This window comes from Eretmochelys imbricata, chromosome 7 (genome assembly GCF_965152235.1).
Source record: "Eretmochelys imbricata isolate rEreImb1 chromosome 7, rEreImb1.hap1, whole genome shotgun sequence".
Taxonomy (NCBI): Eukaryota; Metazoa; Chordata; order Testudines; family Cheloniidae; genus Eretmochelys; species Eretmochelys imbricata.
The window spans coordinates 53,304,333-53,376,421 of NC_135578.1; the positions used below are offsets into that span (position 1 = coordinate 53,304,333).

Here is a 72,089-nt window from a genome sequence, read left to right on the forward strand (position 1 = left end):
ATCTCACTCTCCTGAGGATAACACAGAGAGATAAAGAACGGATGTTGTTTGAACGCCAGCAAACATACACTGCAATGCTTTGTTGTACAATGATTCCCGAGTACGTGTTACTGGCCTGGAGTGGTAAAGTGTCCTACCATGAAGGACGCAATAAGGCTGCCCTCCCCAGAAACCTTTTGCAAAGGCTTTGGGAGTACATCCAGGAGAGCCGTGAATGCCAGGGCAAATTAATCCTTTCACATGCTTTCTTTTAAACCATGTATAGTATTTTAAAAGGTACACTCACCGGAGGTCTCTTCTCCGTCTGCCGGGTCCAGGAGGCAGCCTTGAGTGGATTCGGGAGGTACTGGCTCCAGGTCCAGGGTGAGAAACAGTTCCTGGCTGTCGGGAAAACCGGTTTCTCCGCTTGCTTGCTGTGAGCTATCTACAACCTCATCATCATCATCTTCTTCGTCCCCAAAACCTGCTTCCGTGTTGCCTCCATCTCCATTGAAGGAGTCAAACAACACGGCTGGGTGGTGGCTGAACCCCCTAAAATGGCATGCAGCTCATCATAGAAGCAGCATGTTTGGGGCTCTGACCCGGAGCGGCCGTTTGCCCCTCTGGTTTTCTGGCAGGCTTGCCTCAGCTCCTTAAATTTCACGTGGCACTGTTTCGGATCCCTGTTATGGCCTCTGTCCTTCATGCCCTGGGAGATTTTGACAAAGGTTTTGGCATTTCGAAAACTGGAACGGAGTTCTGATAGCATGGATTCCTCTCCCCATACAGCGATCAGATCCCGTACCTCCTGTTCGGTCCATGCTGGAGCTCTTTTGTGATTCTGGGACTCCATCATGGTCACCTCTGCTGATGAGCTCTGCATGGTCACCTGCAGCTTGCCACGCTGCCCAAACAGGAAATGAGATTCAAAAGTTCGCAGTTCTTTTCCTGTCTACCTGGCCAGTGCATCTGAGTTGAGAGTGCTGTCCAGATCGGTCACAATGGAGCACTCTGGGATAGCTCCCGGAGGCCAATACCATCGAATTGTGTCCACAGTACCCCAAATTCGAGCCGGCAAGGCCGATTTAAGCGCTAATCCACTTGTCAGGGGTGGAGTATGGAAATCGATTTTAAGAGCCCTTTGAGTCGAAATAAAGGGCTTCATTGTGTGGACGGATGCAGGTTTACATCGATTTAACGCTGCTAAATTCGACCTAAAGTCCTAGTGTAGACCAGGGCAAGATTTTGATTTAGCTATACCAATATAAAGTCGGAGTAACTCCCTTAGCTTCAATGGACTTTCCCTTGATTTAGGCTGATGTAACTAAACGTCACAAGCTGGGTTGGTTTAGCTACACTACTTGTTGGGACATGATCACCCTTTAAAGCAGGGTTGCTCGGTGCCCTACGCTTTGGAATAAACTTCAATCGACATTCTTGTAAGACGAGACTCCGCCTTTCTTTTCCGTAGGCAGTCCTAGTTCTCCCCCCTGTGAGCTGGGGCATACTCTGCTCGCTGAGCTGCTAACGAAACCTCAAATAAATCTGTTAGTCTCTAAGGTGCCCCAAGTACTCCTTTTAAAGAAACCTAGTCAGCTCAGCTAACTAATCCCCTAAGAAGCGCCTCTGCAGCTGAGACTCCAAGCTAATGCCGCGCTCCCTGTTCCCTGTGCGCTAACTAGCGTGTATCCGGCTCACACCGGCGCTGCTTTGGGGGCGGTTCTCTCGGTCTGTATTTCCTAGGGGAAGGATGTCACATGCTTCAGCCCCCATACACATGGCCGTGCCAAGCCCAGAGTAGCTCCCATGTCCCAAAGGACAAAGGCGGGTAGAGGTGCCCACCTCTTCTTTCTCTCGTTGACAAGCTCCCTACCTGCCCTGGAAGGGATTAGCCAGAGCTGGGAGGCCTCTCCTGCCGGGTACCAGCTGCACTAGCACCCCGGGCACGACCCCATGCTGCCATGGAGGGGGGTCTCTGGGGCCGCAGCGGCCCGGCCCGAGGGACCTGGGGACGCGGCGGGACGAACTCCGTTAAACCCCCTCACCCTGTTTCGCGGCTCTACCCATGTCAACAGCCAGAACCAGACCCCCGCCGGGGCAGGGCTGACCGGATTCCCCGCAGAGAGCGGCCCGCCTCCGCCTTCGCCTTCCGCCTCCTCCTCCAGCGGCGCGGCCAGGAGCTTGCGCTGCCCTCGGGGCGGGTCCCGGGGAAGGGGCGGAGGCGGCCCAGCCCTACAGGCTCCATTTTGCGGGCGCGGTGGCGGCGAGTTGACGGCTCAGGTGAGTGGGGGCGCGGGGGCGGCACCGGCCCGGCGCCTCCCTCCCCGGCAGCGCTTCGGGGCTTTGCGTTCCCCGGGCAGGGACGCCACAGCGGCTCCCCGGCGTGGGCAGTCCCCGGCGTGTAACCCCCGTGGCCCAGGCCGCCCCGGGGAGCCCCCTTGAAACGCGAGGGGTTTGGCGCCAGGCCAGCCCGGCGGGGCCTGGGACGTTGTAGGGTCGCCAGCCCGGGCCCCTTTCCCTTTCCACCCGGAGGCGAGGCGGGGCGGGCAGCTCGGTCCCGCCCGCCTCCTGCCTCCCCTCCGCGGGGGAGAGGCTCCCTGGCCCGCCTGCCCTGAGCCGTGCAGGCCAGAGTGCAGCCCCGCACAGCCTGGGAGGGCGGCCCTGGGCTCCCCAGGCGGCTAGAGTTGCGCCTGGGCTTAGGCTGGAGTCCATAATTAATTTTCAAAATAATTTTAAGGGATGTTTATTTTTAAGCTTTTTATAAACATTTAAAAAGGAGCAGACAGTAATTATTGATTGACCTACGTGTTGATTTCCAAAAGTGAAAGCTCTATAACTGTTAAATCACAATTTGTCAACATTTGGGGGGGAGGGATAGCTCAGTGGTTTGAGCATGGGCCTGCTAAACCCAGGGTTGTGAGTTCAATCTGTGCCAAAAATCTGGGGCAAAAATTGGGGATTGGTCCTGCTTTGAGTAGGGGGTTGGACTAGATGACCTCCTGAGGTCCCTTCCAACCCTGATATTCTGTGATAACATCACATGTGAAAATACATAAAGTAAATATCCTTAAATCAATATCTAAAGCAGCATTTTTCTTATGTTGCCTATTTGTAAAATGATTATTGATGGAAATTGTTTCCTTTGGCTTGCATGCATACAGTGAAATCCACATTTATTGATATTTACCAATAAAAATGTAATCCTTCCAAGCCTAATTATACCAGTTATACCCCTGCTGTGGATGCAGTTGCATTGGTATAGTTTATTTCCCTTCCCATAGCACCTTTAGGGCATGGCTACACTTGCAGATGTAGAGCGCTGTGAGTTAAACTTCGTACAGCACAGTAGGGAAAGCGCTGCAGTCTGTCCACACTGACAGCTGCAAGCGCACTGCCATGGCCACATTTGCAGCGGCATTGGGAGAGGTGCATTGGGGGAAGCTATCCCACAGAGAGCCTCTTCCCATTCTGGTGCTGTGGCTTGTGGGAAGGGGGTGGAGGGGTGCAGGGCATTCTAGGTCCTGTCCCAACGCCCGGTGATGCATTGGTTTGCATCCCAGCATTTCCTTTGCTTCCATCCACATTTGGTGCCATCTTTCAACGGTTTTTGTACTGCGCACTCTGTCTTCCCTTTCGGTTGGCGGCAGTGGAGCCTGAACTGCTGAGGAATATGCTGACGAGTCTCACCAACGCATCACATTTGGCAGTCGAGATATTCCTTAAGATCCAAAGTGACAGTGAGGACTCCGACGATGATATTGACTCGAGTAATGCAAACGACATGAGTTTGCTTGTAGCATTCACGGACATGCTCACCACCATGGAACAGCGCTTTTGGGCGCGGGAAACGAGCACTGAGTGGTGGGATCACATCGTCATGCAAGTCTGGGATGACGAGCAGTGGCTGCAGAACTTTCAGATGAGAAAAGCCACTTTCGTGGGACTGTCTGAGGAGCTCACCCCCACCCTGTGGCGCAAGGACACGAGATTGAGAGCTGCCCTGACGGTGGAGAAGCGGGTGGCTATTGCAATCTGGAAGCAGGCAATTCCAGACAGCTACTGAATGGTCGCTAACCAGTTTGGAGTGGGGAAGTCGACTGTTGGAATCGTGTTGATGCAAGTTTGCAGGGCCATTAATCGCATCCTGCTCAGAAGAAACGTGACTCCAGGTAACGTGCATGACATTGTGGCTGGCTTTGCACAAATGGGTTTCCCTAACTGTGGAGGGGCGATAGATGGCACACATATTCCAATTCTGGCACCAGCCCACCTAGCTTCCAAGTACGTTAATCGGAAGGGCTATTTCTCTATGGTTCTCCAGGCGCTTGTGGATCACCGTGGGCGTTTCATTGACATTAACGCAGGCTGGCCCAGAAAGGTGCATGACACACGCATCTTTCGGAACACTGGCCTGTTCAGGAAGCTGCAAGCCGGGACTTTTTTCCCAGACCAGAAGATCACCGTAGGGGAAGTTGAAATGCCCGTTGTGACCCTTGGAGACCCCGCTTACCCTTTGATGCCGTGGCTCATGAAATCCTACATAGGGAGCCCTGACAGCAGCAAGGAGCGGTTCAACGACAGGCTGAGCAGGTGCAGAATGACTGTGGAGTATGCTTTTGGCCGTTTAAAGGGTCGCTGGTGCGCTCTGTATGGGAAGCTGGACCTGGCCAATAACAGCATCCCCGTGGTTATATCCGCGTGCTGTACCCTCCATAACATTTGTGAGGGGAAGGGTGAAAGATTCACTCAGGCATGGAACTTGGAGGTTCAACACCTGGAGGCTGAATTTGAACAGCCAGAGAGCAGGGCTATGCGAGGGGCCCAGCGTGGGGCTGCAAGGATTAGGGATGCCTTGAGGGAGCAATTTGAGGCTGAAAGCCAACAGTAATGTCTGGTGGGGTGCCCTGCACGGGAGTGAAGTGCGGTAGGAATCTGTTTGCTACGTATGATACACTGACTTGCAGTGCCTGTTGCTTTCCTGGGCTAAGGTTTCTTTTATGTTATGCAATAATAAAGAATGTTTTCAAAGCCAAAAAATCAATTTATTGAAAACAAACACAACACAACTGCTTGGGAAACACAAAGGTCAAGGGGGTGGGGTGGGGAACGGTACAATCACAGATTTGTGTATGTCCCGTCTGGAGTGCTGTGCAATGCGTGCTGCACTTCAGGATGGCTATACTGCATGGTGATGGGCGTTGAGTGCAGTGGGTAAGGGTCATAGTTTTCGGGGCTGGGTGGTGAAGCTACAAGTGTTGGAGGCAGCGGGTGGCAGTAAGAACCTGGATGTTGGGGAAAGTGGTTTGGAGGTAACATGGTGGCACAAGGGAAAGAGTTTTGGGACAAGAGCTGGCAGGGCAGGGGGGTGCAGTAGTGCTCCGCCTGCATGGCTACGAGCGCCTGGATCGAGTCCACTTGGCGCTCCATGATGCTTATCAGCCACTCTGTGCTTTGGTGCCGGTGATCCGTATTCTGCTGGCGGACCCTCCTTTCACTCTCCTGCCACTCCTGCACTTTTTTATTTTCATTAGTTGAATGCTGCATGACTTCTTTGCTTCTACATGGCCTCTTTCTGATTCTTTGCAGCCTCTTGGCTGTTGATAATATGGACGGCTGAGATCTCAAGGTTGCAACTGTAAAGGCAAAATGCAACACTTAACAGAGGCAGCATTGTTCACACCAGACAGAGCAATGATTGCCCCATACTCTAGGGAAAGCACAGTCTACACAATAGCATAATTTGCCTGTCCCAAAGCGAGCGCACACAACCCATGGGAGCCCCAAAATGGTGAGTAAGCACAGGGTGAAGCGTGACTGATGGTTTCACGGCTGTACTGTCCTCTGGGTTTCTGTGCCTTGGGAAGAGGCAACAGCAGCAGGGGACCGCTATGGTGAACATTGTACCCACATTTTCCACAGGATTTTGACCTGGAAGATATCTCGCTGCAGAGGGTGACCTGGGAAGCAAGGGAGGGTCTTCTACTGCAATGCGGCTTCCACCTTGGCTCACGTGCAGCTTGCCTGTATGCAACAATGGTCCCCCCGCCCCTCATGGCACAGTGGCGTGGACAAGTTAGACTTACTGGGACGAGGACAATAGTGGCTCTCCCAAAAAACCTGCGCAAGCATATTGCCCAAGTTTTAAGAGATCACTGAGGCTGATTACCGCGATGAGAGAGAGCACATCAACGCCCTATTCCGCATCTAGGCATGCATGCAGCCCTAACCCTCCTCACGCCAAGAGCCCACACTGAATAACTTCCTTCCCAAAATGAAAGCCGCTTACCAGGAACCTCCTCTGGTGTTTGTTCTTCCCCAAGCACCGGCCACCGCGACTGGCTTGAGAACAGCTCCTGGCTTCATGCACCTATGGATTCTGGGGTGTCTTCCTCCGCCGGAGCACCGTCGTTTCCGCTTTGCTGGCTCCTCCTCCTCCTGCCTTGTTGCACTGGCCTCTGAGATGTCCATGGTGGTACTCGGTATGGAGGTGGGGTTGCCCCCAAGTATCGCGTCCAGCTCTTTGTAAAAACAGCAGATCGCGGGGGCAGCACCGGAGCAGCTGTTTGCCTCTCTGGCTTTGTGGTAGGCATTCCGCAGCTCCTTCACTGCAGTGCTCCCCGGTCATGACCTCTTTCCAGCATGGCCCTTGATATCTGCCCAAAGATATTGAAATTCCTGTAGCTGGAGTGCAGCTGGAACTAGACAGCTTCCTCCACCCAAACACTGATAAGGTCCAGCACTTCGCCATTGCTCCATACTGGGGATCGTCTGGCGCATGGAGGCATTGTGACCTGGAAAGATTCACTGAGAGCACTCCACGTCTGGCTGAGCAAACAGGAAGGGGATTTTCAAAATTCCCAGAGAATTTAAAGGGAGGGTCTTACTGTTGGTCACCTGAGGGCAGGGTAGTAGAGTTCAAAGTGATGACCAGAGTGGCTAGAACAGGCATTGTGGGATACTTCTGGAGGCCGATCAGAGTGCAATAATAGACCAGGGCGTCCACACTGGCGCCGTAGCGCTCCAGCGGGGGCATAGCAAACATTATTCCACTCAGCGAGGTGGAGTACCAGGAGCGCTCTAGCCGTGGACTCAGAGAGTTCTACGTGCCTTGCCAGTGTGGACGGGTAGTGAGCTAGGGTGCCTGGGGCTCCTTTATTGTGCTGTAACTCGCAAGTGCAGCCAGGCCCTTATACTGATACACTTTAGTCCACACTAGGAGCTTGTACCACTTGTATGTCAATATAGTTAAAGTGGTACAACTTTCTAATGGAGACAATGTCTTGTTTGAGTATGTCTACACTGCAACTGCATCTGCAGCTGACCCATGCCAGCTGTCTCTGGCTGCGGCGGGGCTGTTTAATTGCAATGTAGACTTTTGGCTGGGTATGGGGGACAGGCTCTAGGACCCTGCGAGGTGGGACAACAACCTGAAGGAAACAAGGAAGCAACCTGAGCCCCACACAAATTGGAGTCAGGTGGCATGGGCCCACCATCATGCCATGGTTGCCTAATTGCAATGTAGACACAGTATTTGGGGCCCCTGTATGTGAAAAACTGGTTCTGATTTTCCTCAGCTTCTCCTATCCTTTTTCTAGTACCCATCTAGAAAATGAGGGCTCTCCATTTTGTTTAAAAATACTGAAAAGTGTAATTAAAATGTGGGAAGGACAATATAATGAGGAGATTACAGGTGCTCTCTGCCCTTGAGCCACATGCACTCCATTTACTGGCTGTCCTTGTAGTGACCCTTGGAGAGGGATGAGAAATCAGAAATGTGTAAATGCTTTTCCCTTTCCTGAAATTAGTTTTGTAGAAGCCAAAAGAGAATGTTTCTTCTTGCCTTATTCTGTAAACTGCTGTTCACACTTGATTTTAATTTCTGCTTCTGTCCACACAGCTCTTCTTGGAATTGTCTATCTCCTAGCATAATTATGAACTGAAATGATTTGTTGATGCTCTTATATGTACCTCTTAATCCTTTCTGTGCTTTCCTGTGGCCAGATGAAGACTGTGGGAGTCTTTAAAGTTTGCTCTTTTATTTTCAAGTTAACACAGTAAAAGGAATCACCTACGACTTTGTACATGCTCTTTCTACTAGATTTTTAATATGTTTTTGCTTTGCTGTCTACACCCCTTTTCTGCCACTTTTGCTAAGGAGGGGATCTTTGGAGGCTGCAGGAAGTGCAGACAAAGGGCTGTTAATGCATTAAGTTTGTGAGTGGCTTTTGGAGTTACACTTTCTAGGAAGAAAAGGAGTACTTGTGGCACCTTAGAGACTAACCAATTTATTTGAGCATAAGCTTTCGTGAGCTACAGCTCACTTCATCGGATGCATAAAGTGGAAAGTACAGCGAGCAGATTTTATATATACACACAGACCATGAAAAAATATACATTGTAAGGAGAGTGATCACTTAAGATGAGCTGTTACCAGCAGGAGAGTGGGGTGGGGGGAGAGAAAACCTTTTGAAGTGATAATCAAGGTGGGCCATTTCCAGGAGTTAACAAAAACGTCTGAGGAACGGGGGAGGAGGGGGGTGTGTGGGAGGGAAAGGGAGGAGGAATAAACAAGGGGAAATAGTTTCACTTAGTATAATGACTCAACCACTCCCAGTCTCTATTCAAGCCTAAGTTAATTGTATCCAATTTGCAAATTAATTCCAATTCAGCAGTCTCTCGTTGGAGTCTGTTTTCGAAGTTTTTTTGTTGAAGGATACTCACTCTGAGATCAGAAATCGAGTGACCAGAGAGATTGAAGTGTTCTCCGACTGGTTTATGAATGTTATAATTCTTGACATCTGATTTGTGTCCATTTATTCTTTTGCATAGAGACTGTCCAGTTTGCCCAATGTACATGGCAGAGGGGCATCGCCGGCACATGATGGCATATATCACATCGGTAGATGTGCAGGTGAACGAGCCTCTGATAGTGATTAGGCCCTATGATGGTGTCCCCTGAATAGATATGTGGGCACAGTTGGCAACGGGCTTTGTTGCAAGGATAGGTTCCTGGGTTAGTGGTTCTGTTGTTTGGTGTGTGGTTGCTAGTGAGTATTTGCTTCAGGTTGGGGGGCTGTCTGTAGGCAAGGACTGGCCTGTCTCCCAAGTTTTGTGAGAGTGATGGGTCGTCCTCCAGGATAGGTTGTAGATCCTTGATAATGCGTTGGAGAGGTTTTAGTTGGGGGCTGAAGGTGGCGGCTAGTGGCGTTCTGCTATTTTCTTCATTGGGCCTGTCCTGTAGTAGGTGACTTCTGGGTACTCTTCTGGCTCTGTCAATCTGTTTCTTCACTTCAGCAGGTGGGTATTGTAGTTGTAAGAATGCTTGATAGAGATCTTGTAGGTGTTTGTCTCTGTGTGAGGGGTTGGAGCAAATGCGGTTGTATCGTAGAGCTTGGCTGTAGACGATGGATCGTGTGGTGTGGTCTGGGTAAAAGCTGGAGGCATGTAGGTAGGAATAGTGGTCAGTAGGTTTCCGGTATAGGGTGGTGTTTATGTGACTATCGCTTATTAGCACTGTAGGGTCCAGGAAGTGGATCTCTTTGTGTGGACTGGTCCAGGCTGAGGTTGATGGTGGGATGGAAATTGTTGAAATCGTGGTGGAGTTCCTCAAGGGCTTCTTTTCCATGGGTCCAGATGATGAAGATGTCATCAATGTAGCGCAAGTAGAGTAGGGGCATTAAGGGACGAGAGCTGAGGAAGCGTTGTTCTAAGTCAGCTATAAAAATGTTGGCATACTGTGGGGCCATGCGGGTACCCATAGCAGTGCCGCTGATTTGAAGGTTTACATTGTCCCCAAATGTGAAATAGTTATGGGTGAGGACAAAGTCACAAAGTTCAGCCACCAGGTTTGCCATGACATTATCGGGGATACTGTTCCTGATGGCTTGTAGTCCATCTTTGTGTGGAATGTTGGTGTAGAGGGCTTCTACATCCATAGTGGCCAGGATGGTGTTTTCAGGAAGATCACCGGTGGATTGTAGTTTCCTCAGGAAATCAGTGGTGTCTCGAAGATAGCTGGGAGTGTTGGTAGCATAGGGCCTGAGGAGAGAGTCTACATAGACAGACAATGCTGCTGTCAGGGTGCCAATGCCTGAGATGATGGTGTGCCCAGGATTTCCAGGTTTATGGATCTTGGGTAGCAGATAGAATACCCCAGGTCGGGGTTCCAGGGGTGTGTCTGTGCAGATTTGTTCTTATGCTTTTTCAGGGAGTTTCTTGAGGAAATGCTGTAGTTTCTTTTGGTAACCCTCAGTGGGACCAGAGGGTAATAGCCTGTAGAAAGTGGTGTTGGAGAGCTGCCGCGCAGCCTCTTGTTCATATTCCGACCTATTCATGATGACAACAGCACCTCCTTTGTCAGCCTTTTTGATAATGTCAGAGTTGTTTCTGAGGCTGTGGATGGCATTGTGTTCTGCACGGCTCAGGTTATGGGGCAAGTGATGCTGCTTTTCCACAATTTCAGCCTGTGCACGTCGGCGGAAGCAATCTATGTAGAAGTCCAGTCTGCTGTTTCGACCTTCAGGAGGAGTCCACCTAGAATCCTTTTTTTTGTAGTGTTGGTAGGAAGGTCTCTGTGGATTAGTGTGTTGTTCAGAGGTGTGTTGGAAATATTCCTTGAGTCGGAGATGTCGAAAATAGGATTCTAGGTCACCACAGAACTGTATCATGTTCGTGGGGGTGGAGGGGCAGAAGGAGAGGCCCCGAGATAGGACAGATTCTTCTGCTGGGTTAAGAGTATAGTTGGATAGATTAACAATATTGCTGGGTGGGTTAAGGGAACCGTTGCTGTGGCCTCTTGTGGCAAGTAGTAGTTTAGATAATTTAGTGTCCTTTTTCTTTTGTAGAGAAGCAAAGTGTGTGTTGTAAATGGCTTGTCTAGTTTTAGTAAAGTCCAGCCATGAGGAAGTTTATGTCGAAGGTTGGTTTTTTTATGAGAGTATCCAGTTTTGAGAGCTCATTCTTAATCTTTCCCTGTTTGCTGTAGAGGATGTTGATCAGGTGATTCCGCAGTTTCTTTGAGAGCGTGTGGCACAAGCTGTCAGCGTAGTCTGTGTGGTATGTAGATTCTAATGGATTCTAATTTCAGTCCTTTTGGTATGATGTCCATCTGTTTGCATTTGGAAAGGAAGATGATGTCTGTCTGTATCTGTACAAGCTTTTTCATGAAGTTGATAGATTTCCACTGCATATGGCTAAATGCAGTGCCTTGCATAATGACAGGTTTCAGAGTAGCAGCCGTGTTAGTCTGTATTCGCAAAAAGAAAAGAAAAGGAGGACTTGTGGCACCTTAGAGACTAACCAATTTATTTGAGCATAAGCTTTTCTGAGCTACAGCTCACTTCATCAGATGCATAAAGTGGAAAGTACAGTGAGCAGATTTTATATATACACATAGACCATGAAAAAATATACATTCTCAAGGACCAGTCTGTGAGATCTCACTGACACAGTTTAGGAAGGCAGCAAGCTGCTCTAAGGCATTCAGAGGTAAGTGAGTTCATGTGCTGTGGACACGCAGCTGGCTAATGTTTAACAAGTACTTAGTCCCATATTATGCAAGTGATTTAATTTCTCTCCTGAAAAGCATCTGCACATACTGAAAGCTATTTCAGTAAATGTTACTGCCAGGTTACATTAACTTTTGAAAACTGATTACTACAGTGTTTGAACCACAGCTGAGGATTAGTCTCCAATCCAGTTCAATGTACTGTAGTTGTAATATGGGCGGTGCTATTGAAACTATGCCCTCTGTGCAAGCCATTTACATAATTTTTAAGTCATCCATTCTTTATTTTCAAATTGAATAAAATGAATTTTTTTATTTTAACAGACGAAGAAAATACAAACAATGTTTCTATGGTGATGGTGCCCAAGGACTCCAAATAGGGATTAGAGCCTCATGAAAATTTTTACAACACAAATATATTCCATGCCACAGATACAGTCCCTGCCCCAGAGAGCGCACAGTCTGTGATTTAGAAAATACAAAACAGGCGAATAAATAGACAAAGGGGAGGGAGGAAAGTTTTAAAAAAGGTACCAGTAGAGATGGCTCTAATTCCATATGTTAGCAATGTCACAGGTGGTCACAAGCGTAAACTGGCAGTTAACTTGCTAATCAAAATCTTAGACAACTTGAACAACTGGTCTGTTTTATTTGAAAATTAGAAGTTTGAAATTCCTTCCTGTTCCCGCCCTCCCTCATGTGAAGGTATCTATTTTCACTCTTTTGCTTTCGCTAATAAATCAAAGGGAAAAATGTAGGTTAAAACATTTGTTTAGTTTTCTTGTCTGGTACTAAAATCTTAAATTATGAAAAATGAAATTTTATGTTAATGTTTTTAGCATGTTTCAAGACATAGTTAAAGGATTGTTGGATCTCATTTGCTCTACAAAATGAAACTGTTTTAACTGTTGGGGAAACAACAGTGTTGCATTTTGCAGTACAGACAGGACTGTGGTATGACTCAAATTATATAATACATTTTAAATCTGATATCTTTTAAATTTTGTTATGGAAACTATACAAACAGGGTCCTTGGTTTCATAAACCTCCTCCAGTCCCCTTAGAGTGGCAAGCTTCCCAGTTAGGGCTATAATTTATTAATGGAATTCAACAAAGTAGACAAGCTGAAAATTATATATTTTTTTTCTTTCAGTTTTAGTAATTTTTGTTGGGTAATGATAAGTAAACCACTTTAAGCAATAACTGTGAAACTGACTGGTCTTGTTACTGTCAAAATGGAGCTATATGCAAAGTGTAAATGGCATAAATATCTGAAGACATACATGATTCAAACCCAAAATTTTAACATTCAAATATAAATTGTACTTAATAGAGGAAACTTGAGTTTAACAAGTGTCACCGTGCCTCAATGGGTTACAGCTGAGCATGCCAGATTCAGGACAAACTGCTGAGAAATAAGGGCCAACTGATTGTTATTCTTCCATACGATGTACCACTCCAGTAACTAAACTTCTGTCTCACCACACTGGTTAGCAAGAAGTCAGAAATACAGTTTCCCAGCCCTTGTTTCACCACCCAGACACTAGACTTAATGATGAGTCCCACTTGCATACTATGGGACTTTATTCCCATAATATGGGAATCACTTACATAATATGGGACTTTATTTAGAAAAGCTGGACGAGCACAAGTCCATGGGGCTGGATGTGCTGCATCCGAGTGTGCTAAAAGAGTTGGCAGATGTGATTGCAGAGCCATTGGCCATTATCTTTGAAAACTCATGGCGATCGGGGGAAGTCCCGGACGACTGGAAAAAGGCTAATGTAGTGCCCATCTTTAAAAAAGGGAAGAAGGAGGATCCTGGGAACTACAGGCCAGTCAGCCTCACCTCAGTCCCCGGAAAAATCATGGAGCAGGTCCTCAAGGAATCAATTCTGAAGCACTTAGAGGAGAGGAAAGTGATCAGGAACAGTCAGCATGGATTCACCAAGGGCAAGTCATGCCTGATTAATCTAATTGCCTTCTATGATGAGATAACTGGCTCTGTGGATGAGGGGAAAGCAGTGGATGTGTTGTTCCTTGACTTTAGCAAAGCTTTTGACACGGTCTCCCACAGTATTCTTGCCAGCAAGTTAAAGAAGTATGGGCTGAATGAATGGACTATAAGGTGGATAGAAAGTTGGCTAGATTGTCGGGCTCAACGGGTAGTGATCAATGGCTCCATGTCTAGTTGGCAGCCGGTATCAAGTGGAGTGCCCCAAGGGTCGGTCCTCGGGCCGGTTTTGTTCAGTATCTTCATAAATGATCTGGAGGATGGTGTGGATTGCACCCTCAGCAAGTTTGCAGATGACACTAAACTGGGAGGAGAGGTAGATGTGCTGGAGGGTAGGGATAGGATACAGAGGGCCCTAGACAAATTAGAGGATTGGGCCAAAAGAAATCTGATGAGGTTCAACAAGGACAAGTGCAGAGTCCTGCACTTAGGACGGAAGAATTCCATGCACAACTACAGACTAGGGACCGAATGGCTAGCCAGCAGTTCTGCAGAAAAGGACCTAGGGATTAGAGTGGATGAGAAGCTGAATATGAGTCAACAGTGTGCCCTTGTTGCCAAGAACGCCAATGGCATTTTGGGATATATAGGTAGGGGCATTGCCAGCAGATCGAGGGACATGATCGTTCCCCTCTATTTGACATTGGTGAGGCCTCATCTGGAGTACTGTGTCCAGTTTTGGGCGCCACACTACAAGAAGGATGTGGAAAAATTGGAAAGAGTCAAGCGGAGGGCAACAAAAATGATTAGGGGTCTAGAACACATGACTTATGAGGAGAGGCTGAGGGAACTGGGATTGTTTAGTCTGCAGAAGAGAAGAATGAGGGGGGATTTGATAGCTGTTTTCAACTATCTGAAAGGGGGTTTGAAAGAGGATGGCTCTAGACTGTTCTCAGTGGTAGCAGATGACAGAACAAGGAGTAATGGTCTCAAGTTGCAGTGGGGGAGGTTTAGGTTGGATATTAGGAAAAACTTTGTCACTATGTGGGTGGTGAAACACTGGAATGCGTTACCTAGGGAGGTGGTGGAATCTCTTTCCTTAGATATTTTTAAGGTCAGGCTTGACAAAGCCCTGGCTGGGATGATTTAGTTGGGGATTGGTCCTGCTTTGAGCAGGAGGTTGGACTAGATGACCTCCTGAGGTCCCTCCCAACCCTGATATTCTATGATTCTGTGAGTGGCTATTTAAAACCAATTTCATCAAAGGGTTCTTCTAATCCTAAGAGATGAACCATGTAGTCAGGCCAATATATAACTCAGATCTTACCCAATAATCATGCTATTGCCAGTCCTTTTATTATCTAACATCTAAAGGTTTATTTATAAGAGAAAAGAAAGAGAAAAGAATTAAAACGGTCAAAGGAATCAAATACGTACAGTCATTGCAAAGTTCTTGGAACAGGTTTGTAGCAGTGATGGAATTAGGGTTGCGAACTTTCTAAGTGCAGAAAACCGAACACCCTTGCACTGCCCCCGCTCACTCAATCCCCCCTCCCTCCATTGCTTGCTCTCCCCCACCCTTACTCGCTCATTTTCACTGAGCTGGGGTAGGGGTGCAGGAGGGGGTGCAGGCTCTGGGGTGGGGCTGGGGATGAGAGTTTTGGGGTGCAGGAGGGGGTTCCGAGCTGGGGCAGCAGGTTGGGCTGTGGGAGAGGGTTTGGGGTACAGGCTCTGGGCAGTGCTGAGCTCAGGCAGCTCTCAGGAAGTGGGGACATGTCCCTCTGGCTCCTAGGTGGAGACGTGTACAGGGTGCTCTGCAGATCCTCCCTGGACACTCCTCCACCTAGGAGCCAGACATGCCGGCTACTTCCTGGGAGCTGCGTGGAGCCGGGCAGGGAGCCTGCCAACCCTGCTGCGCTGCCAACCAGACTTTTAACAGCCCGGTCAGCAGTGCTGACCGGAGCCACCAGGGTCCCTTTTCAGCCAGGTGTTCCGGTCGAAAACAGGACACCTAGCAACCCTAGATGGAATAAACTGCTGGCTTGTAATGTCTCTGGTAACTTCCAAAAGATTGGAAGGTCCTGAGTCTATTGGTTGTAATGCTCCTGTTAGGGTAAGTCCAGAGATCAGATCAGGAAAGAAGCAAAATGGAGATGCTTCCAGGGTCTTTTATACTTTCTCCCGTGTGGAGGGGATGCTCTCAGTCTTAGTTTGTGGAAAACTACAGGTGTATCATGGAGTCCAGGGTCATATGAGCCAGTCACATGCCCTTGAATGCTTTGATGAATCATAGCCAGAGCCATTACCCATATTTTGGCTAAGGCATCCACAGGATGGCCCACCTTGCAGGGATAATCTTCTTCCTTGGCCATTTGTGTTTGTTAATGGGCCATCAACTTGAATGGTCCATTCACAATGTGCAGGCTAAACTAGATGCAAACTATCTTGTGGGTGTTACGCCAGGAGCAAACACATTTGAAATACAGGTATGTAGTCAATATTCATAACTTCAGATACAAAAATGATATACGCATACAAACAGGATAATCATATTCAGAAAATCATAACTTTTCCATTGACACCTTACATGAGATAATTTGTACAAGATTTTTGCAGTTGTATAGCAGTGGTAGCAACAATGATGTACATGGTCATACGTTAATCCTATAACATCACAATAAGTTCCTTTTTAATTGAAATTTGACTAAAGTTACTATATTCAGCCAAAAAAAGGGGGAGGGGAGAAAAATTCACTGTTTCTTTGGTAGAAATAAGTAGTAATTTGTAATATGTGTGGTTAAACATTAAAACACAAATCTGAAAACCTAAAATACTCATGCTGCATTAGGGATGCTTCCCCTTAATTTATCATATTTACTTTGATCAACTTGATCCATCTCCCAAAGCCTTCTGTTGCTTGTCTTTGGCACGGACGCTAAGGTTGCTTTACTTCTATAGTTGTCACATCATAGTGTTAACAGTATGACTTAGAGTGAGAGACTGACTACATGTAATCCTATACTATTTTTGTTTCAGCACTTGAATTTGGTCTGATACACTTTGATTTTTTTAATGTTTCTGCTTTAATTCTCAGCAAGTTAACTTTGTAAATGCTTGCTACTGTCTGTGTAGATGATGGTCAGTAAAAATGAAAGATTCCTGTTAAACATTAAGTTTTACTATCTGGTATGTTATGCTGAAATGGAGTTTTTAGTCCTGGGGGAATTCTGCGCCAAAACATTAAAAATTCTGTACACAATATTTTAAAATTCTGGTAAAATAAGAATTAGATAAGTTAACGGAGGCGAGGTCCACCAATGGCTATTAGCCAGGATGGGCACGGATGCAAAACCATGCTCTGAAGCATCCCTAGCCTATGTTGTCAGAGGCTGGGAAGGGGCGACAGAGGATGGATCACTTGATGACTACCCCTTCTGTACATTCCCTCTGAAACACCTGGCATTGGCCACTGTCAGAAGACCGGATACTAGGTCTAGATGGACCATTGATCTGACCCAGTATGGCCGTTCTTATGTAAAATTCTGCATATTTTATTTGTCAAAATAGCACAATATAATCATGCTCATTTCAATTATTTTGGTAATTTATTTCAAAATACCTGTCAGCAAGTATGTCTGTAACAATACAGTTTCAGGAAATTTTGGGGGGGCAAATAGATTCCCTACTAAGCATATTAATATAGTCTGTCCCCCTCACTAGCTCTTCTGAACCCCAGTCTATGACCCTTCAGCAGTCCTGTGTGCTCCACACTGTCTGTCCTAACTTGGCTCTGTGGTCAGGGTACTGTGATGAATGCAGCCAGCTGCTGGCTGTTCTGGCACCACAGTGGTCTCTGGTGGGTGAAAGGCGGAACTGCAGCACTTCTTGGGTAGAATGTATTTTCTGCAGGGAAAAAAATTGTGTGCCAGATATGAATTCTGCATGTGTGCAGTGGTGCAGAATTTCCCCAGAAGTAAGTTGTCCTGGTCAGTGGATACATAGGAATGCTGGGCAGTTATTGACCATAATTGCACTTTTTTCTCACTTATGCAATTTCCTCCACTGTGCGTGAGCGGATGAGACTACCATTTTACTAAAAACTGTACAGTAGGTAGTCCCCAGTCAGAGTGCTCGGATGGTCTTTCAGTAACTAGGGTTTATGAATATCCCTCCACTTTGATTGGAACTATCCTTAGAACTCCCTGTTTAACTGCCCAAAAACAGTTGGCTGATCCTGTCCCACTCCTACTAATCCCCTTCACTAGCCCAGATACCATTTATAATTTAAGTAAGAAGGAAATTATTTTTTGGAAGGGGAACTAAGGAGAAAATAGTGGAGGAAATGGGTGCTGAGTGGGGAGAGAGTCAAAAGATGACAGCCAGTGGGGCATATGGATGGGGCTTTTTGAGGTGACTGGGCAACAAAATGGGAGATGAAATTCAATGTTGATAAATGCAAAGAAATGCACATTGGAAAGCATAATCCCAACTATACATATAAAATGATGGGATCTAAATTAGCTGTTACAACTCGAGAGAGAACTTGGAGTCATTATGGCTAGTTCTCTGAAAAAGTCCACTCAATGTGCAGCGGCAGTCAAAAAAGTGAACAGAATGTTGGGAACCATTAGGAAAGGGCTGCATAATAAAACAGAAAATATCATATTGCCTCTGAAGAAATCCATGGTACACCTGCATCTTGAATACTGTGTGCAGATGTGGTCTCCCCCATTTCAAAAAAGATATATTGGAATGGGAAAAGGTTCAGAAAAGGACAACAAAAATTATTAGGGATATGGAACGGCTTCTGTATGAAGAGACATTAGAAAGACTGGGACTCTTCAGCTTGGAAGAGAGATGACTAAGGGGGGATATAATAGAGGTCTATAAAATCATGACTGGTGTGGAGAAAGTAAATAAGGAAGTGTTATTTAGTTCTTCTCATAACACAAGAACTAGGGGTTACCAAATTAAATTAATAGGCAGCAGGTTTAAAACAAACAAAAGGAAGTATTTTTTCATGCAACGCACTGTCAACCTGTGGAACTCCTTGCCAGAGGATGTTGTGAAGGCCAAGACTATAACAGGGTTCAAAAAAGAGCTAGATAGATTCATGGAGGATAGGTTCATCAGTGGCTATTAGTCAGGATGGATAGGGATGGTGTCCCTAGCCTCAGTTTGCCAGAAGTTAGGAATGGGCGACTGGATGGATCACTTGATGATTTACCTGTTCTGTTCATTCCCTCTGGGGCATCTGGCATTGGCCACTGTCGGAAGACAGGATACTGGGCTAGATGGACCTTTGGTCTGACCCAGTATGGCCATTCTTATGTTCTTATTTTCTTAATATTCTATTAGAGAATTCTGTAGACGTAGAATAGTCTATATTGAGAATGTAGGGGTGAAATTCACCCCAACTTCATAAAACCTAAGTATTCAGTTTCTATTCAGATAAGTGCAGAGGTTACATTAATTCCTTCAATCCAGGGTCAGGGGCTGCTGCTACTCTGGATTCTGGGCTGAAATAGTAGCTCCAGCCCCTCCACATTGATTGCGCAGGATACTGTGTCCGCTGGATCTGCAAACACTCCCCTGGCTAACTGCAGGGTGTAAGTAGTAGTGTGGAAGACTATCATCAGACTTTCACACCAGGGATGAATGTTACTTCATCCCTAGTGCAGATCTATAGCTGTCTGGCAGTTGTACTTGCTTAAGGGAGATAATGCATATTGAAACCAGGCCTTTGTGAGGCTTTTCCTTTACCTGAATGTTTCCTCCCTGTTTTTGCCTGACTTCTGGGTAATGTTTGCATTGCAATAATTAATGAGTCTGGAAACATTTGCTATAAACATCCATTTTCAGTGTTTTCTACTCATTAATAAATATTTGCTTTCAGGTTGAAACTTAGATCTCTGCAAAACTTTTTCATGCAGCACTTAGCTGTTTTGGTTTGTTTGTTAATGGCTTAAGAGAGCAATGTAATTATGTGGGTCATGTTCATCATAGTAGAAGTTTTAAAGGCCATGATATTTCTTATGAATGACAATGTTTACTTCAGTGGGAGTCTGGTGAGGATAAGGTTTTGTAAATTATTTTAAAGATTGCAGGTAGCTGAGAGGTGGTTAATGAACATTGAAACAATACCACGCATGACAGCTGAATAAACATACAGTTCTGATTTGCTGGCAGGTTTAGGCAACTATCCTGACTATTTTTTTTTAAACAAAAAACATATTTTATCATCTTGGGTTTAAGGAATCAATCTCTTCGTGTTTTGGTATGGAGCTTTCCCTGTTGCCCTTTCAGTTGCAGCAGTAAAGATTTATCATTTGTTAGAAACAATGCAAAATGGTGATGCTGGGGGTTTTAAAAAATTGAATTCTGCTACTTGATCTCCATTATTTTTGCTCACTGAGCCCTGGTCTACACTATGAGTTTAGGTCGAATTTAGCAGCGTTAGATCAATTTAACCCTGCACCTGTCCACACGACGAAGCCATTTTTTTCGACTTAAAGGGCTCTTAAAATCGATTTCTGTACTGCTCTCCCGACAAGGGAATTAGCACTGAAATCGATCCTGCATGGTCGAATTTGGGGTAGTGTGGTCGCGATTTGACGGTATTGGCTTCTGGGAGCTATCCCAGAGTGCTTCATTGAGACCGCTCTGGATAGCGCTCTCAACTTAGATGCACTGGTGAGGTAGACAGGAAAAGGCCCGCAAACTTTTGAATCTCATTTCCTGTTTGGCCAGCATGGCAAGCTGCAGGTGAGTGCAGATCTCATCAGCACAGGTGACCATGATGGAGTCCCAGAATCGCAAAAGCGCTCCAGCATGGACCGAATGGGAGGTACGGGATCTGATCGCTGTATGGGGAGACGAATCCATGCTATCAGAACTCGGTTCCAAAAAGTGAAAAGCCCAAACATTTGAAAAAATCTCCAAGGGCATGAAGGACAGAGGCTATAATATGGACCCACAGCAGTGCCACGTGAAACTTAAGGAACTCAGGCAAGCCTACCAAAAAACCAGAGAGGCAAACGGCTGCTCGGGATCATAGCCCAAGACATGCCACTTCTATGAGGAGCTGCATGCCATTCTAGGGGTGCAGCCACCACTACCCCTCCCCTGTGCTTTAACTCCGTCAGTGGATTATCATGCAACAGGGGTGCACATTTTGGGGATGAGGAGGAGGATGATAGCGCACAGCAAGCAAGTGGAGAAACCGTTTTCCCCGAGAGCCAGGAACTGTTTCTCACCCTGGACCTTGAGCCAGAACCCCCCCAAACCCACCCAAGGAGCTCCTGAACCCGTCAGGCAGAGAAGGGACCTCTGGTGAGTGTACCTTTGTAAATATAATACATGGTTTAAAAGCAAGCATGTTTAATGATTAATTTGCCCTGAAGACTTGGGATGCGTTTGCGGCCAGTACAAGTACTGGAAAAGTCTGTTAATGTGTCTGGGGATGGAGCGGAAATCCTCCAGGGACATCTCTATAAAGCTCTCCTGGGTGGTCACTCCTCATGGTCACCTGTTTGAAATAGGTTAATTTTATTAAGGGCACAGTCAGAGGTGGCCGTTCCTGCTGGGCTGCGTGCCTGTGGCTGAACAGAAATCTTCCCCGCTCTTAGCCACGCGGTGCGGGAGGGGTGAAGTGATCATCCCAGAGAATTGGGAGGGTGTGTGGGGGTTAGTTGGGTTTGTGCTGCACGTTAACCCAAAAACTGCAGCCCCTCCTTTTAAATTGCCAACCCATTTTAAATGGCCAACGCAATGGCTGCTTGGTATGGGAAATAAGGGCGCTGCTGTTTGAAATCATTCCCACATGTTATGAAGGTTAAAGAAGCCAAAAGATTGTGGCTTACCATGGCTGCCTGCAAGCCGAATTCTGTTGCCCAGCCCTGCATGTGTAATCTCTCACGCCAAACTGGCAGACCCTCAATATAAGAGGCAAAATGCGACCTTGTACCGAAAGAACATGTGCTATGTAATGTTAACAGCAAGGTTCACCCTGAAAGAGTCTACCCATTGTTCTCTAAAATGTGTCTTTTTAACTACTACTCTCCCTTTTTTTCCCTCCCGCAGCTGCAAATGTGTCAACGCTCACACTATCATCTCCTTCCCAGAGGATAGGGAACATCAGAAGGCAAAAAAACCCGCACTTGTGCTGAAATGTTCTCTGAGCTCATGCAGTCCTCCCACACTGAAAGATACCAGGAGAATGCGTGGAGGGAAGCAATGGCAGAGTCCAGGAAAGCACAATATGAACGCGATGATAGGTGGCATCAGCTTGCTGACAGAAGGCAGGAGTCAGTGCTCAGGCTGCTGGAGGATCAAACTGATATGCTCCGGCGTATGGTTTGAGCTGCAGGAAAGGCAGGAGCACAGACTGCCACTACAGCCCCTGTGTAACCAACTGCCCTCCTCCTCAAGTTCCATAGCCTCCTTACCCAGACGCCCAAGAACACAGTGGGGGGGCCTCCGGGCACCCAAGCACTCCACCCCAGAGGATTGCCCAAGCAACAGAAAGCTGGCATTCAATAAGTTTTAAAGTGCAGTGTGGCGTTGTCCTTCCCTCCTCCCCAACCCCACCCAGTGCTTCCCTCCTCCCCCACCCCTCCTGGGCTACCTTGGCAGTTATCCCCCTATTTGTGTGATTAATTAATAAAGAATGCATGAATTTGAAACAACAATGACTTTATTGCCTCTGCAAGCAGTGATCGAAGGCAGGAGGGGAGGGTGGTTGGCTTACAGGGAAGTAGAGTGAACCAAGCGGGGGGGAGGGCTCATCAAGGAGAAACAAACAGAACTTTCACACCGTAGCCTGGCCAGTCATGAAACTGGTTTTCAAAGCTTCTCTGATGGGCACCACACCCTCCTGTACTCTTCTAACTGCCCTGGTGTCTGGCTGCTCATAATCAGCAGCCAGGCGATTTGCCTCAACCTCCCACCCCGCCATAAACGTCTCCCCCTACTCTCACAGATATTGTGGAGCACACAGCAAGCAGTAATAACAGTGGGAATATTGGTTTCGCTGAGGTCTAAGCGAGTCAGTAAACTGCGCCAGCGCGCCTTTAAATGTCCAAATGCACATTCTACCACCATTCTGCACTTGCTCAGCCTGTAGTTTAACAGCTCCTGACTACTGTCCAGGCTGCCTGTGTATGGCTTCATGAGCCATGGCATTAAGGGGTAGGCTGGGTCTCCAAGGATAACTATAGGCATTTCAACGTCCCCAACAGCTATTTTCTGATCTGGGAATAAAGTCCCTTCCTGCAGCTTTTGAAACAGACCAGAGTTCCTGAAGATGCCAGCGTCATGTACTTTTCCCGGCCATCCCACGTTGATGTTGGTGAAACATCCCTTGTGATCCACCAGTGCTTGCAGCACCATTGAAAAGTACCCCTTTCGGTTTATGTACTCGCTGCCTTGGTGGTCCGGTGCCAAGATGGGGATATGGGTTCCGTCTATGGCCCCACCACAGTTAGGGAATCCCATTGCAGCAAAGCCATCCACTATAACCTGCACATTTGACAGAGTCACTACCCTTGATAGCAGCAGCTCAGTGATTGCGTTGGCTACTTGGATTACAGCAGCCCCCACAGTAGATTTGGCCACTCCAAATTGATTCCCGACTGACTGGTAGCTGTCTGGCATTGCAAGCTTCCAGAGGGCTATCGCCACTCACTTGTGAACTGTGCTCTCATCTTGGTATTCTTGTGCTTCAGGGCAGGGGAAAGCAAGTCACAAAGTTCCATGAAAGTGCCCTTACGCATGCGAAAGTTTCGCAGCCACTGGGAATCGTCCCAGACCCGCAGCACTATGCAGTCCCACCAGTCTGTGCTTGTTTCCTGGGCCCAGAATCGGCGTTCCGCGCATTGAACCTGCCCCGTTACCACCATGATGTCCAATTGCCGGGGCCCGTACTTTGAGAGACATCTGTGTCCATGTCCTCATTACTCTCGTCACCACGCTGCTGTCGCCTCCTCACCTGCTTTTGCAGGTTCTGGTCCAGCATATACTGCTGGATAACGTGCGTGGTGTTTTACAACGTTCATAACTGCCACGGTGATCTGAGCCGGCTCCATGCTTGCCATGGTATGGCATCTGCAGGAGAGCAGAGTGGCAGTGGAAGTGGCAGGTGGATGACTATGCTGGCAGCAATATGGTGCCCGCACGGAAAAAGGCGCGAAACTATTGTTGGCTGTTGCTTTCACGGGAGGGTGGGAGGGGGGAGCAGGGTGTAGGCTGGCAGCAGACGGTGCAGTATGACTGCTAGCCATCATTGTCTCCTGGGTGCTCACCAGCTTACGGAGCAATAGAACTGTAGCCGTCATCGTTTCCAGGCAGACTGAATCTCCATGAGACGAAACTTAAGAAGAGAATGAACTGGAGTCACTCCCATTTATGTCCAGGTGCCCCTGACAGACCTCACTGAGGTCTGCCAGGAACACAGATGTCTGCCTAGGTGCCCCGACCGACCTCACTGAGATTGGCCAAGAGCACCCAGGAGACGACGATGATGGCTACCAGTCGTACTGCACCGTCTGCTGCCACAAGGCAATGAGCTGCTGCTGTGTAGCAATGCAGTGGGGGGAGGGATAGCTCAGTGGTTTGAGCATTGGCCTGCTAAACCCAGGGTTGTGAGTTCAATCCTTGAGGGGGCCATTTGGGATCTGGGGCAAAAATTGGGGATTCGTCCTGCTTTGAGCAGGGGGTTGGACTAGATGACCTCCTGAGGTCCCTTCCAATCCTGGTATTCTATGATTCTACCACGTCTGCCAGCACCCAGGACACGTATGGTGACGGTGTGCTGAGCGGGTTCCATGCTTGCCGTGGTATAACCCAGGAAAAAAGGTGGGAAACGATTGTCTGCCGTTGCTTTCACGGGGGGCGGGGCCTGACAACATATACCCAGAACCACCCTCGACAATGTTTTTGCCCTAGCAGGCATTGGGATCTCAACCGAGAATTCCAATGGGTGGCGGAGACTGTGGGATAGCTATCCACAGTGCAACGCTCTGGAAGTCGACACTAGCCTCGGTACTGTGGACGCACTCCGCCGACTTAATGGTCTTAAGTGGGGAAACACACAGTCGACTGTATAAAATTGATTTCTAAAAAATCGACTTCTATAAATTGGACCTAGTTTTGTAGTTTAGACATACCCTGAGTTTGGTGTGTGAAATAGATGCTTATTTTTGTGCTAGAAGAAGATTATATTAAAACATATTTTTATTTAGTTATGAAAATGATAGCTTCAGAAACCATTTTTAACTTCCATAAATAAAATACGATGCTCCTCTTCTAGCTCCTGATCTTGGAAGGTGCAGAATGCCCTTAGCTTTACTGGACCAGACCCTTACAGAACGCTTTCCTGGGAGACAATTCTCTTCCTGTATTTGTCTGGTTAAACAAAAGTGGCACTGAGTGGCATGATTGATATGTGGTTTTCCTTTTGTATCTGCCTCATTAGGTTTGTGTGTCTGAAAAGTTCTGAAATGAAAACTTATATTTTTTTAAAGTAGCTGACAAGTAAAATTCATACATATCAGTAACATGTACTGACCTCCACAGCTAAGCAAGATAATGCGTACTCAGCACACAAACAACTAACTCATGTCACTGTACTTTAAATCCAAAAGTTGGTCACTGAAAATATTGTTCTTTTTCAGAATGTCATACCCAGGCTATCCCCCTTCAGGCTATTCTGCTTTCCCTGGATATCCCGTAAGTATGGCCTGTTTTTTAAATGCCTTGTACTTGCAGTATAGGCCACACCCTTGTGACTTTCTCTTCTGTCATGTCATGTGCTGGGGGAATATTAGTCATTACTTTCATGCAGGATATTTTTAGATTTACAGTCTCTGGCATCATCCCTCAAGATGTTCATGAGCTTGGGTCCAGATAGTCTAATGCAGTAAAGAATTATTTCCTCTCCACGTGAGGAAAAAAAGCATGCTCCTGTAATGGGCATTCAGGGCATTTCATGGTCTCCTAAGAGACAGTTCTTTTGTTATTTGGTAGGCTGAGAGAAGCTTGGCTCAGTTTTGGTGATTTTTTTTGTTTTGTTTTGTAACTTGTCGATTCTCTTGATTTTCTTTGTTTTCCTGGATAGTCCTGTGCCTCTTGTCATGAGAACAGTGTTTATTCAGTAGTTTGGATCTACATTTGAATCCAAACTTTGTGACTCACTCCCCATGTGTGTAGAAGTTCAAGGATCTTCTGATCTGGGGTTTCGCTTCAGCCTATTATAAAGAAGATGTTTGAATCTAGATCAGTCATTGCTGGAGTTCACACATCTGGTCATGCTTCAGGTTCAGCTTTAATACCCTGTAGATCTGTGGCCTGATTTTTCAGAGTTGCTGAGTAAACTGTAGCTCCCATTAATTTCAGTGAGAGCCGTGGGTAATGAGCATCTTTGAAAATCTAGCTTCTTGCTTCTACACCGTGAGGACTTGTCTTTTGCTGCAGAGCAGTTTAGCTGATTTGTCTTGTCTTTTGGCTGTGGGACTATCATTCTCCTTGCAACTCATGAGTAGAATCATAGAATATCAGGGTTGGAAGGGACCTCAAGAGATCCTCTAGTCCAACCCCCTGCTCAAAGCAGGACCAATCCCCAATTTCTGCCCCAGATCCCGAACGGCCTCCTCAAGGATTGAACTCACAACCCTGGGTTTAGCAGGCCAATGCTCAAACCATTGAGCTATCCCTCCCCTCCCTCAGAAGATCTAAGATTCCACTGAATACTCCCGGGGGCATTCTGCGCCAAGATATTAAAAATTCTGCCACAATATTTTAAAATTCTGCAAAATTCTGTAAATTTTATTTGTCAAAATAACACTACATAATCACACCAGTTTCAATTATTTGGTAATTTATTTCAAAATACCTGTCAGCAAGTATGTCTGTAACAATACAGACACACACAAAAATTCCCCCAGGAGTAGAGAGTTAAAGAAACCACTATGAGAACCCACTTCCTGTTTCTCTGCACCCTCCCCCCCCAGCCAATACACCCAAACCCCCTCCTTCCCACAGCTCTGCCACAGCCCCCCCCCCCCCCCCCCCCGGCCCAGATACCTGCACCTTCTCCCCGCTGAGCCCAGCTGTGGCCCACTCCCCACCCCGCAGCTCAGATACCTGCACCCTCTCCCCCCTGAGCCCAGCTGCGGGGTCCCCAGTCATTAATACTACCATCAGCCTCTGTCTCGAGTTAAGAAGTGGAAGAGTAGCTGAATGCTTTTAGATCAAATCTGCATTTAACAAACAGAACCAAACTTTTTTCCCGGAGGTGCTGAGCACCAACATATGCTTAAAAAATCAGGCCCTGCTTTTTTAAGGAAAAATCTCTAACTGAGGGTTTATTGTAGGTAAACATTCATAGTATGAAAAGTTATGTTGGTGAGAACTACCCTTTAAAAGTACACAGCTTGAAATCTGGTCAAATTCAAAAAATGAATTAAAAGTATTTTCAGATACTACACCTGCCATTAAGCTTTCTGCCTTGTCTTGTCAATCACATTACATATATATAATATATATATATATTTTAAAGTGTGTTTTCTTTACCCACTTGAAGTGTGAAAGATTCATACGAACAGGGGAAACCGTGAAACTGACTATATCCAAAGTGCTGTCAAGATGGACAAATACAACAAATCTGAAAGAAGTGAAATACCTTTTCTCTACTCTTTCAGTTATAGTAATGTTAGGCATTTACTATAACAGTTTATTATATTATAACACAAAAAGTTTTCAGACAGAAGTGTGATTTTTTTTAAAGTGGATTTTGTCCCTTTAAAATAATAATAAATGGGAAATGGGAAATTCCTGATGACTTATATATGACATATAAGAAGTTGGACATCAATAACAAAAAAAAAAAAAAGAGGGTAAGAGAATGTTTGCAGTAGCATTTCCAACTTTACTGAAGAGTTTTTACCTAGCATTATTGCTAGACACATCACATTTACTCTACAAGTGCATACTATAAGTCGAATTTAGATTGTGAAAACACTTAGTTTGTAACATGTATTTTGATCAATAAAGATTTTCAGATAAATTTTGAATTTAAGTATCATTAATCATTACACTGATTTCAAAAGTTTTGTCACCATTCTTTAAAGCATAGCCCATGACAGCCTAGGATATGGAGATTATTAGTGCAGCCTTGAGTGTTATATGGTCTTCATTTCCAAAAAGCTTCAAAACAAACTTCAATACAGCAGAAGAGGATCAAAAACTAATCTAGAATCCTGTGGATGGATGAGCTGCACTGGAAAATTTAAGCTAGTTTGAGAACTGTAACATGATGAAAATGATTCATATGCAACAAACTCAAGTACTATGCATACAACACGGCTGCATTTATAATTTTTTCAGGGATCTGCTAATATATTCAGAATGTGTCCCAACAATTCTAGTGGCACCCTTTGTGCAGCTATAGTTAAGGGCTTTATTAGCCTTGTCTGTTAGAAACCTCTATTTTCATGAGCAAAAGTGCTGCACTGGATTCTGAAATGCTAAAGTTTCATCCCAGAAACACACTTGATTTCAGTATGTGAATAATTGGAATATCTTAATTAGAGTTTTAATGAAATATTGCAGCTTATTCGTTGGGGATTTATTGCTTTACTAGGTTTAAAATATTTTAAAATGTGAAATGATTGCTATTCTGCCTATAATGAGTTGTACTGTTAAGTGTTTTTTGGCTAGAAATTTACATTACAATTACTCCTAGGTGAGGTGTGTGGCCTCTGTATTGTCCCAACAGGCCCTGAAGTCAGGAAGTCATACTGACAGTGTTTTCCTAAAAAGAACAGGAGGACTTGTGGCACCTTAGAGACTAACCAATTTATTTGAGCATGAGCTTTCGTGAGCTACAGCTCACTTCATCAGTGAAGTGGGTTTTGCTGACTCTCTGAAGTAAATATAAGGCAGGTGGGAATGGCCTTCTGGGCAGGTAGAATCTAATGTGTGAGCTGAGCCGTCCAGAGATAGGAATCTTGGGAGCAGCCAAGCCTGAGAAGGTTTGAATAGAGTTTTGTTGTATTGTTAATTTCTGTTAATAAAACCAAATCCCAGGAAGTGGGTGAGTATGAATTGTACACAATGTGTGGGCTGTATTTGCAGAGCTGTTTGGGAGTGGCACCTGCCCAGAACTGATTTACAGTGAACCAATTTGATTTATATAGTCATGAACTATAGTTTCAGGAGCTCTTGGATTGCATATTTCTGAGATCTCATGTATGGCTATTAATCCATAGGAACTTTTCCCTCAGAGACCCTAGTCAATTTTGAATGTGCTTGTTTCAAGACCTGTGTTTCATTTATTGCTCGTCTTGCTATTAGAGTGTTAACGGTCAGGCTCACACTTGACAAGGCAAATACATTTTGATGTCTCCATATCAGTACTGTTTTTTTTAACCCAGTAACAATAGTTAAAGCAAGTTCATCGGTGCAGATTTTTTAATTTCTCTTCTTTGTTAAGGGTTAAGTCAGACTTTATTGTTAATTAAGTTGTGCATACTTTGGTACCTAGAGAAAGAGTCTTTATTCCCTTGTCTGCCTCTAGCAGATACACAAATATTCTCTCCATTATCTGTTTTCAGCCTACAGGACAAGAGTCTGTTTATCCACCTGCTGGTCAATACCCCTATCCTGCTGTGCCTGGAGGCTTCCCTCCTGTGGGAGGTGGTGCATATTCTGCAGCGCCACCGAGTGGTGGGTTCCCAGGAGCTGCAGGATACCCTGTGTCTGGAGGCTACCCTGGAGCTCCCCAACCTGGGGGGGGCTACCCTGGAGCTCCCCAACCTGGGGGGATGCCATCTTATCCCGGAGGTAATATTCAAGAACACTGTTCACAGGTTAATTCCATCATAATCAGTCCCTGTATTTGGTTCAGAAAATACAAAAAAGTAAGCTTTGTGTAGTGGTTATTGCAGGGGACTGGCACTCAGAGCTTGGTTCTGTGGAGTAGGCAATATTAATATTACAATAGCACCCAAGGGCCCAGGTGCTGGGCACTATACAGACATGGAAAGAAGTGACCAGTGTCCTGAAGGGTTTACAGTTTAATGATACAAATGGACAAAAGGGTAGGGGATGGGAATACAAACAAATGAGTAGGTTTGGTTTGTTTTTAAGTGGGGTTAGAGGAAGGGAGTAGGAAGAGGAAAGAAGAGGAATAGAGTTTGTCACCAGTCCAGTCACGATCAGCAAGCTGGTTTTTGTTGGCAGCAGGGCAGAGGTGGAACTTTGTGGGAACAGGAGAATAGGGAGGGCAGGTGTGGGGAGGGGGAGAGGGAGAGAGTGAGTGTGAGTGTTTGTGCTCAAGGAGAAAAGGCAGAAGAGAGCTGTGGAGGGAGCCAAAGAGCAACTGCTAGAGAGCATGGTTAGGTGAGAACATTCAAAGGGGAAAAATCAGAAAATTAATTGAAGCCAGTTCCTGATAGAAACCAGGTACAATAGAAAACCAAAGTACCGGAAGCACATGAAGGTCTTTCAGCTGTCGGTTCCGGTGGTCTGTCCCTGGAACTGACTCTGAAATGCAGCCTACATAGTAGCTCCAGTATTTCCATTTATGTCACTGACGTGTTGTGTGACCATGGTCAAATTGCTTAATCTCTTTGTGCCTCAGTTTCAGATAATGGGTAAGTAATTATTCTCTTGCTATTGAGTCTTATTTAATTAATAGCTATCAAATGCTTTATGCTCTAGTCAAAGGGAGTATATATATATGTATAATATTAGAATACATTTTTTCACAACTTTCATTAGGGAAAGGATTTTAGGGTTGTTGCTGTGGATTCAGAAGTTTTGTTAATTTTGATGGCAAGGCTCTAAACACTGAATGTACGTTATTATTCACGCCTCTTTTCTACTTCAACCCCATTTAAAAAAAATAATTCTCATCTGCACTCGCTGTCAACTTGCATTGTATTCCTAGCACATGTGGTCTGGGTAAACATTTATCATTTCTTGTTTCCTGTTCTGCCTCGCCCCAGAGCCAAACTCTGACTTATCAGTTTTTGAATAACAGGCTTCTCAGGAAAGCCCTCTGTCCCCCCTCCCCCCACTAGTGTTATTGCTTCTGTCTGACAATTACCAGAGGTCAAACTGCAAGCTTTATGAAGTAAACATACATGTGTTTTCCCAAGTCTAACATTATTCCAATGGAAAAAAACAAATGTGTTTCTCAATACACTTCACCTAAATAAATCCAACCTGAAAGGTTCACAGACTTATTTCTGAAGGAGATGAAGGTAAATCAGAACTGTTATGATTATATACCACTTTTATTCCAATCCGGTATCTGAATTTATGAGGCATGGTAGTAGCTTTTCAAATCTTTGTATAAATTATTAGGATATTGTTGTTTGTGTCCAAAGATTTTTAGTTTCAGTTGCATTGCACAGCGTCCTACTCTGTTTTTATTATAAATCAACTAAAATTAGATGACCAAAAACTTCTATTTTTGACTTCTTTTTTCCCCTCTAGCTCCTACAGGTCCTGGGTTTGGTGTCCCCCCTAATGGATCTGGCTTTGGTGGTTATCCTCAACCTCCATCTCAAAGCTATGCGGGAGGTGGACCAGCACAAATACCAGGTAGGTAATGGGGGTGTGCGTGTGCCTGTGTGTGCGCATCCTAGTCAGGTACCAAAAAAGTCATATACCTAAGAGTTGCACCAAGGAATTCCAGGTTAAGAAACTGCAGTTATGCCCACAGCTCCCTCTTTTGTTCCTAGCTATTGCAGTTGGATGCTGTGTCAGTCCTTATGAAGGACAGACAATTCCTGATGATTTCTAAGACCAATGAATGACTGACAGGAGAACTCAAATCTAAATAAATACTACATATATCAGAAAAGGCACACTTCCTGTTGCTGTTTATTTTCATAGAGTGTTTGGGATGCTGTTGTGTCTTGATCCTCAAGGCCATTGATGAATTGTGAAAACCAGAATGCACTAGTGATCAGTGCCTCTATGGAGAGGCTTCTGCATAGCCAAGAGAAATATGTGCAGAGCTCAGCAGTGAGAGTAAATCTCTATACCCACACTGAATTAAGCACTTGGGAGTAGGGGGAAGTATAAAGGAAGGTAGGCTGGTACTTAAAGGCAACCCAGTGAATGCAAATGATGTGCGTCAAGGACATTTTAAGGATTTTCAGTTGCCAGCTAGGCAACTATCTCCTTAAATGCGCTTAAGAGCAGCACTTAGAAGAGACTGAGAATGGGGACACCTACGAGGGCATCTTAGTTCCTTTAAGAATTGCTTCACTAACTTTAATAGTGGTTAAGCCACTGTTAACACAACACGAGAATGTACGCCTGCCTACATATGAAAAATGAAATACACATGTAGTGTTTGGGTTTCCAATGCTTTCTAATGGAAAACCAGACTACTTTGGTTGTATTTTGCTTTAACAATTGTCAGTGTATCACTATTTATATTTAAGACATTTGTAAGTGATTTACTCTTCACTCTAGTCAGTTTAGTGATTAGAATATCTTTTATACTGAACTGTTGAGCTCCTTTTGAACACAGGTTGTTCCTTAGCTCTGAGTTTCCTGGCTTTTGTCATAGGGAGCAAGGGTTAGAAGGGAGAGAGTTCACTAGCTCCCACAGCACTAGTAAAATTGCTTAGCACTCTTGATGCTTTCTTACCAGCATGTGTACTGGAGCACTCCTGTGGCTTATTGGTATGAAGGGGTGCATCACAGAGACCCCCTGGGGACTGCCACCTGATGTGCTGAAACTACCTCTGAGCCTGTTTTCCCTCCCAGCTTGGGACTTCAGAACCCTGCTTTGTTGAGCCAGATACGCTAGTCTGCTGCAACACAGACCCGGGGTCTTACCCACACCCCCAAAGCTGCAGACTTAACTGAAAATGCTTAAGAGGTGCTCCTGTCTCTAGCACCCAGACACCCAGCTCCCAATGGGATTCAAACCCCAAATAAGTCTGTTTTACTCTGTATAAAGCTTATACAGGGTAAACTCAAATTGTCCACCCTCTATAACACTTCTGTGAAAGAAGCTTATTGGAACATCTCTGAGGGTGAGATTTTATAAATAATCAGTTTCTTACTGTATTAGGCTTAGACTTGTTTTGTTTTATTTTGCTTGATAACTTACTTTGCTCTGGCTGTTATTACTTGGAACCACTTAAATCCTACTTTTTATACTAAATAAAATCACTTTTTGCTTATTAATTAACCCAGAGTAAGTAATTAATACCTGGGGACTAAACAGCTGTGCTTATCTCTCTATCAGTGTTATAGAGGGTGGACAATTTATGAGTTTACCCTGTATAAGCTTTATACAGAGTAAAACAGATTTATTTGGGGTTTGGATCCCATTGGGAACTGGATGTCTGGGTGCTGGAGACAGGAGCACTTCTTAAGCTGTCTTCAGTTAAGTCTGCAGCTTTGGGGCCTGTGGTTCAGACCCTGGGTCTGTGTTGGAGCAGACTGGCGTATCTGGCTCAACAAGGCAGGGTTCTGGAGGCCCAAACTGTCAGAGAAAACTGACTCAGAGGTAGTCTCAGCACATCAGGTGACAGTCCCAAGGGGGTCTCTGTGACCGAACCCTTCACAATTGGCTATTGCTAGTCATTCTCGTGGGTTCCACAAGAGCTGCAGTTTGCTGAGTATCATAGGCAACTTCATATGTGAAAACGGAGATTATGTATGCAAAGTTGATAGATGTGTAAAGTGATGCATTATGCAATAAGATGATACATTATACTATATTAACTCTGTATTAAGAAATAATCTTTTTTTCTTTTTCTTTGTTTTAAAATTTTCCTTTAAGTGGGATACCCTGGTGGACAAGTACCTTCCCCAATGCCTAGTCGGGTATGTATTGTACTACTTTCATAATAAAACTGAGCAGTACATTACAGTTTTCATGGGGAAAATGACAGTTGTGTTTTGGGGATAGTAATGTAAAATACTGCCTCTTTACAATAGTTCTGGGTGGATGGGTGGTGGGCAGAGAAGGGGAGATGTTGGCAGTAATTCTGCAGACAATGTTATAGTCCGGTAATAGCCCTTTATGTGTTATGTACAACATGATATCAGAAGAACAGCTATGGGAGGATACAGTCCTGTATAGTCAAAGGCATTGAGTGGATAGGAACCATGTAAAGCAGATTCTCTTTGCAATCCTGAGTATTACTATGTTACCAAATACTGCAATATGTGTCTAATTCTATTTTTGAATAGCACATGCTTGACCTTCCCTTTGACTTGGGTATAAAGGTCCAATCTTGGTCAGTGTTGCCACTGACTTCACTGCAATGAGCATTTGAATGAAAGTTTTCAAAATGAATGGCTTCTTTTCATTTCCAGTTATAGACTGTGTCAAAATCAGTTATCACATCAGTTACTTGTAATCAGTTTAACTAATACACCTTTTGGGGAAAGTTTGGCTGGTATGAGAGGTATACATTTGTTCTACTATGTCAAACAGTCTTGGAAAAAGGCTAACTTCCCTTCAATGGAAAAACACTTCTTTGTTCATGGTTTTATCATTTTGCACTGCCAATAATACAATATAGCACAGCTGGGCAATTGAAATAATGTATAGTGTTACTATTATACACAATGCAGCGAAGGAAAAAACCTTGTTCAAAAGACAGTCTGAGATAGAGTCCTACAGCATCCACTGCCATAATACCAGGGGCGGGTAAAATGTATTTTGTTGCAGGCAGGATTGGGTGGGCAAAAAAAACCGATTGTGGTAATTTGTGGGAAAACAAAATGCAAGTTTAGCTACATCTGCTGTTTAAGTTGACCTTATTGTCGATCACTTAGTTTGAGCCTCTTCTTAAAATTTATTTCTATCAAAAACCAAGTGCTGTGAGCAGTTTTTCCATTAAGTATTTTTCAAAAAGCAATAATAATCCTGACATATAAATAATTGGAATGGTATGTTTCAAAGTTCTAAAAACGGTACTTAAGCAGTTTAAAAAAATGTCAGTGTTCATTTTAACTTACTTTTTATAGTAATTTAAAAAAATCTACACCTTTTAAGGTAAAACTGTGGTGCAATTTGCTTTGATGTTTTGTATGATAAACACAACAGTAGTTTGTCATAAATAGAATTTCAGCAATGTAAAGCAAGCTTTTCTTTTTAAAAAAATAAAGGTTTTAATACTTAAATTTATGTGAGGGGTAGAAAGAGATTTGATGCCTATTATAACAGGAGTTAAACAAATCTTTCTTAAACCATGTAAAAAAATACTCTCTCTATATAGATAGATAGATAGCATATTAACCGACCATATGTTTGTTTTAGTAGCATGGGGGAATTGGTCTCTCTTGCAGGATTTGTGGGTGGGAGCAGGATAAAAATGCAAGAAACAATGCGGGAGTGGGTGTGAGTAGATATTGTGGGATGGGACGGGAGTGGGATTAAAAATAATAGTCCCATGCAGGGCTCTAGTCTGGGAATTCAGATAAAATTTCACAGTCTCTTTATCATCCCAGCAATTTGGGTGCAACTTGAAAAGATGAGCATGAAGGGTAGTATTCATCTCCTAAACCTTGTTGTCTTTTAGCGCACAAGCCTGAAATAGGCACCCAAATGAACTCCAAGCCAGATTTTGACAGTAGCTGGCTTTTTGCAGTGGTACTTTTTGTCATTGATTAGTGAGCAAGCCATATCTGCCATCCCGGAGAGATGCCTGACCTTGAAACCAGAAGTGGCTTTTTGCCTTTAGCAAGTGACCACAATCAAACCCATGCTTTAACGCAATTTTAAAAACCTCTTTTCTAGTTCTTCTTATGCATTTGTACCAAGACCAAAGGTGTGCATGGTGTCTCGCAGAACAGATTGTTAGATAAAGTACCCGCCTCGAAGAATTTACAAACTAGATTATAAACATGACACAACAAATGAGAATGAGGATAATGGGGCAGCATGGTTGGACATGGTTACATACACAAGATTATTCAGTTGTCTGAATGGTAATATTTAAATATTTAAATATGGTAATATTTAAAACAGAAAAACAAAGCATTGGCAATTTAATGACCAGATTTATAATCTGATTGTAAATTCTGCACTATGCTAATATTTAATGAAGCTCTGAACAATAAGATTATAAACATTCATAGATTTAAGGCCAGAAGAAGAAACCCTTATGGACATCTCGTTTGACGTGTGTAACACTGGATACAGAATTTCATCCATTAATTCATGCATCAAGCCAATAGCTTGTGGTAGAGCTAGAACATAATTAGAAAGACATCCAATATAGATTTAAAGATTTCAAGTTATGGAATGCCACTACATCCCTTGGTAAGTTGTTCCAGTGATTAAGTACCTTAATTTAGAAATTTGCACTTTTGTCTCTCTTTAATTTATCTAGTTTCAGTTTCCCGTCATTGGTTCTTGTTATGCCTTTACTAGAGTAGAGTCCTCTTCTATCAGAATCTTTTCCCCATATAGGTACTTATAGAGGGTGATTGAGTCACCTCATAACTTTCTCTTTGAGAAGCTAAATAGATGGAGCTTCATATGTCTTTTATTGTAAGGCACATTATCCAGACCTCTAATTCTCGTCGCTCTTTTCTGAATCCTTTCCAGGTTTTCAACAGCCTTTGAAAATAAATCAAACAAAAGTATAGGAGTTACATCATAATGAATTTTTAACTGTATGTGAGGCTTTCACTGAGAATTTAGAGTAAACTATCAAATCATACTGACAAGAACAGAATTTTAAAGAATTATTTGGAAAACAACATTCTTTAAAAATCTGATTAATTGAACTTGTGTGCATGAAAAAAAACCACCATAAGACTGGTAGCTGCCTTTTGACACAATAAGTATTTATTCCCAAGTCTGCACATTTTTGTACTGAAACATCTAGATCATCATTTTGTTAATAGGTAGAGTCAGGGTTCCCCCCCCACTCTGAACTCTAGGGTACCGATATGGGGACCTGCATGAAAGACCCCCTAAGCTTATTTCTACCAGCTTAGGTTAAAAACTTCCCCAAGGCACAAATTCTTCCTTGTCCTTGGATGGTATCACTGCCACCACCAAGTGAGTTAGACAAAGATTTAGGAAAAGGACCACTTGGAGTTCCTGTTTCCCCAAAATATCCCCCCCCATCCCTTCACCCCCTTTCCTGGGGAGGCTTGAGAGTAATCATGGTGAGCACAGACCAGACCCTTGGGTTTTTAGGACACTAAAAACCCAATCAGATTCTTAAAAACAAAACTTTATTATAAAGAAAAAATTAAAAGAAGCACCTTTGTAAAATCAGGATGGAAGGTAATTTTACAGGGTAATAAGATTTAAAATACAGAGGATTCCCCTCTAGGCAAAACTTTAAAGTTACAAAAAACAGGAATAAACCTCCCTCTTAGCACAGAGAAAATTCTCAAGCTAAAATAGAAGATAACCTAACGCATTTCCTTGTGATTACTTACAGTTTGTAATCCTAGATGCTTATTTCAGATATGGCTTTAGGAGATGTGTTTTTCCTGCCCTGGTCCATCCCTGTCCCGGAGAGAACACAAAGAGAGCACAAACAAAAACCTTCCCCCACAGATTTGAAAGTTTCTTCTTCCCTTATTGGTCCTTTTGGTCAGGTACCAACCACGTTATTTGAGCTTCTTAACCCTTTACAGGTAAAGGAGGGATTTTATGCTCTCCTTAGATGTATGTTAATCACAGGTAGATTGGAGCATAATGCAAAGTAAATGATGTAAGCAGCATGGTGTCTCAAAACATACTTTCTAGCAGCATGAGAATAATACATAAAATATTTCTTCATTAATCTGTGCCCCAAGGGAGTATGGAAAATAACATGGAACACACTAATTGAAAATACACCCACACTAGAATAGGGAGGACAGTGGAATATAGTTATGCCACAAAAGGTATTGCTTCACAATCGTTTCCCTTTGATTTTTCACTTACCATATAACTCTTACTTTCAGTTTGGAAACTTTTTAAAGATGCTGCAAAATGATGGTTTACTTTGGATACACCCACACTTCAATATTAGACTCAACCAGATGTGTAGATCATTTTTATATATGTGTTTATAGTTTGCGGGTTATAGGCTCTCTGACTTTATTTTTAAGGCCACAGATGTTTGTTTAGATGACATGTTCCTTACACATGCAAACTGGCAACATACTATTCTAACTGCAGATTTTCCAGTACACTGTTTATATAGTTCTATTGAAAGCTCTGCCCAGCAGTTTGTCAACCATTCTATTTTCAGGAATAAAATGTCACTGTAGACTGAAACTTGGAAGAAGGAACAAAACAAACAGGCTCAAGGTTTTTTTGTTATTGAGTTAACAATAAAATCAGTTTTTAAGAAACGGTTATTGAGCAATTAAACCTTAATGTGGATCTAATCACTGCTGGTATTTTGGGAGAAAGAAAGATTAAGGCCAGAAGTACATCAAAGCAAGCACAGAGAATGCAATTCTTGATTCCTCTGTAAAGAGATTATCTTGCATCAAGTCTGGGATAGGGGTGTGACAATTACTGCCCCCAAGCCAGAGGCTAGCTGCAGGGCTGTAGCACTGCTGTCTTGGGGCCAATATTAGGCCTATGGCCTGGAGGAAGGATCACTGCACCCTGTGCAGGGGTTCCTAGTCACTGGATCCATGTAAGTATAGATCCAGTGGACACTATCCATATCACCAAAATCAAAGCAGCTGTGGAGTGTTCTCTCTTGGCAGGCATAGGATATGGAGACGCCATCTCTCTTCCCCTCTCCACTATGCAGTCATGTCACATGTGTGTTTTTCCACACTCAAACGCCCATTTAGGGGTATTGTGGGGGCAAAGAGGGCCTTTGCCAGCAAGTGAAGTTCACCCATTTTGTTTTAGCTGCTTTACTACATAAGTTTCTAAGGATGCTCAGTTGACTACTGTATACATTAAAAACTGCTTGCTTATTTAAGAGATCTGTGTATGGTAGTTGTGCACTAGAGACAGTAACAACTAAGCTGGTCTCCTTTGGATTGTTTTTATTACAAGTGCCATATAAGCACATTGCTTAGCAAATCCCACAAACAGATACTGTTTTATAGTAGGGCACTCTTCCATGTAACCAAAACAAATGCCCATGTATATTTTTAGGTAGTGTGCATGCAGGGCTATATATGCTGAGGTTATTCCTTTATAACAGCTAAGGTACATTGGCAGTAATGCCATAGAAACCCTTGCAGTTTCCTTAGTACTGCATGCAAAATGTAAAGAGCAAATCAATCCTATAGGTGGGCTTGGGTTCTTTACTAGCATGGATCACTAGGTGTCTTAGATTGTTACCCAGCACCATTTACCACAATTAGCCTCTCTTTCAAAGAATATAAAGTTAGTGTATTTTATAGTCAGTATTTTTGAAAGGAGTTGGACATTTTGTCAGAAAGCTTCACACTTTTACATTAAATTGTAATCCAGCACTTTTTCTTCTGTACTGAATTATATATATAACTTTAGGATAAAATTAGCCTATGATGTAGTCTTGCCTACTCTCCATGACTTAGATCAGGCTCTGCCCATTTTCATTCAGGGAATTATGAGAAGTAGTTTATATGTGAGATTTTCCACCTGTGATCTAAGGGGATGAGAAAACATTTACATTTTTTCTCTTGCTAGTAGTCTGCAAGAAGCCATGATCTTCCTTTGAGGGGGGCAAATACCTGTGCATTCCCCACCCGTATGAGCATAGTGGTGCAAAGATGCAGTGGAACTGGTGCAATCATTTGTCACGTGTGGGGACTGCACAGCATGGAGCACAGCTCTGTTTGGACTACCAGTGTGCTTTGGGATAGATTAGTGTGGGCCAGGGACGGACTGGAACGGGGTAGTGGATCCACCATTTTGTGGATTGAATGGTGGTTAATGTGGCCAGAGAAGGGAATCAGTAGCTGCAGCAGACACACCAGGCCTCATCTGGAGTACTGTGTCCAGTTTTGGGCCCCACACTACAAGAAGGATGTGGATAAATTGGAGAGAGTCCAGCGAAGGGCAAGAAAAATGATTAGGGGTCTGGAACACATGACTTATGAGAAGAGGCTGAGGGAACTGGGATTGTTTAGTCTGCAGAAGAGAAGAATGAGCGGGAATTTGATAGCTGCTTTCAACTACCTGAGAGGTGGTTCCAGAGAGGATGGTTCTAGACTATTCTCAGTGGTAGAAGAGGACAGGACAAGGAGTAATGGTCTCAAGTTGCAGTGGGGGAGGTTTAGGTTGGATATTAGGAAAAACTTTTTCACTAGGAGGGTGGTGAAACACTGGAATGCGTTACCTAGGGAGGTGGTAGAATCTCCTTCCTTAGAAGTTTTTAAGGTCAGGCTTGACAAAGCCCTGGCTGGGATGATTTAATTGGGGATTGGTCCTGCTTTGAGCAGGGGGTTGGACTAGATGACCTCCTGAGGTCCCTTCCAACCCTGATATTCTATGATTCAGTGTGCTCTGAGAGGAGGATTCCTTTCTATTAAGCCCCTGCAGAATCCCCAGTGCACAGGTCAGCTACTTAGGCTGAAAGGATCTGCCCTCTAGTAGCTTGCTTTTGGAAACTCTGTCTATGCAAAAAGAGTCACAGTCTTTTTTAACCCACACAGCAGCTTTCTTCAGTATTCTGCATGTGGTCTGTTTGGAAAGCCCACTGATTTCAGTGAAAGTTCTACATCCAGAATACTCCCTAGAGATCAGCAACATGTATTGGAAAGAACAGTTCTGTCCTAAATGGTCACTGAGTTTGCATCCAGAATACATCCTCAGCAATGCAACTGCGCAAAACAGTGTTAATATGGCACTAGTGGATCAAGACTGTTAATTGCGATAAAATGCCTTCCTAACTGTTAAGAGGTTGTTCCTCTCCCCAGGAGTGTGTGGTAAAACTTAGACAAGTTCCTTGCGTGTCTCTCTGAAATATTAACTGTAAAGTTTAACACTACATTCAGTTAGTACTTTGCATTATGTAAATTGGCTGGTAATGCATAACTCGTTCACTCTTAGCCTGCAGCAATGACTCAAAGTACTCAGGGCACAATTCAAGCTGCGCCCAACTTCGATGCTGGGAGGGATGCAGAAATACTGCGCAAGGCTATGAAGGGATTTGGTAAGAGAAGATCTGTATTTAGTGATTACTACAGAGTTTATGTTTATTAGCCAAAAAGTTAAAGGCATTTTTCTTTTCTTCTAATTGTATAGATCTTGGGTAAAAAAATTTCAGACTCCTAATTCTCAGTTGGTGCTTTTGAAAACTGTACCCTTTAAGCATATATATTGTCCAACATTTTTAATTTTTATGTATATATGTGTATAAAAATTTGCACTGTATTTGTCAAAACTCTAAAAATTGTAAAAATGAACAGTTTTGGAGGATGATGTTTAATTTCTTGTAAGAAATTGCCTTTTTATTTCCTAGGAACGGATGAGCAGGCTATCATTAATGTTGTGTCCAATCGCTCTAACGATCAAAGGCAAAAAATCAAGGCAGCTTTCAAGACGATGTATGGCAAGGTATGTTCATTGGTTACTCTTCTAACCAATAAACAAATTGGCAGTGATACAGCAAACCTGGTTGTCTGTAATGGTATTTTAGTCCCAGGTAGAGTGCACCCAATTTTTGTTTTTAAAATTTCTGTGTACGCTTAGCTACATTCCTTGTTCTACCAGTAGCTCCAGGAACTTCAGTACAGCCCTGACAATTGGTGGGATTTCTTCAAGCACTGTCTTTCCATGACCAAACAATAAGTTTCCTTTATTTGTATTAATTATTTGAAGGGCAGAACATAATGAAATTCAAACTATACCTATGTGGAAGACATCAGAAATACTTTAGCAGGTAATATTAACGTATGGAATGTGATCTTGATTAATTGGAAAGACACTCTGAAACTAATGGAACAAAATTCAGCAAGAATCAGTGTAAAGTGTTCCATGAAAGACAAACTATTTACATGCAGTTAGAGAGACTGGGGTCTAAACCCTAAAGTCCTTACTCAGGCAAAACTGCTACTTAAGTACAAACTTCAAGAATTGACCGTGGAGGATAGCCTACTATAGGTGGTGGTAACATGGAGCAGGATCTGAGTTATACAGGGTAATTTATGGTATAAGCAAACTCTGTAAAACTGTTACACTCAAACCAGTGTTAGACTATGATTGTTTCAACTTTAATATGAGTAAACCAAGTGAAGTAATTCAACTTCACTTGGTTTACTCATATTAAAGTTAAAACAAACATAGTCTAACACTCTAAGCACCACAGAGTAAGCCTCATTGGACAACTATGGTTAGATTTAGATAACATATTTTAAAAGAAAATTTGAGCTCTGAGGACAGGAAATAAAATAATAAAACATTTAGTTTGTGACTAACCTTTGCACTGGGTCCTGATTATAAGACCAGTCTGATACTATTGTCGTAGTGTACCTTGTCACTGAACAAGTGGTAAATATGCATTATATATAGTAAACTCTGCTCTCTCCATTTTGCACACTCCTGGCAGCTAATTTGTTTGTCATGACCCATCATCTTTGAGTTCCAGGAAACAGGCTGCAAAGTTTTCATATCTGCTTTGGTGGAGTTGGCCTTTTCTGGTGATCAAAAAAGTTTAGACATTTCTTGCCACTTTCTCTGATTTTTGCCCCCCAAAAAGGGAGTGTAGGGCTTTAAATGAGGAATTTTTCAGGAGTCTGCTGAGCTACTGTGTCACTTAGCTACTGTGCTGCATCACATGACATTTAACTCCATAATATTATTTTAGTGATAGTGTCTCGGGGAAGATGAGAACAAAAGCTTTGTGGGATGGCGGGGAAAAAGAAACCACCCTGGAAATCTTGAAAAGAGTTTAGATCCTAAAAATGGGCAAGCATTGTAACTGCTAAAATATTACCTTTCTCTCAGGAACATGTAGCCAGAAATATTATTGATTGAAATATTTGTAATTTACAAATAGGGAAAGAATATCCATATTATATCTGTAAAAATGTTCCTTTTAAATTACTTCTGTGCTCTGGCAGTGCCTAGAAACCACAACCAAGACTGAAACCCTGTTGTGCCTAGGTGCTGTGAGTGAGAAACCAAGTGAGAAACTTGCCCCCCAGAGTTGAGACTTCAAAAAAAGTGGGGGAGAAGCTAGCAGTATGGAGAGGACTTTGAAAAGATTAGCTCTCCTGGTGCACGTTGCTGTGCCACTCTGAGAGAAAGGAAGGAGATCTGTCTTCATTTTTGTTACTTGCCCTCAAGTGTGGTGTTGGGGAGTTCCTTAGGTATGGGTTTGTCACATGACTGCTAGGTATCATGCTTTGTCAGCAACAGCATCCCTGTTGATCACAATTTGGAGGCAGGTGTTGCAGCAGAGTAGTCTGAAACAGCTAGGCCTTCGTGCATAGAAAACTTTAAAAGACAACATGCCCAGGAAAAGAAAATTGGGTCAGTGCCCCTTTTTTGTCCTTCGATAGATAAAGAAGGCCCAAATTTGTTTTTCCTTAAAATCAAATACGTTTTCTACATGTCTTATGGTTGAGATTAAGATTTTATCTACTCTGTTTTTCCTAAAAAAAATTCTAGGGGCAGTTGGAGAATTAGAACAATTATGACCCTATAGCTATCAATGCATGAAACCTAATTAATTCAGCTAGGAGTCCGGTGGCACCTTAAAGACTAACAGATTTATTTGGGCATAAGCTTTCATAAGCTAAAAATCCCACTTCTTCAGATGCAACTGTTAGTCTTTAAGGTGCCACCTGACTCCTCGTTGTTTTTGTGCATACAGACAAACACGGCTACCCCCTCTGATACTAATTAATTCAAGACAGGAAAGTAGTTGTATTCACAAAAAGAAAAGGAGTACTTGTGGCACCTTAGAGACTAACCAATTCATGTGAGCATAAGCATAAGTTGTATTCAGTGTGTTTAAAACTTTGTGCTCTATTAGAAATAGAAGAAAGTATCTTTGTTAAAGATAAAGCATTCTTCAGTTAACGATTTCATAGAATTATAGAATATCAGGGTTGGAAGGGACCTCAGGAGGTCATCCAGTCCAACCCCCTGCTCAAAGCAGGACCAATCCCCAGGTTTTGCCCCAGATCCCTAAATGGCTCCCTCAAGGATTGAACTCACAACCCTGGGTTTAGCAGGCCAATGCTCAAACAACTGAGCTAGCTCTTATAACCCTCCCTGGAGATACAGTTAGAATCAGGGAAGGTCAGACATGACATTTCTAAAGATAAGGCAATCAAGGAGTCAAAACAAAAATGATGTTCAGATACAGGACTTCAAGATTTCTTTATACACCAAAAAGAAGCCCAAAAGTGTGCAAACCAATTCCCCATCTACTTCTACGCCCCATTTGTAGGTCTCATAGTTAAAGATTAGCACCAAGACCTTGAAACAGTTCTGATAGTGGGCTAAGATAGAGTATCAGTGCAATGTGCTTCTCTGTCTCTATTAATTAGTGGGATGGACTATGCAATCTTCAACACAGCCTTCACCTTCAGATACAAGGAGACAGCACTGGTTCAGCAGTGACAGGAATTCTACAGACTGACCTACCTGACAGTCTGTAGAATAGCTTATTGTCTGTCTTCTCTAAATGGAAAAGCAGCACTCGTTCAGATATATACGGAAGGAAGATAGATGACCGTGCATATTTCAATAACTTACCAGTCATTAAGTGAATTGCTGAGGATGGGTGCTGTAGATGGAACCTGAATAGCTACAGAAAGCAGCTTTTTTGTTTTTATTGAAATACCAGAGGAAAGGTGAATGTTTTAATGTGTATCAAGGATGTTTCACTCATTTGCCAGGAAGCTAACATGCTCTTGAACTTCCCTTTTGCTATAGTAGTTAACCCATTCGTCCTGCCACACCAGAAAACTAGAATGACCATGGTGCTTTCCAGCTGGGAAAGAGCAGTTAGTATATTTTATTAATGTTCCTTCGCTACAATACTGTGTCCCAAAGGGTAAAAACCATGTAGTGGTTGAAATCTAAAATTAGGAGACCTAAGCCGTGAGGTAAGTGGGGCAATGGGATACTGGGAGAAAACACAAGGAGGAGGGTGCACCAGGGGAGGCCTCCTGATTCATACTGAGCAAGTAGGGCAATCGGCTTGTTATCTTAGGTGCTTGTACACGAACGCAAGAAGCCTGGGAAACAAACAGGAAGAATTGGAAGTCCTTGGACAGTCAAGGAACTATGATGTGATTGGAATAACAGAGACTTGGTGGGGTAACTCACATGACTGGAGCACTGTCACGGATGTGTATAAACTGTTCTGGAGAGCTGGCTATATTTTAAAGAAGCCTTATTGAGGGTGCAGGAACAAACCATCCCGATGTGCAGAAAGAATAGCAAATATGGCAGGCGACCAGCTTGGCTCAACAGAGAAATCTTCGGTGAGTTTAAACACAAAAACGAAGCTTCCAAGAAGTGGAAACTTGGACAGATGACTAGAGAGGAGTATAAAAATATTGCTTGAGCATGCAGGGATGTAATCAGGAAGGCCAAAGCGCAATTGGAGTTGCCGCTAGCAAGGGATGTGAAGGGTAACAAGAAGGGTTTCTACAGGTATGTTAGCAACAAGAAGGAGGTCAGGGAAAGTGTGGGACCCTTACTGAATGAGAGAGACAACCTAGTGACAGATGATGTGGAAAAAGCTGAAGTACTCAATGCTTTTTTTGCCTTGGTCTTCACAGACAAGGTCAGCTCCCAGACTGCTGCACTGGGCAGCACAGTATGTGGAGGAGGTGAGCAGCCCTCAGTGGTGAAAGAACAAGTTAAGGATTATTTAGAAAAGCTGGAGATGCACAAGTCCATGGGGCCGGATGCAATGCATCTGAGGGTGCTGAGGGAGTTGGCTGATGTGATTGCAGAGCCATTGGCCATTATCTTTGAAAACTCATGTTGATCGGGGGAGTTCCTGGACGATTGGAAAAAGGCAAATATAGTGTCTATCTTTAAAAAAGGGAAGAAGGAGAGAATCCAGGGAACTACAGCCTCACTCAGTCCCTGAAAAATCATGGAGCAGGTCCTCAAGGAATCCATTTTGAAGCACTTAGAGGAGAGGAAGGTGATCAGAACAGTCAATATGAATTCACCAAGGGCAAGTCATGCCTGACCAACCTGACTGTCTTCTGTGATGAGATAACTGGCTCTGTGGATATGGGGAAAGCAGTGGATGTGATATAACTTGACTTGCTATTTTTTGTACATAATCAAAATATAGTTATAGTTAGTTGGCCAAAACCAGAACCTCTAATCCAAACCCCTTTTGAATTTTGTGGGAGGAGGGTTTATGTTTGAATTCTGGATCCAAAATTCAGATGGGTCTATTTTCTGGTTCTCTCAGAAACAGTAGATGCCACAACCTTTTCATTAGCTAAAATAATGGAAATCTTGAAAAATCAACTAATCCTGTGAGACTTCTGCCTTTTTGGTCTGAAATCTTGCATAGACTGCTCAGTAGTTTACAGCAGTGTAATAAACAATATTAATGCCTAGAGTGATCATCTGAACCCTAACCCCAGCCTATAACCTCCAGCAAATCTGAACATCTGAATACTGCCTCTTCAACCCCTTCCTAATTACCACACTGTTCGTGTACTACATATTTGTATTGTAACCTCATACTTATTTTTGTAATTGGATAGGATTTAATTAAAGATCTGAAGTCTGAACTAAGTGGAAACATGGAAGAACTGATACTAGCCTTGTTCATGCCACCTACCTATTATGATGCCTGGAGTTTACGTCATGCAATGAAGGTATAATTTTATCATGACTAAAACACTGAATTAGACACCTCCTATGTTATAGGACACAACAGTTTTGCAGTTTTAGTAATTCCTGACTAGTCCCAACTCTTTCAGAGTTTAGAGTCCTTTTTATAAGTCTTATAAACAAGGCCAGTAGAAAATCATCGTGGTGGAAACATTTTGAGCCTATGGGTTTTGGAGGAGATTTAAATAACTTTTCTATAAGCATCCAAGTTCCTGTATTTATAGTTTCTAGCCCTCTAAACAGATTACCATTTAGCCTCAGCTGCAGAACAGGAAACTTCCAAGAGGTCATATTAAAGAGCCAAGACCAATTAAAATTTAAGGTGGGGAATCAACTCTTAACTTTCACTGCCGTTAGATCACTTCTCCTGGCTGCACTGTTTGCTAGAACATCAGTTCACACAGTCGGTAAGTCAGGCTACAATTAAAACTCCAGGTCTTTTGATCAGCCCACCATTCTGAAATTTGAAAAAGTCCAAAACTCTTCTCGCTGTAAATAAAGAGCAATTAAAACTATTCTCGTTAATTTGCAGTTGGTATTTTTAAGCCTGTTTCAGGTACTGACCATCTGGCAACACTAGCACCATTGTATTATTATTTTTAGAGTCATGAGTGAATTTCCATGCAAATCCATTATTTTCCTATATGCATGCAAAGACACAGAGTAGCTGTGAGTCAGCACATTTTACATACACACAGAGAACAAAATAAAACTGCATTAAGGGTAACAGAGTATCTTTCTCCAAGTGACTTCCCAAAGCAGGGGTGGCCAACCTGAGCCTGAGAAGGAGCCAGAATTTACCAATGTACATTGCTAAAGAGCCACAGTAATACATCAGCACCCCGCCATCAGCTCCCCACCCCCATTCCCAGCACCTCCTGCCCACCAGTAGCCCCGTCGATCAGCGACTTCCCCTTCCTCCCCGCATAGCAGGCTCAGGGGAGGGGGCAGGAAGGGATGGAGTGGGGGCAGGGCCTGTGGCAGAGCCAAGGGTTGAGCAGCGAGCACCCCCCGGCACACTGGAAAGTTGGCACCTGCAGCTCCAGCCCCAGAGTCGGTGCCCATACAAGGAGCCGCATATTAACTTCTGAAGAGCTGCATGTGGCTCCGGAGCCACAGGTTGGCCACTGCGCCCCAAAGAATGTTAAAATGCTTTGTCGTGTTGGGGTCAGTGAATTTCATATAATTGTTCAAGTATTTGAGAAATTCCATTTTTAACTCAAGTGAGCTGGTAGTAATAGTAGTAGTAGTAATAATAATAAAAGTTAATATGTTAATGCTGTTTCCCCTCTAGCTGCACTTCATTGGCTAGCACTTTGTGGGCAGTACTGGAAACTAGTATCATAACCCACATAGCCCAGCAATGAGTGGACAGTGGGCTGGCAGAAATAATTAAGTACATCCTGTCTAAGAATGAATGGTAAAAATGTCAGTTGTGTATATATAAAATGTTTTTATACAGATGAGGTTTCAAAAGCTACAGATTTCTACACAACATGGAGTACGATTCAGTAAGACCTCCTTTAGGGCAGGTGTAAGAGACATCCTTGACTTACTCTTATTTATACTACAGCAGAGCCTGCACACATTTCAGTTGAGACACCACTGACACCAACCATTGTGGTAAGCTCCCTAAAAACAACAGGAGATGGCTCCTGCCCTGAAGAGTCTTTATTTATTTATTTTTTTTAAAGGCAGAGGGATGATAAGGGTAACCGTGACAGGAAGGCCTGGTGCAGCAAAATTTGCTGTATGATTTTTTTTGGTATGTATTAAAAAGGGGCATATTAATGAAGCTCCCACTTATGCCAGATATAGGAGGAGAGGCTAAATTTGGAACAGAGAACTACTTGTAAACTCAGCAAAATAGGATCCAGATACACATGTTCTGTTTCGAATGCTGCTTTGACAAGACATTACTTTGTTTCAAACTGCGTATTAGAAGGTAATTGTTAGTTTGCAGTATAAAATAAGGTAGTCAAACTGCAGGACAAAAGTAACGGGCTTAATCTGCAGCAAGGGAAGTTTAGGTTAGATATTAAGAAAAACCTTCCAACTTTAAGGATAGGTAAGCACTGGAATAGGCTTCTAAGGGAGGATGTGGAATCCCAGTCATTGGAGGGTTTTAAGAACCAATTAGACAAACGATTGTCAGGGTGGTATAGGTGGTATTTCAGGGTGGTCCTGCGTCAGCACAGAGGCATGGGACTAGATTACTTCTTGAGGTCCCTTGCAGCCCTACATTTCTCTGTTTAATTATCGTTATTTCCTTTCTAAAATTTTCCTTTTCTCTAACTGGCTGTGCTTGGCTCATTGTTCATGCCCTCTGTTAGTAGTTTCTCAAAACTCCTAACTCAACAGTTGTTTAAAAAACAAAACAAATCCAGACCCATATCTTACATTTTGAGTAATGAGATCAGAGAGGATTTAGAATTTTCAGAAAGGATGGACAGATGCTGCTCTTACAATTGAAATATTAAAACAGTTTCAAAATGTAATAAATGTCTGATTGTAACAGTTGGTTTTATAGTGTCACAGAAAATTGTAAGGAAGAAGGGTAAGTGTGCTTTGTTGCAGCAATTCTTTCTCTTTCTCTGCCTATAGGGAGCCGGCACTCAGGAGAGAGTGTTGATTGAGATTCTTTGCACAAGGACGAACCAGGAAATTCGAGACATAGTCAGGACTTACAAAACAGAATTTGGAAGAGACATTGAACAGGATATCAGAGCAGATACCTCAGGACACTTTGAACGATTACTTGTATCTATGTGCCAGGTGAGCCAAAGGGCATTTTATTGACAATGGCGAGTTTGTTGGTAAATCAAAGGTATAACCCTTGCTGCATACTTTTCATGCATTTATTACAGAACAGACTGGTGAGCGGAGTTATAGCTCCGTATCAGATGCTTACAGTAAACAAACACCGGTTTTTAAAAAAGGTTCACCTGTTTTTATAGCTCAGGAGTGGCCAGTCTGAGCCTGGAATGAGCCAGAATTTACCAATGTACATTGCCAAAGAGCCACAGTAATACGTCAGCAGCCCCCCATCAGCTCCCCACCCCCGCTCCCAGCCCACCAGCAGCCCCGCCCATCAGCATCTCCCCCTCCCTACCTGATCAGCTGTTTTGTGGCATGCAGGAGGCTCGGGGGGAGGGAGGAGCGATGGCATAGCAACCTCAGGGGAGCCACAGGTTGGCCACCCCTGTTATAGCTTGACGAAGAGTATGATTGAGAGATCATCAAAATGAACTGTCTGTGTTTGCCTAATCAGAGCCAGCTTCTGTAAGAAGTTATGTGGCACTGGACTATGTCTTTATAGCAGAATGACAACATACAGTCTCCCTGGGGACAGACTGAAAAGTCCTGTCTACCCAGGAATCCCTACTGAGTTGAGTTACCCAGTTACAGCACTGTAGCAACCTGAAAAAATGCATTTAATCACAGTTTGGCCTTGCAGTCTAGATGGGAACAAATCATGGTGTAACAGTGCTTCAGAATTATGCTGGAGCCGGGGGACTTTTACCATCATTCAAGAACATGATTCCAGAAGGGTGCAGTCCTTCTTACGTTGTCAGACCAAACCAGGGTTTAACACGTAGTGGGACTCAAGTAATGCAAACTGAGTCCCAGAAACCTGCCCCCTAACACAATAGAGGTCATAATATATAGAAGACTTGAGAGAATCCATGGGAGTATGCTAAGCAGGACATTCAGCTCAAAACTCACTTCCCCTCTTTTAGTTTCCTGCTCATCCTTCCGTTCTCAGATCAAATCGTTCTATGCAGATAGTACATGAACTCAGCTGGATCATGTATGGGACTGTTATACCATGCAGTTTTTCAGTGTTGTTATCCTCAATATCCTATAAAAACAGATTTTAAACATGGTGAAACACTACATGTTATAATACCTGGCATGTATCTAACCCCCGAATTGGCTGTAAACCAGCAGCCATGTTCTGTGGTAGCTTGTACTTTGAGCAGAGCTGCATTTTGTGGGACCTGAAAATGTGGGGAATGCATTCCCCCATTTCGTTGATGAAAGTGATGTTTCCCTTGTTTCATTTGCAGTTCCATAAAGTCTTAGATACTCTGATATTCTTCCCCACCTCTTCTGACTGTAATTGCCTTTTTTTTTTTTTTTTTTGAGCCTAGCTATTTTACAGTTAATTAAACTTCCATGACATTTCTACTTTGATGTTCTCTTGAGTGTATCAACCCTTGTGAGAGCTGTGGCATTAATTACCACAAATATTTTCTGGGGATTTTTATTGCCTGCCTCTGTAAAGTCAAAAAGGCAAATTCCAGAGAAGGTTGCACTGGTGACTTTTTATTATTTTGATATATCCAACGCGTTATGATAGCTAGTGGTCATCTGCACATTATATAACTTATATAGATGTTGAAAGAAAAGGAGTACTTGTGGCATCCGATGAAGTGAGCTGTAGCTCACGAAAGCTTATGCTCAAATAAAATTGTTAGTCTCTAAGGTGCCACAAGTACTCCTTTTTTTTTTTTTTTTGCAGATACAGACTAACACGGCTGCTACTCTGAAACCTTATATAGATGTTAGTTCATTTAAATCATTAAAAAGTAGTTTGGAAACGTTATCTTCAGAAATTACCTTTCCCTGGTACCACCACCACACAGTCTGAAATTAGATATTAATGCATGTCCTGTTGGTGCTAAAGTAAGCATCTTCTGTAGAAAATCTACCCTCAGATCTTTTCTCAGTCAGTCATTATGCTTCAGAGACAACGCCATACTTCAAAGAATGGGATCAGATTGTGCCTTTTATTGCTATTATTTCAGGCTGCGTGCATACTCAGTAGAAAACATGTTTGGAAGGTTCTTTGCAACCAGTAGAGCTAGAAACAGAAAAATTAAGTGAAAACTTAGCCCTTGTTTTCTGCTTAATTTAAGTATCAAGAAGTCGCAGGGGCTAAAAACATGAGATAATTTCAAGTTACAGAGCTGCTGACCGAGATGATTTAAGGTTTTTAAGTTGTGCTCTGCAGAGTAAGAGTTTCAGGCCATCTTTCTATGGTCAGCTTACAAGAAATCACTATAAATGGAAAGGCAGGTTTTCAAACTGCTACTTAAAAGCACAGGTGTTAGTTGATAAGGCAGGAAACTGACAAAAGACTATGTATGCCTGTCCAGAAGCAGCAGCTAGAAGGAATTTAATACCTACTTCCTTTCAGAATATAGTGAGTATATCTTGTCTTCCATTTCTAATAACTGAAGAGCCTGAAGTACTCTTGAATTCAGAATTCCAATATGCCGTAGCCTTGCCCCTTTTCAAAGAACTATTTTAGAACAGTCATGAGCTCGCTATCCAAGTGGACAGAGATATGTAGCACTTTCCATGCATCACAATATGCATAATACTTGGTACTTCTATAGGACTTTTCATCTGAGGATCTCAAAGCACTTTAAAAATAATTAAGGCTCTCACCTGAGCAGCAAAGGTGACTAATTCTCATTTTACAAAGGAGTACAAAAAAGATTCGACGGTCACACAGCGTGTCAGTGGAAGAGCTGGGGGATAGGCTTGGAGTTCTGACTCCTAGTACCCTCATTTAACTGGTGCACACTCCAGTGCTGCCTCCAAAAACAAGTGAGGCTTATTGGGAAACAGCTGTCATAAAAGGGTCCTTTACCAAGTCTAGTTTATGGTTTAATTTTCCAGGCTGAAGAATGAGAACCATTTGGCAAGGCTATAAGATGTGGTGAGGAACAGAAAATGTTGTGTTACTGATTGAGCAGCTAATGTCTTCACTTGCAGGGCAATCGGGATGAGAATCAATCAGTGAACTACCAAAAAGCTCAGGAAGATGCTCAGCGCCTCTACCAAGCTGGTGAAGGGAAACTTGGAACTGATGAGTCTTGCTTTAACATGATTCTGGCAACTAGAAGTTTCCCCCAGCTGAAAGCTACAGTTGAAACATATTCTAAGGTAGAATTTTTTCTGTTAAAGATTATGAACTAAGTTCAGCCCTGGGGTAAAAACAGGTGAAACTCCATTAACTTCAGAAGAGTTGGTCTGCCTATGCCAGGATTGAATTTGGATCCATTCCCATGTTAAAAAAAACAACTCCCCCAATCCCTTTAATTTTTATGTGCAGATTGCCAATCGTGATCTGTTAAGCAGCATTGGCCGGGAGTTTTCTGGAAATGTAGAAGATGGCTTGAAGACTATCGGTAAGAGACATTTCTTTTTTTTAAAGAGGGTATTTATGACTAATTGGAGAGGTAAAGCTAGGAGGGCTGTCAATTAATCGCAGTTAATACATTAACTCACTTAAAATCGTCCTGGTTAACGTTGTTTCGTTGCTGATCAATTAGGGAACATGCTTGTTTAAAGTTGTGCGATGCTCCCTTATAACCTTGTTTGGCAGCCGCCTGCTTTGTCCACTACTTCCAGGAAGAGCAGGCCTTTGCAGCGAGCTGGTGGGGGCTTGGAACCAGGGTGGATCGGCAGCTCCCTATCAGCTCCCCGCTCCTCTAAGTTCGCTGTGCGGCAGCCGCCCAGCAGGCTATCAATTGCCGGCAGGTCAGCTGTCGCTCCCCCCACTAATGCTGCTCCTGCCCTCTGCCTTAGAGCTGCTCACTGGAGCCTCCTGCTTGCTGTGCGGGGGGCGGGGAGGTGGGAAGAAGGGGGCTAATGTCAGGGTTTCCCGCTCCTGCACCCTGCTTACCCCATCTTCCATAGAACAGGGGGACACATGACAGGGCTCAGGACAGAGGGAGTTTCCTGGCAGCAGTTGCTGTCTCAGCTTGATTAACTTGAAAAGGCAGTGTACTTAGAGTGGGGTCAGCATACTTAAAGGAGCAATAAAAAGAAAGGGAGTACTTGTGACACCTTAAAGACTAACAAATTTATTAGAGCATAAGCTGTAGCTCACGAAAGCTTATGCTCTAATAAATTTGTTAGTCTTTAAGGTGCCACAAGTCCTCCTTTTCTTTTTGCGGATACAGACTAACACGGCTGCTACTCTGAAACCTGTTAAAGGAGCAGTGCGCATCTCTCTCTCACACACAGGGTGTGTGTTTCTGTCTGCCATGCTGTCTCCCCTCCCTCCATTTGTGCTGCCTTGTAGAGTGTGAGGCTACATTAACAACGAGTTAATCCTTGAGGGCTCAGCCAATTGCTAGTTCATCATTTAGCAATAAGGCATTCCCTGGGAAATATCCCACCCTCTGACTTCACCACCTCAACCAAGCTTCACAATCATCATTGCTGTGTACCAGTATTAAATTGTTTGTTTATAACTTATACTGTCTGTGTGTTTCTGGTGAAAAAAATTTCCCTGGAACCTAAACGCCCCTATTTACATTAATTCTTTTGGGGAAATTGGATTCGCTTAACATCATTTCGCTTAAAGTCGCATTTTTCAGGAACATAACTACATCGTTAAGCGAGGAGTTACTGTACATGCAAACAAATTAACTAGATTTAAAAAGTCATGATTAATCACACAATAATAGAATACCAGTTTTAATGTATTATAAATATTTTTGGATGTTTTTCAACATTTTCAAATATATTGATTTCAATTACAATACAGAATATGAACTGTGCAGTGCTCACTTTATATTTCTTCTTGTTCAACCAATTGCTAAGGCAAATATGTTTGTTTACATTTACGGGAGATCCTGCTGCCTGCTTTTTATTTACAGTGTCACCTGAAAGTGAGAACAGGCACTCACATGGCACTGTTGTAGCCGGCTTTGCAAGATATTTACATGCCAGATATGCTAAACATTTGTATGCCCCTCCATGTTTTGACTTGTAGGCACTAAAGTTTTACATTGTTTTGTTTTTGAGTGGAGTTATGTAAAAAGAAATAAAAATAATAATTCTACATTTGTAAGTTGAACTTTCACGATAAAAAGAATGCACTACAGTACTTGTATGAGGTGAATTGAAAAATACTGTTTTTTTACAGTGCAATTATTTGTAATCAAAATAAAGTGAGCACTGTACTCTTTGTATTCTGTTGTAATCGAAATAAATATATTTGAAAATGTAGAAAAAAATTTTAAAATATCTATAATAAATTTAAATTGGTATTTTATTATTATTTAACAGTGGGATTAAAACTGCACTTAATCATGACTATTTTTTTACTCTCACAATTATTTTTTTAATTGTTTGACAGCCTTAAAAGCTAGGTAAGAGACAATCCAACTCAGCAATCTATGAATTGTCATAAGTGTTTTGAAACTACTTGATGTATTCACCTTTTATATTACCACCCCCAGAACTTGCCAAAATAGAAGTATTCTAAGTCCTGACTAAAAGTTGAACTTTTATTTTGATTATAATTCAAGTACAGTGAGCTCAATTTGAAACAAGCTGGCTTTCTCCAAACTAAATCCAAGTAAGGCATATTTAACTCTTTTCAGTTCCCCTCATTCTGAATTAACTTCATAGAACAGATTTACTGAACATTGTACTTAATGTTAATTTGTATCACAATGCTCAGATCTACTCTAAACAGAAGAGTAAAGAGTTTAAGAGCAGGTGTCACTTTTAAATAGAGTGCTTACAGCTAAATTTGTTTTCAGAAACACTAAGGAAAGACAGGAGTGTGGGCCCCCTCTGACCCAGATGACTCACAAGAGGTCCTTTCTGACATACTATACAAGTCGGGCTGGAATTCCTATATTTTTCATTTAGAAGCTACTTGACCTACAATAAAAATCTTAATTTAAGCATCACAAGTTCTATAGAAAATTGGAGCAAAAGTTTTTCTAAAGGTTTCCTGTCATCATCTGATTAATTTCTTATTCTCACTGTTCACAAAGCTAATGGACCATGATAAGGGCTCTACCAAATTCACGGTAATAGGATTTTAAAATTAGTTAATTTCAAGGTTTCAGATGTTTACATGTGAAATTTTAAGGTAACTATGGGGGTCCCAACCCCAAAGGGGTTGTGTGTGTGTGTGTGGGGGTCCACATGGGTATTGTAGGAGTGTTGTGGGATTGCCACCCTTAATTCTGTGCTGCTGCTGGCAGGGGCACTACCTTCAGAGTTGGGCAGCTGGAGAGCAGTGGCGGCTGACCAGGCCCCAACTCTAAAGCCAGTGCCCTGCCAGCAGCAGTATAGAAGTGAGGGTCACAGGGGCGTGGGTTACTATACATCTGGGTTTTCCCAGCAGTCTCCCACCCGGGTCAAGAGTTGTCCCAGGCACAGAGCTTCCTGCAGCCGGGGGAGGTTCCAAGAGGTGGGTCTGACCCTGCTCTGGGAGTAGCCCCTGCAGAGGAAGAGGATGTCCTGTTCCTCCCTAGCCTGGGCAGGGACTAGCAATGGGAGCCCAGCCCATGGTAAGAGTCCCTGCATGCGGTGCCCCCAGCCCTGCCTCTCCTCTACAATAGCAAGATTTCATGGTCTGTGACACATTTTTCTCGGCTGTGAATTTGGTAGGGCCCTAATCATGGTCGATTTGAAAGAGTAACCATTAGCATAATTTATAATAAAGGGATTCCTGAAGTTTAGAAAACCCCAAACTGTTTTTATTATTAAGCTGTTGTAGTTAATGTCCTGACTCTACCTCTTAACAGTATATTGTAGAATCCATTCTTACTCTTTTTATCAGCCACCTATGTAGGGTGGTGTCCTTTCGTCAGCTATGCTTTATGTTGGTGCCACAAGATTGCTATGCAGAGCCCTTCTAAGCTATGCCCCATTTGAAGCACTGTAAAAAGATCAATACTTGTTGAGAGCACTTTTTTTCTTGAAACTAATTGTGACCTATTAATTGGCATTCATATAATGTGATGTGGAAACCTATTCAATAGGAACTGAACAGAGACCAGCCAGTGAACGGTGATAATTTTCTATTGGTACTTATGCTGTTGGAGTTCTAGCTAAGAAGCTAGAGGTAAAAATCTTTGAATTCCAGTACCAATCACCCACTGGAAAGATTTGTTTTTTAAAATTACGTGTCCCCTTACATGATTTTTGTTATTGAATTAAGGCTTCTTTACTTGTCAAAAGTGCTGTCTTCATGGCTGAAATGAGTTATAAAATGATTTGGCCAACTAGCAATGATGGGGCTACTAACCTGTGTAAAAAGGTACCCATGTTTAGTGAAGCTTAAACACTTCTTGTGGCTATGAAATTATTTTACCAGTGACAATAAGGCCTAAGTTGAAAGATTCAGTAACAAAACAGCTATGTTTCCAAACCTCAAAGAAATGTGATGAGATGCACAGAATAGAATTTAGCCAACAAAAAAATTGCTGAACTGTGACCAGCATGGGTCTTGCATGAGGAAGAATCACAAAGCAATAAGAGGAACTGTTTCAAAATACCAGGTATACTATCTGCTAGATCAACTATTTAATTCTACCAAATACAACCATGTGAATAGTGACTGCAGTATACATTGTTTGAAATAACCTTGTAACTACACTTTCTTGTAGTGCAATGTGCTCTAAATTGCCCAGCCTTTTTTGCCGAGAGACTTCACCATTCCATGAAAGGAGCTGGCACAGATGATTCTACACTTGTCAGAATTGTAGTCACTCGCAGTGAGGTAAGAATCTTCCTCTTCCTTTCCAAAAAATGAGGAGGAAGCAGAAGTTTAAAAATTTTGGATATATACTGCACATGTAGTGAAAAATCAACGTATCCTAACCCGTTTTGCGCTCCTTGTCACCTATATGGAGCTGTCAGAATTAGTCTATGCAAATGTAGTTCTTACTCTGAGAATCAGCTGAACAAATTCACTTGCAAATATTCACAAAGCAGTCTAGATTTCAGCCCGTTCACAAGAATCCAGCCTAGGTGCTGTTAATCTCCTGGAATTCATGGGTCTGTTTGCTATAAAGTTAGCAGCCAGGGAGCTGTTTTCTTGAATTAGTCTTCATTAACAGTGAAAGGGGATGAGAGAATGGTCTGAATATTTGGGAAGGAACCACTCCAGCTAGCAATTACCATATCCTTTGCCAGGGAATTGCTGCTTCATTCAGGGAAGGGAGAATATTTGAGTTCTAGGACCCTATAGAACTGCAGGGCTGAGCCTCCTACTCTTGGGGGTGCATTCTGTGCCAAAATATTAAAAATTCTGCACAGAGTATTAAAATTTCTTTGTCAAAATAACACTACCTAATCACAACAGTTTCAATTATTTTGGTAATTTATTTCAGAATACCTGTTTTGTCAGTAATAATACAGACAATACAATACAAAATTTCCCCCAGGAGTAGAAAGTTAAAGAAACCCCTATGACAACCCAGTTCCTGTTTCTCTGCCCCACCCACACAGCCCAGCTGGGGGGCCAGACACCCACAACCCCTCTCCCCAGAGCCCAGCCACTATGCCCAACCCCCCACCCCCAACAGAGCCCAGACACTCCTCTCCCTGCCCTCCAGACCCCAGGGATCCAGAGGGAGAAACTGCATGATGTTGGGATCTGGGCTTCCATGGAGTTTCCTACGCTTCGCTGCCTCCTTCCTTCAGGGTATGCTGGGAACCTCTCCCTCGCCTTGTCTTCTATTTGTGACTTGTGGCCAGCAGCACTGCAGCCTATTTCTGTGGAAGAAAGGAAATTCTGTGTGCACAACATTCATTTCTGCAAAATTCTGCATTGCGCACTGGTGCAGAATTCCCCTATTACTTTTCCATTTATCATCAATTTACCACTTCTGTGTAAGTTCTTCAAAGTTTCGTTGGAGGAAATGATTGAGCTTGCTCAGTTTCTTTTGTCGGTGGCTGCCTCCTTCCTCCTCATGGTTTCAAAAATGGACTGGTTAAGCAGCTTACCTCACTGTTTCTGAATTTTATGTTCCGAAGAAGAGGCTTCCCTACTTGTGGGGGTGGAGCTAGCACTCACGTGAGATGAGATGCTTTTTGATTCTTAAAAAGAAAAGGAGTACTCGTGGCACCTTAGAGACTAACCAATTTATCTGAGCATAAGCTTTTGTGAGCTACAGCTCAGCTCACTTCATCGGATGCAGTGAGCTGTAGCTTACGAAAGCTTATGCTCAAATAAATTGGTTAGTCTCTAAGGTGCCACAAGTACTCCTTTTCTTTTTGCGAATACAAACTAACACGGCTGTTACTCTGAAACCTGTCATTTTTTATTGTTGTTATTTTTTGTCTTTTGGGAAGGACTCTCCCTATCAGGAGCCCCAGGCTGGCTCTTGAGACGTGGTGGGTTAACCCTGCATGTCTCATCCATTGATACGTAATTGGAGAGGAAATGCAGGAGTATTTCACTGTATGACAGCTGCCTCTTGCTTTTTCAAAGTGACTTACCCATATAGAAGCAGTGGGAAGGGACCCTGGTGTGCTTTTCCTGTTGAAGTGGACTGGAGAATTTGGGGAGACGGCCTTTCAGTCTGTCTGCTCCCAGAGGCTGAAGCAGCCTTCTTCACCATTTACAGAAGTGTCGTCTAGCTTCAGAACCTCTTAGAGCTCTGAGAGATCCTGAGAGGGTATCATGCAGAGAGAGCATCTCTTTCCTTTTTGCCTGCATTGTCTGGGCTGCTGTAGGGTACAGGGAATGAACTGATGTTTTGTCTGGGTTCACTGCAAGTAGACTCTTACTCTACTACCGAATGATCCCATATTGTACACTGATTGCTTGTTGAGTGTTTTATGCTTATCTTTTTCTTTTGACACAGATTGATCTTGTACAGATCAAACAGCTCTTCATGCAGATGTACCAGAAGACTTTGGCTACAATGATATCAAGTGACACAAGTGGTGACTACAGGAAGTTGCTGGTAGCAATTGTTGGTCAATAGAAAAGATTTACATTTTAACAAAGTGAAGGGCATGTAACGAAAAACGATTTTCAATATTGCATAACCAAATATGCCTTCCTAATTATGAATGATTTAAGAGTTTGTATTTTGCCTTAATTTAGAGCACATTTATACTTTACTGTATAAAAATAATATGTATCTGTCATTTACCTGAAGTATCAGTGTCATTTTGACCCACAGAAAATACAGCTGAGATACCACATTAAATTACTTCCTTCAAACAGCCATTATAGTACAAGTAATTTATCTGCAAAGATTCTGCAGCCCTGAGTAGTTCCACTTCTTGAAAGGTTGGTAGGGATTAGACCCTTTCACTAAAACAGTCCTGGGACACTTATAGCAACAGAATCTTCAATACTAAATTGCTTAGCCAATTATTCAAAAGAGCAACATAGCTGATCTTATCACCACCTTGACATTTTAGGGTGACAAAGCACGATAACCGCACCTAAAACCAACAGATGAAGCCTCTACAAATTAAAATAAGGCTAGGAGAGGTGGGCTACTTCAGGTTATGTTACAGAATCAGTTTCCACAATAATGGTAAAAAAATATGACATGACTGAGTCCAAGTATTAATGGTTTAAGTGTGTGCATGGCAAATATTGTAGAGTGGAAGTCATCAGAAATGGGCTAATATTGCTGGCCTGCCTGAATGAGTCATGATATGATATTGTTTTGCCTGGAATTACAAGTGCACTCTAAACTAATTTTATGGTGCCAATGAAAAATAGATAAAGGGACTTACTGATTAGATTTGGGAAGATCCTGTTTACTCAGATGAATGACTGGACAGGCTATTTTAAAAAAAAAGCCATTATTGGGTCGTCTTAAACAAATGTAAAACACTACATGGGAATGTTTAAACCCAAAGCTGTGTGCTAAAAGGCAAACTATACTTCCTTTTGTATGGACAGACACATGGAATGCTCAAAGTAGAAGCATTAGCATAAATGGTAGGAAGAAAATCTGAAGTTCTTAGTAACATGGAAAAATGTTAAGTGATTTAACTTGACAGTTCCCCTTAAAAACGTGTAGACACAAACTGGGGGAAAAAATTTCCGGGAAACCTAGGGCTGGTCTACACTACAGCCATCCTCCCACTGATATAAGTGCCTAACTGCACCACCACAAGAGACCTAAGGCTTGTGTCAGTGTAGTTGCGGGCAGGGCAATGTTTTTGTAGACACTGTGTTCCTTACAGTGGCTGTCTTGTCAATTTCACCGCAGAAAACACAAAATTGACAAGAAAGCAACCCCCCCAAGCTGGGGCAAGAAGTCCAGGGAGCTTTGGACCCCAATCTCAGCTGAGAAGCCTGAGGGGCCTTTGGTCAGCCAGGAGCCAGGCAGCCTTGACAATTTCATGGCGTGGGGAGCAGAGGGGGGGATGAGAAGTCCAGGCCAGCTTCCCCCCGACTCCTGGCAGAGAGACCAGGCTCTCAACTCCCCACACTGCCTCTCTTAGGTTGGTGAAAGTGTGCACCACTGCAGTATGTTGACTTAGGTTTCTATTGTAGACATACCCCTAGTTTAGAAGGGGTCAGTTACAGCCACCTGTTGCTGATGAATAACCTGCTCCTGTACAACATACAGAACTCAACTCTCTCTGAGTTCAGTGGAGGCCAACAGTGCTCAGCAGGCTCGTGTCTTTGCAACAGCTATGGGTGCTTGGAAGAAGTCATTGTCTGGAACTTTGCGTTCACTAGCAGCTAATATTTCTATATTGAACTTTAAAATTGAGTAAGGATCACATAAAATGGAAACCAACACAAAAAAAAAGTGAGATGTGATGACAGCCTCACTAATATCTCAAATTAACACAACTTTTACATTAGTGCTAGTGGTAAGAAACACTTCATGAACCAGACCATTCCATGTGCTACCTCCACCTAAGATGATTTTATCTTTACACTAACCTATCAAAGGGAAGGCAGCAGATTTTGTGGGTACTGAAGAGAGGATCAAATTCTGAGGGCTTATCAAAGTTCCCTTATCTGGCCTTCATAGGGTAGAGATGCTACTCTGGGGGGCATTCTGTGCCAAAAAATTCTGCATATTTTGTCAATGTATCACGCCAGTTTCAATTATTTTGGTAATATATTTCAAAATACTTGTCAGCAAGTATGTTTAACAGTACAGAAAACAAAAAAAGATTCAGGAAAGGTTTTTTGACAACTAGATTTCTTAGTAGGCATGTTGATACAGAACTTTAAGTAAATTCATTTAAACTACAATACATCCCTCAGAAGCAGTGCAAAGGTTTGGGGAGTCGGGGTAAGAGAGGAACTGAAGTAGAGGGAAGTAGCCTGGGAGTGAACCTGGAGGTTGTTGGGTATGGGTGGGAGAATTAGGGAATAAGATTTTTTGGGGGGGAAGGAGGGGGGAGAAGGAGAGGGATTGTTAGGAAGCCTCCCCCATGCAGACTCTGGCTGACCTCTTGTGTCTCCCATCAGTCAACACAACTGCACCGCTCTACTCCCTGGGCCTCCCTGTCCATTCAGCCCCTGCCCAAGTCTACCCCCCAGCAGCCCCATGGGCCTGCTCTGTCTGTTCCACTGTGAGGAACACAGCCTCTCCTCCACCCTATCTGCTGCTGGCTGCTCCAGCCCTTGGGACAGCTGCCCTAGCAGCCCCTGGTGGGCAAAAGGCATAAATGCAGTGCCTCTCCAGCAGAATGTATTTTCTGCAGAGAAAAAAAAAAAAAATCTGCAACTGACATGAATTCTGCACAGTGGTGCAGAATTTCCCCAGGAGTAACATGCAGCCATTCACTCCTCTTATGGTGGCTGAGGCTGGTAGTGAGGGGGTCTTCTCCATGCTGTAGTGACTAGGCCCCACGCAAAGTTGAATGGCATTTCCTCCTAAGATCAGCTGGTTCTGCTGGGGAGTGTGGGTGCTCTCCTCTGGCACAAGAAGTCAATACATTAGATGACAGAAAGAATAGTTAACCACCTTTTCATAACTGTTGTTCTTTGACATGTGTTGCTCATGTCCATTCCATTCTAGGTGGGTGCTCATGTGCACAGTCATCTGAGACTTTTGCCTTAGCAGTATCCCTAGGGTCAGCTGTGGCACCCTCAAGAATGCCACGCTCATATCAGACACCGCCCTCTCCTACGCCCTCTCAGTTCCTTCTTGCCGACAACTCTGACAGAGTGGTAGGAGGGCAGGTAATGGAATGGATATGAGCAACCCCTCTCAAAGAACAACACTTACAGAAAGGTGGGTAACCATTTTTTCTTCGAGGGCTTGCTCGTGTCGATTCCATTCTTGGTGACTCGCAAGTGGTATCCCTGGAAGTGGGCTCAGAGTTCATGGTCGTGCAGCTTGCAGTACTGCTCTACTGAAGCCAGCATCATCTCAAGCTCGTTGAATAAGCGCTTAGTGAAATGTGAATGTATGACCAGGTAGTAGCTTTACAGATATCCGGACTGGGCACTTGGGCCAGGAAGGCCACCAGTGAGGCTTGCGCTCTAGTTGAGCGAGTGGTGACAAATGCAAGTGCAGGAACCTTTGCCTGATCATAGCAGAAACGGATGCAGAAGGCGATCCAAGATGAAATTCTCTGGGCGGACAGCAGACAACCTGCCACCACGACAAATAACTGCTTCGACTTGCGAAATGGCTTGGTCCTCTCGATGTAGAAGGCTAGCGCCTCCCTGACATCAAGGGAGTGCAACCTACACTCCTTCTCATGAGGTTTTGGACAGAAGACTGGAAAAATATGTCCTGGCTCATGTAAAATTGGGGAACTACCTTGGGCAGGAAAACCAGGTGTGGCCACAGCTGGATCTTGTCCTTCAAGAACACGGTGGTTCCGAGGTGAGTGCCCTAATCTTGGAAACCCTCCTTGCAGGGGTTGTCGTCACCAAGAACGACACCTTCCAGGAAAGCAGAAGAAGAACAGAACAGGATGCTAAGAGCTCAAAGGGGGCTTGCATGAGCCGTGTGAGCACCAGGTTAAGGTCCCATGGAGGGACAGGATCCCAGACTTGAGGGTAGAGTCGCTCCAGACCCTTCAGAAACCGGATCGTCATGCCATGCGCAAAGACTTACCTGCCCTAGAATGGAGGGTGAAAGGCCGAGATAGCAGCCAACTGGACCTTAATAGATGAAAGGGACAGTCCCTGAAGTTTAACATGCATGAGGTTGTCTAGAATCAGCTGCCACAGGCCTAACCCGTTGGGTCAAAGCGAGCACATAAATTTGGCCAGCTAGGTGACCGTAGTGGAAGGCTTCCTGCTTCCTAGCAGGACCTGCTGGACTCAGGCTGAACACTCCTGCTCAATATTCAGCCATGGAGCAACGAAGCTGTCAGGTGCAGCACCTGTAGGTTCAGGTGCAAAAGCTGGCCCTGATTCTGTGACAGGAGATCTGGCCAGTGGGGCAGCAGCATCGGGGCCAACACTACCAGGTCCAGGAGTGTGCTGAAACCAGTGTTGGCACGGCCAAGCCGGGGCAATGAGTATGAGTTTGGCCCTGTTTCGCTTAACCTTCATGAGGACCTTTTGGAGCAACGGGACTGGCAGGAAAGTGTACATCAGAGCCCCCGACCATGGTAGCAAAAAGGCATCTGACAGGAAACCCGTCGGTCCCCCAGAATGAGCAGAAACAGTGGCACTTCCTGTTCTGGTGAGTCGCAAACAGATCCACCTGGGGAGATCCCCTCTTCTGGAAGATCCTGTCCACCACCTCAGGGTGAAGAGACCACTCGTGGCGAGACAAAAAGGTTCTGCTGAGGTGATCTGCCAGGACATTCCTGGCTCCAGGAAGGTGTGCTACCACAAGATGAATGGCATGCTGAACACAGAAGTCTCAGAGACTGAGAGCTTCCTGACAAAGAGCTGAGGATCTGGTTCCGCCTTGCTTGTTGATATAAAACATCATGGCAGTGTTGTCCATTACGACTTGAACCACCATGCTCTGCAAGTGGGACCGAAAAGCTTGGCAGACCAGGCGAACCACCCTGAGCTCCCTGACATTTATGTGGAGGGAGCAGTTGACCCCCGACCAGCAGCCTTGAGTACTGAGCTTCCCCAGGTGAGCTCCCCATCCGAGGTCTGAAGCATCAGGCACCAGAGTCAGTGACAGGGATGGGGCTGCTAAGGGAACTCCCTGCGGGACCGACACAGGGTCCAGCCACCACGCCAGAGATGCCCGAACGTGGTCCAGCACTTGACTACCAAGTCTAGGTCATGTCTGTTGGAGACGTAGACTGACACTAACCATGCCTGCAATGGACGAAGATGGAGCCGGGCATGTCAAACCATGTAAGTGCAGGCAGCCATATGACCTAATAACCATAGACAGGTATGGGCAGTAGTGAGTGGATGATCCCTCACACAGGATATTATCGCCAATATGCCTTGGAAGCAGGACTCTGGGAGGAATGTCCTTGCCCATGTGGAGTCGAGAACCGCCGCGATTAATTCTATTCATTGCACTGGTAAAAGGGTTGACTTACATTTACTAACAGGCCCAGGTTGTGGCATGTGGCTCGCACCAGATTGAGGCTGTGCTGCACTTGATCTCACGATCTGCCCCGATGAGCCAATCGTCAAGATAAGGGACCCCCCAGCATCTCAGGTAACCAGCTATGGGGGCCGTGCATTTTGTAAAGACCCGTGGGACCAAGGAGAGGCCAAAGGGTAGCGCTGTAAACCGGAAATGGTGCTGGCCCACCATGAAACCAATGAACCGTCTGTGTCCCGGGAAGATAGAGATATGGAAATAACTGTCTTTCAAATTGAGAAGGACATACCAGTGGCCCAGATCTAGGGAGGGAATAATGAAGGCCAGGGACACCAAGTGAAATTTCAACCTTTTGAGGCACTTGTTGAGTCATGGGATGTAGGCCCCCTTTTTCCCTCTGGCTCAGGAAATAATGGGAGTAGAAACCATACCCCCTCATTTCCTGAGAGACCTCCTCCATTGCCCCCAGTATGTTGTTTACCTTCTGAATGAGGAATTGCTCATGAGAAGGGTCTCTGAAGAGAGACATAGAAGAGGAAGGGGGGGAAGGGGCGGCCGTAAACTGGAGGGTGTAGCTAAGTGACACTGGGCCAGGTTGCGCAGGAGAGTGGGAGGATGAACGGCGGTGGCGGCTAAAGCCTGTGTCCTTTCTCCTCGCTGGCCCTGCCAAGACCGCCACTGCCTTGGCGGTGGAGGAACATAGCTGCCTTGTAGCCTGAGGAGTATGCATCCCCAGTGAGCAGAAGGTAGCCTGAGTGTCCTTCAGGCCGTGCAGCCTCGCATCCATCTAGTTGGAGACTAGCCTGACACCATCAAATATGAGGTCCTGAATTGAGGCCTGCATCTCCTGGGACAGGCCAGTGGTCTGGAGCCAGGAATTGCACCTCATGACCACTGCCCACCACCCATGCAACTGAGTCAGCTGCAATCCAGGCCATCTGGAGGGAGCACTGGGCCACCACGGTACCTTCCTCCACCAGAGTCCTGAACTCTTAGGCCGCCTCCTGGGAAATGGAGTCCTTGAACTTGAGGATTCCCACAATTATAATTTTGCCACCCAAAACCAGAGGCTGTCCATGGAATAAAGTTTCTTGGCCTCTTTATTCTTGGGGGTTGAACAGGCAGGTCCCGGCTTGTCCTTTTCATTGGCTGCCAACATGACCAACAACCCCAGGCGCAGGTGAGCAGACAGGTATTTGAACCCCTTAATGGGGATGAAATACTTTTTCTCAGCCCTCTTGGAAGTGGGAGGAATGGAGAACGGGATTTGCCAGATGGTCTTGGAAATATTCAGGCCCCCCTCGTGTACCAGGAAAGCAGGGGTGGACACGGAAAGTACATTGAACAATGTGTCCGCTTGCTCTGCCATTTCTTCCGCCTGGAGGCCCAAGTTCACAGCCACCCTGCAGAGCAGTGCCTGATGTTCCCTGAAGTCATCAGGTGGACTAGCCCGGGAGGGTCCTGCCAACACCTTGTATGGGGAAAAGAAGGACGACTGGACAACTGGGTCAGGTCCTGGGGTGTCACCACCCACCAGGGAGGGAGGTCTTGAAGTTGGCACCAATTCTTTGCCCGCAGCACCTACTGGCATGTCCTGCACCAATCCTGGTGCCATCAGTGCTGTCCTGGGTTTGTCCAACACAGCGAGAGAGGGGTTGGTGAGATTGGAGCATAGGCTAGTAGATATGCCCGAGGTATTCCAATGAGGCCATTGTATCACCCGCTAGCCTTGCTGCCAGGTTGGCATCGCCGCAGCGGATGCACCCTCCGGAGCCCAATTGCGCCGCTGTCTAGGCGAGGGACTGAACTTCTTCTCCAAGCTAGAGAAGTCCTCAACCTCCGGTGACTAGGGTGGGGCCACCAAAGCCTGGGTCTGGCAGCCAACCATCTCCGCAGGTGACCAGTGCCAGGAACAGTCCGACCAGTGCCAGGAGCATGAAGAGCGGTGCCATGCTGGAGAGCGTCCCAAGGTCTTGGGAACAGCGACTGACCACGCGACAACGACCATTGCTGACTGTGGGGCAACAGTCTTCTTCCTCTCATGACTGCGAAGGGCAAGCTCCAGCTCGAAGGCAGAGAATGGAAGCACAGTGCCAACGACCTGCATCACGAAGACCAAGGACATGGCGATCTAGGGCTCTGCCTTGATTCTGAATATTGGCAGCGCTCTCTTGACATATGCAAGGCCTTTCGGGCAGGCTTGTCCTCATGGGGAGCCTTAGCCAGTTCCAACGCCACATGTGGGGCCAGCTGCGACAGGAGTGCTCGTTGCACTTCCAGCACTGAAAGACCTCCAATTAAAAGAAAAATAGCCACACCTGGCTGGAGACATTCCACTAGAGAACTGGTTAAGCAAGACATTTTCATGACTCAGGATACTTACAAGGCAACAGCAACTTTTACAGAGAAGCCTTGAAATGGACTTTTGTTTATGAAAATAATATAAATGAGTAAACACAGTAATTTTGGATGATGGGGTTACATACAATGATGAGTTGTCAAAATCTTAACAACCAGTTCCCTCCTCACCCCACGAGGGGGTTGTGCCCCGCCCCCCAGGATTCCTGCCCCATCCAACCCCCTGCATTCCTTGACGCCCCCACCCCCAAGACCCCTGCCCCATCCACCCCCCTCCCCTGTTCCCTGACTGCCCCCAGAACCGGGCAGGAGGGACTCGTGGGCCACCGTAGTGGGTGCCCACGCAGCCCTAAGAAATAGAGGGACCTGCCAGGGGGCGAGGTGGGGAGTTCCGGCAGTGCATACCTGGGGCAGCTTCCAGGAAGCATCCAGCAGGTTCCTCTGGCTCCTACGGGCACGGTAGAGTAGCTTGGGGGGTGGGGGGAGCGGCCACTCTACCCACTGATCACATCAAAAGTGGCGCCTTAGGCACCGACTCTGTGGGTGCTCCAGCCCTGGAGCACCCATGGGGAAAATTTGGTGGGTGCAGAGCACCCACCGGCAGCTCCCCGCCCCACGCCTGGCCCCAGCTTGCCTCTGCTTCTTCCCCTGAACGCATCGCCCTGCTCTGCTTCACCGCCCCCTCCGGCTTCCTGTGAATCAGCTGTTCGCGCAGGAAGCCTGGGAGGGCTGAGAAGCAAGCGGCGGCGTAGCGCTCAGGCCCAGGGAGGCGGAGGCGAGCTAGGGCGGGGAGCGGTTCCCCTGCACGCCCCCCCGGGTTACCTGCTGCGGCGCAGGCAGCCCTCCTCATGCCCCCCCACCCCAGCTCACCTCGGCCTCTACGGGCCTGAATGCAAAGCCGCCACTTGCTTCTCAGCCCTCCCAGGCGAACAGCTGATTCGTGGGAAACCAGGGGGTGGAGAAGCAGAGTGGGGCGGCGCGTTCAGGGGAGGAAGCGGAGAGGAGATGAGGTGAGATGGGGCCAGGCAAGGAGCTGCCAGTGGGTGCTTTGCACCCACCAAATTTTCCCCGTGGGTGCTCCAGCCCCGGAGCACCCACGGAGTCGGCGCCTAAGGTGCCACTTTTGGCTGGTTGTTAAATTTAGAAGCCCTTTTAGAACCGGTTGTCCCGTGGGACAACCGGTTCTAAAAGGGCTTCTAAATTTAACTGGTTCCAGCGAAAAGGTGAAAACCGGCTCCAGCTCACCACTGGTTACATACACACACCACTAGAATTCACAGTGTAGCATAAATGAGCATTCAGTTCCCAGTTCAGGTCACTCAGTGACAGCAAGTCTTTTCACAGATCTGAAAAAACAATTGCTTAGAAGTCTGCCATAGAGTGGTAGAAGATGGCCCATTACCATAACTCATGCTAAACATTTTGGGCCTTATTGTCAGTTACACTAAAGCCCTCTTACAGTACAGTAATGGGCAGCAATAGCCTCTGAGAATACAACCCATCCCCAGTCAGTGTAAAACTGGCATGAGGACCCTGCATTAACCCCCTCCAGTGTAGAAGGATTGGGCGTGTGACCAGAGCGTACTACACTACAGCTATTTTTCATTTCCCAGGCCCGTAACTAGACTCTGAACAGCAAAGTGTAAGGTAGAGCAGCCCTGAGACTGCTCTAACTTACACTAAGGTCCAGGTAGGTCCCTATACAGCCAAGTACAGGGAACATAAAAGTGACAGCCATCTCTGCTTCCCACTCAGCACAGAAACGGGACAGACAAGTAAGCTAAAGGAGATGAGAGCTTACATTACAGTGGTGAGGACTACTGGATAGAGCACTAGATTTGGCATGGAAACCTGGGTTTAATTACTGGCTCTGCCACAAGCCTGCTGGGTGACATTGGGCAAGTCACTTCCCTTTATGTGAAACAGGGATGACCACAGAATCATAGAATATCAGGGTTGGAAGGGACCTCAGGAGGTCATCTAGTCCAACCCCCTGCTCAAAAGCAGGACCAATCCCCAATTAAATCATCCCAGCCAGGGCTTTGTCAAGCCTGACCTTAAAAACTTCTAAGGAAGGAGATTCCACCACCTCCCTAGGCAACGCATTCCAGTGTTTCACCACCCTCCTAGTGAAAAAGTTTTTCCTAATATCCAACCTAACCTCCCCCACTGCAACTTGAGACCATTACTCCTTGTCCTGTCCTCTTCTATCACTGAGAATAGTCTAGAACCATCCTCTCTGGAACCACCTCTCAGGTAGTTGAAAGCAGCTATCAAATCCCCCCTCATTCTTCTCTTCTGCAGACTAAACAATCCCAGTTCCCCCAGCCTCTCCTCATAAGTCATGTGTTCCAGACCCCTAATCATTTTTGTTGCCCTTCGCTGGACTCTTTCCAATTTATCCACATCCTTCTTGTAGTGTGGGGCCCAAAACTGGACACAGTACTCCAGATAAGGCCTCACCAATGTCGAATAGAGGGGGATGATCACGTCCCTCGATCTGCTCGCTATGCCCCTACTGATACTTAGCATCCTTGTAAAGGGCTTTAAGATCCACTGATTAAAAGGCACTGTATAAGAGGTAGAGATTATTACCAATAACCATCAGCAACTAGGACAAATCCAACTAGTAATATTTGATGAATCAGTGACCAGAAGGCTCAGCAAATTTAGGGCACTGCTATGCCTCTTACAGAACAGCATTTAACAATTTTGGCCCTAGCCATTTTAGCTGGTCCTAGATTAATGAGATGTAATATTTAAGCAACACTAAGCAACAGAGGTCGTGTTGATTTTCTGTTCATAATTACAACCTTCAAAACAAATTGGTAACTTTTCTAAAACTGAGTGAGATCTTCAGAACTCATCTCATGTCCAGTGAGAAAGAGTTTCTCTGCGGCAACCATCGGAGGTCAGGACACACTAGTAAAGGACTTGTTAACATAAAACTCCAAATCTCTAGAGTAAACTCAGTGGAATGTCAAAGAACTGCCCTGTCTTTAGGGGAGGAGGAGCAGAGAGGGAGACCAAAGAGAAGCAGAAATAATTAGCAAACGTATAAACCTTTTACATGAAGAGTTTGTTAGTGCTTTCCTTTGTGATGGTGTTAAAATCCAACAATTTTCAGAAAATTGTCTTTTTAACTGATTCTTGATTATTGGGTTTGATTAGTTAAGTATTCCCAGTGGAGTGCATGTGAGAGAGATTTACTGGACAGTAATAGTTCGGTTTTGATTTTTTGTTTCTGATGGGAGAAAAGGGCTTGTAAATTTAAGTATCCAGGAAGCACTGTAATTCGGAAGGAGCTTGTGACAGGGTGTATCTATCCTGCACTGGCTCCATAGTGGTTAACGGTGCCTTGCAGGCTGAGGAAGCCCCACCCCTCCACCCCTGCTGGGCACGTTCAGCCTGGAGACAGGGTGTAAAGGGAAGCAGCCGAGCTCACTTGGGCTGGACTGCAGAGGACAAAGGATGTGTACTGCAAGCTTCCTCCAGAGAGCTATGGGAGCCCCACTCCCCAGAGGCCAGGAATGCCGAACCCCAGGCAGACTCTGGACTGCCTGTGGAGATGTGGGAGGAAACTGAGCTGTCCGAGATCTCGCCAGCCAACAACCCCAGGGACCCAGAGGACCCGCGGACTGCCGCACTGGAAGACAGGGTAGGAAGTGACTCATGGGAAACAGACACTGGTCTGGTCATAGGACCAGGAAACCCATCAGTGTGTTTTGGCTGGATCTTCATTGACCCCTTGGCGGAACCACCCACCGTTAGGGCCCTGGGCTGGGACCCGGTGGAGTAGGGCGGGCCTGGGTCCCCCTACCCCCAGGTGCCACCCCACCCCTGTGGGGAGGCCAGCCTCCCTACCTTAGGCCAAGAGGCCTGAGCTCCCCAGACTGTTTGGTTCTCCACCCTGCTGGAGAGTCTGAACCTCAGACCATTTGGTGCTCCGCCCTGATTAGTAGCCCAATCTGCTCTGACTGTTAGGTCATGTTGCCCTGCGAGCAAGAGTAGCCAAAACGATTCTGACTACTATGCTGCACTCTCCTGTTTTGTGGGTTAGATTCTAGCAGGCCAAGGCATAGATAGATTCTAGCAGCCAAGGCATAACCCCGTATCGATCATACACATGACATCTACATTTTTCTACATCAGCATTTTGGATGCACAATCAGAGAGGAGCTGGCAATCCACTTTCAGGATTTCCATGTTGTGGATTCAGAGTCCTATGATCAATTTAAACTCTGCAAAGGGAAGATAAGATTTTCATCAAAATGTCATTTGCAATTATTCCCTTAACTGGAATTGTGTGTGGCTCCAACACCACTTTTTACAAGTCATTACCCTCCGATCCCACTGAGGGTTACCAAAAGAAACTACACCATTTCCTCAAGAAACTCCCTGAAAAAGCACAAGAACAAATCCGCACAGACACATCCTGTAACCCCGACCTGGGGTATTCTATCTGCTACCCAAGATCCATAAACCTGGAAATCCTGGGCACCCCATCATCTCAGGCATTGGCACCCTGACAGCAGCATTGTCTGGCTATGTAGACTCTCTCCTTAGGCCCTATGCTACCAGCACTCCCAGCTATCTTCGAGACACCACTGACTTCCTGAGGAAACTACAATCCATCGGTGATCTTCCTGAAAACACCATCCTGGCCACTATGGATGTAGAAGCCCTCTACACCAACATTCCACACAAAGATGGACTACAAGCCATCAGGAACACTATCCCCGATAATGTCACGGCTAACCTGGTGGCTGAACTTTGTGACTTTGTCCTCACCCACAACTATTTGGGGACAATGTATACCTTCAAGTCAGCAGGACTGCTATGGGTACCCGCATGGCCCCACAGTATGCCAACATTTTTATGGCTGACTTAGAACAACGCTTCCTCAGTTCTCATTCCCCTAACGCCCCTACTCTACTTGCACTTCATTGATGCCATCTTCATCATCTAGACCCATGGAAAAGAATCCCTTGAGGAATTCCACCACGATTTCAACAATTTCCATCCCACTATCAACCTCAGCCTGGACCAGTCCACACAAGAGATCCACTTTCTGGACACTACAGTGCTAATAAGCGATGGTCACATAAACACCCCCTATACCGGAAACCGACTGACCGCTATATGCCTACCTACATGCCTCCAGCTTTCATCCAGACCACATCACATGATCCATTGTCTACTGCGAAGCTCTAAGATGCAACCGCATTTGCTCCAATCTCTCAGACAGAGACAAACACC

The 72,089-nt window shown here is 44.5% G+C and overlaps 1 protein-coding gene across 2 annotated transcripts; it reads left to right on the forward strand.

The window, feature by feature from the left end:
- Positions 1-2,176: 2,176 nt before the first annotated feature.
- ANXA7 (annexin A7) lies at positions 2,177-59,225 on the forward strand. 2 transcript variants are annotated; one of them, XM_077822671.1, is made up of 13 exons: positions 2,178-2,259; positions 25,112-25,166; positions 29,051-29,279; positions 30,939-31,046; positions 33,253-33,296; positions 40,441-40,543; positions 40,853-40,947; positions 46,086-46,199; positions 48,820-48,990; positions 52,003-52,173; positions 52,343-52,418; positions 56,652-56,764; positions 58,857-59,225. In XM_077822671.1, the coding sequence occupies exons 2-13, from the start codon at positions 25,113-25,115 to the stop codon at positions 58,977-58,979; spliced, it is 1,401 nt and encodes a 466-aa protein (XP_077678797.1). In that variant the 5' UTR covers positions 2,178-2,259; position 25,112; the 3' UTR covers positions 58,980-59,225. The 2 variants fall into 2 exon arrangements, with proteins under 2 accessions (XP_077678798.1, XP_077678797.1); XM_077822672.1 differs by lacking the exon at positions 48,820-48,990 and having other exon boundaries at positions 2,177-2,259.
- The last annotated feature ends 12,864 nt before the right edge of the window (positions 59,226-72,089 follow it).

Coding starts and splice junctions, on each gene's coding strand:
- ANXA7 (XM_077822671.1), top strand. CDS start 25,113: ATGTCATACCCAGGCTATCCCCCTTCAGGCTATTCTGCTTTCCCTGGA. Junction 25,167..29,050: donor CTGCTTTCCCTGGATATCCC/GTAAGTATGGCC, acceptor ATCTGTTTTCAG/CCTACAGGACAAGAGTCTGT. Junction 40,948..46,085: donor TCAAGACGATGTATGGCAAG/GTATGTTCATTG, acceptor GTAATTGGATAG/GATTTAATTAAAGATCTGAA.